Genomic DNA, 72,089 nt, shown 5'->3' on the forward strand with positions numbered 1-72,089 from the left:
CCTCCAAACGTTTCTCTCTCGATTTCTCTGGAGTTTGGTCGAAAGTTTCCATCATTTTAAGTATCTGGCAAAGCCCTGAGGTCCCTGAGAACCCGACATCTTTATGCTAGCAGGTCAGAGTTCTACCGGTGGAATTCCCTCACTTTTGTCTAAGGAATCTCTGCAAGTTAAATTACACTAAATAATATTTTAGTGTAATTTATATTTATATTCATAAGTCGTTATGAATTTATAAATAAGATTTATTAGTAATTCCAAGTCTTTATATCGATTGATCTACTTACGGGGATGATATCTAGGCTGGATTTAGTGAGGTGTTTAAAGTGATATTTCCAAACAGTATACTCTGTATACCAAACGAACCCTACCTCTGATATGATCTTATCTAGTTGCTCCTTACTTGATAGATCTTGATGTAGACATTGGGATTAGTGAGGAATGTATACTATTATTAGTCACCAGAAATGTAAGATTAAGACTTAGTGACATCCGTATCTAGGTCACGTCATAAGAAAAGTCAAGGAGTTTGGCAGAGCGCTGCCGAATTCTCCAGTCACCCACCTAAGTCATGTGAGTGCATGGTTACTTTCAAACTTACACATACATATACAAGTAATCTATTCGCTTAAATGTTATGTGTGTTGTTTTTGTTGTGTTTAATATATTTGTACGATATGACATGATTGTTACTTGATCTAATCATATAGTATACTTAATAATATAATTGGGTAGTAAAGGGTTGTACGTAATAATAAATGAGAGGTTGTGATAGGGTTGTGTGGATTAGTGGTCATGATAGGTTAGTGAGAGTTGTGTGAAATAATAAGTCGTGACTTGTCGTACCTAACCAAAAGTACTAGTGTATTGTCGTGTCTGATGTGTTGGACAAAGTACTTTTGTATTGTCATTCTTATCCAAGTACTGTTGTATTGTCGTGCATGTCATGCTTATCCAAGTACTATTGTAATGTCGTGCTTATCCAAATACTTTTGTACTGTCGTGCTTACCCAAAATGTTATCATGTTGCCGACAAAGATCCTTTACGAAAGATCTCTCGAGATCATCATACTAGGATTAGAAAGTAAGGATAACAGAAATGGGGTAATTGATTTATTTGAATGCTGTAGAATTTATAATTATGTAGGTTGAAAACCCTATGTATCTCACCAAGTTTCCCAACCTGGCCCACTCAGTTTCTTTGTGTCAAAGGTAGCGATATGAAGGTACAGATAGATAATGTAATTATCTGCAGAGAGATTCAAGGAGATGTGGATCTTTAATATATTGAGATTTTGTAAGTCTCCGTTTATGCTTATGCTTCTTGTATCAGTTATGCATCCCAGGTTTTTAAAATATAAAATCTTCTAAAATGCCTTGATTTTGATGTTATATCATGTTAAGGATATTTTGGGACCAATTATGCATTAACAAATGTTTTAAATAAGAATAAACAAAAGGTTTTAAAAGGTCATGAATTTGGGGATGTCACATATTTACAACTTGTTTTGATGATTTTTATTCTGATCAATCGGTTTTACCAACATTAGGGAGAGAAATAAAGAAGTTGGAAAATAAAATCTCTTGGAATGAATTATCACTTTTATTTCGGTCTCTTGAATTCCAAAATAATATTGTTTTTTTTTATCAAGACATAACTCTCTTATCCACATTCCTCTAATACACTTCACTTTGAATTCCTCAAAAACTTCATTTTTAGAAAGCAAAATAATGTTCTCATTTGATTACAAGTTCTTAACATTCCCAGGAAGCATGCAAGAGGCCAGCAAAGGGCTAGCCACATTGTCATCGGACTCCAAACCCACCTTTGATACAAATTCTTTACCTTTCCATTCGAAGAATTATTGTCCTTTGTCTCCCAATAACCCATTACTACATTATCATATGATTTTTTCACCCCTTCTCCTCTAGTGGCACTCAAAACCATATGTGTATTTATATATACAATAACATACATCATCACTCATTTGGATACGTTACATATATACATGACTTAAAAAGATCTAGAAAGACCTTAAATGTAACAAACTAAATATAATGTTTTTAAAAATAATGTTAGATGACATATGATAGGATTCTAGCTAGGCCTAGCCAAGGTTCTAAAAGGCGTGAGGTGTGGAATGCTGACAAGGACAAGCCTCAAGCTTTATGATCCATGGTGTGTCATAATGTTTTTTAAGGCGTGATGTAAGACGATGATTTTGTATTAATCTATAATTATTTTACCACATAAATATAGATTTATATCAAATATAACTAGTTTTTAGAAGTATTATATCAACAACTAATAATAAAAAGTTAACAAAAAACACAACTTTTATGCCTGATAAGAAAAGGAAAAAAAACCCGCACCATGGCACACCATATCACGCCTCCTTGTCATGCATCACGCTTAATAGCAACGCCATGAGGCTTTTCGTAACGGCAAAGTCGCAACTCACGCCATGACATGCCTTGACGAGCGTCATGACACATCTTTTAGAACACCGGGCCTAGCACATGCTAAAACTTATCTTATCCAAAACTATCACCTAAAACTTTTGATGATTTCGTTTTGGCATCTCTAAAACTTATATATTGAATAGTGGGCAAAATCTAACATAATAAATCATAATCATTTTGCCACATGTATCTTCTTCTTCATTTTGACACATAGCTTTTTCTGGGATTTTTAGCTTTTTTTCTTTTCTTTTTTCCACTTGGCATTTCCTTGTGTTTTCCATTTTCTTAATTTAAATTCTATAATTTCTTGAGGGTTTATATATATAAAGAAGATAATTCTATTAAATTTCAAAATAAATGCTCTACATATGTTTTGTAACATTTCTGTTTCAAATCCCCTTTAATTAAATCTTACGTCACTGATATCTTTAGCTCAATTATGTCATTTGTACGGTTGTACACGTGTGTGCAACTGTACACTCGTGTACTGCTGGGAGTGCTATAAATAGAGGAGTGCATGTGGGAGTGTACGACTAGAGAAGAGAGAGCAGGAGTGGAGCATATTAAAGAGAAGAGAGAGAAAGTTAGGGAGAAGAAGTGTGTGTGAGAGATAATCTATTGTAAGGAGCATCAATCATATCATCAATACATTAGATTCAAGTTATTCTTCTTCTCCTTCTCTTCTATTTTGATCTGACATCATCCAATTGATTGGGATTCCGCACCATCAATTGGATCTGATTGATACACAAGCAATTTTGGGGACTTACAATTGGTATCAGAGCTTGGATTATATCAGTCAATTTTGTCAGATCTGGAGCTTATTTGATCTTTTTTTTAAAAGATAATTGCGTTTTTGGATAGATCTCGGAAAAATAAGGGGGGTTTCTTCTTTGCATGTTTCATAAAAACAAGTTTTTGATCGAGTTTTTGAGCAAAAAAGGGTGAAAAACGTCGTTTTTTTCGTGAATAAGTTGAAGGTGTGCGGCTCGGTCTCGGTGTGCGGTCCTCGTCCTCATCATCGCTTCGCACCTCGTCTCGTTCAGCAACAACCTCATAGCAGAGTCCTTGCATCGCTTCGCATCTAAAAAATACAAATCAATTTTGGAGGTGTCGAGGATCGATCCGACTCGCCGAGTCACTACACGACTCAGTGCCTGAAACCCCATACCAACTCACTGAGTCGTCTCCCAGACTCGCCGAGTTCACTCGGAACTTAATCGAACCAAACCCCGACCCGACTCGCCGAGTTCATACGGGTATTCCCATAATCGAAAGATACAGACCTACTCCTTTGCTCCAAAACAATAGATATGGGTCCCTAGAGTGCATTAGCAACATAAAGTTGCTACGTTTACGTGCTTTCATGTCCCATAATTCAAAAACCAAGCTAGAAAGGAACTTAACTCATAGGGGATGGCTTTGCATAGCAATTTAAAGGGCTTTCTGCATATTGGATCCAAATAGAACTCAGGTCTGGAGTTTCAACTCCAGATCTAACTCATGCACCAAAATCTCATCATATTATCCCCAAACAAACCCTAAAACTCCATGAAAGATGGATCTAGAAAGGAGAAGGCCAAGATAACGATTCATTACCTCCAAAACGACCTCCCACTGAAGAATAATCTGGATCTCCACAAATCTCCTTGATCCAAGCTTCTTAATCTTCAAGATCTCTTCACAAAATCACTTATCTAAGCTCCAAATTGCTTCCAAGGACTCTCACTCACGATTTAGGGTTTCTGGATCTCAAAAGGGTAGTAAGGGGGCGGAGGGGAGAATAATAGATCCTTTAAATAGGGTGCAAACCCTAAATCTTAGGGTTTTCGCTTCCCAGCACTAACTCGTCGAGTCCAGCCGTCGACTCGGCGAGTCAGGACACTTAATCACGTGCTCTTCACATGCTCTGACTCAACGAGTCATAGCTCCAACTCGTCGAGTCCACCCTCCTAATAACACTTTACACCCTTGAACTCTTGCTTCTGAACTTGGGATGTTACAATTCTCCCCCACTTAAATTAGGCTTCGTCCTCGAAGCCGGCTACTACACACGATTCCAAAAATCATTTCTACAATGCAACCTCCCGCCTTGAACCGACCCCCGGTCTCTTCATACATTACTTATCGCATCTCTTATGAAACAACTTCTTCCCATGCCGAACCTTGTCAACTAATCCAAGCCGGCCACCGGCTTCTTGCCCCTGATAACTACACATATCAACTAAGTATCACCTGATGATACTACCATATTCCCGTCTTGCACCTACTTTCGCAGCTTACGAAAACTGGATATTATAATAAACCACTGGACTCTACCATAGCTCTAAGCTATCTTTCTCTTGCCAAAACTGACGACAACCCGAGTACACGTAATATTGGAAACTCATCCAGTTCTCCTCCTGAATCTAATCCCTTTTTTGTGCTAAGATAACACATGCTTCAGTGTCCAAACAAATCTCATGGACAACCAGCTAAATCACATAGACATTCATACCTGGACCAATCAGCCTCGGGCTGGAATTCCAGGTACATCTACGACGGATCCAATCATCCCTTGGATGGTATACCCTCGTATCCTCACACGTGTTTGGCCCAATCAACCTTCGAGTTGGAATACCAAACATATCCAGTCCAATCAATCATAGGGTCCAGTCATCCTCATGATGGAATACCCTAGATTGGAATACCACTACAACATAACCCATATCCCCAACCATAATTGAAACCCAAGGAACTATCCTTGCACCCCCCCCCCCTCAACTCCTCTAATTCGGCACAACGAAGAACAGCTCATCCAAACCTCAACATTACGCCTATCCCAAACATGCTATAGCATGGAACATAACTATCATGATCTTTACGTCCACGACCTATGGCTGGAATACCCTCTCATGGTTCTCAGCATAGATCTGGGTTGCTTCCAAGTCTGTCGACCCTGATACTTCCACTTTCGCTGATCAAAACTCCATCCTGGAGATACCCATCTCCGCCACCTCCAAGGAGGCTTGACCACAACCTTGCAACATCAAACATTGCTACCGCATCAAGACTTCTCTCCATACTAATCGCTGAAGGAACATGCTACTATTATGGCACACATATACTCAGGTCCAGAACACACAACTGAATAACCTATAAAGAATCCTCATTACACTTGCTCCACATATTCATAACTTGAAGACGCACCCAATGATGGCTTTTTTGGCATGGTAGAATACTCCACTCCCGCACATAGATCTACCATCCATACCGGGTCTTCGGCAAACTGGTCGCTACAACGCGTCCCTCTAGAAACTAACATCCAACTGCATAAGACAACATCTTATCAATACAATACCTCATCTGAGAAATTCCAATTCTCCCTCACTTAGAACATTAACCACTGATGACTTCCGAATCCTTGAATCACAACTGCTCATCCTGATCTGGCGATTTTCTATCCTATCTCTTTCTCTTGAAAGCACCACAGGATCCTACCATTTATGACTCCTTAACCAAGAATTTCCCACAAGCATTCCCTATGCCCTAATTACTCATGCACAATGTAACAGCCCAGAATCTCAGGTATTGTTAAATTATCTTTTTGGGGTGATTTAAGAGGGGACTCGGCGAGTTGGAGTCTAGACTCGCCAAGTAGGATCACAGACTTGGTCACGGGTTCGCGACTGGACTCGACGAGTCCAGATATGGACTCGGCGAGTCTACGCTGTTTAGCGAAAACCCTAACCGTTCAGGTTTGGGATGTATAAAGGAGACTTATTGGCCGTCATTATTCATTTTAGCCTTCTGAGAAGAACCCTAAATCGATTGTGTGCATCTGGAGCAAGGATCATAGGCCATTGTTGATTATAGAAGAGTGGTTGTGCAAGGAAGAGAAGAGATTGGCTAAAGGAGCAGCAAGGGGGTCACATTCTGAGGATTGGGGACACAGAGAATACATCATCCAGGTAAGAATTCGTGTAATGCTCTGCTATATTGATGTATTTATGGATTTAGGGTTTATGGAACCCTTGTGTGATTAGATTGACTGTTACCCTAGTCCCCTAAACGAGTGTAACCCTGTATTGAGACCTTTGGAGGTCCAGAATGTCCCATGTCTATGCATTTCGGGAATTGATGAAGGTTTTGGATTGGAATCCTTATGCCTTAGGTCAAAATGTAAATTATGAATCATATGGTGTATCATGAGCACTGAAATGAGGACTTCACGTGATGGATCATCCTAGGAAGGCCAGACCTAGGAATGGTCGAAGCAGTTCTGACCTTAGGATGCAGTTTGAGCGGTTGCATGGCATGGACTCGCCGAGTTCGATGAGCAGACTCGGCGAGTAGCTTGAAGATTAACTGGGACTCGCCGAGTTGTTCTTCAGACTCGGCGAGTTGAGTCGGGGTGGCCCCGCGATTCTTCCAGGAGTAACTCGTCGGGTCAAGGAGGATACTCGACGAGTAGATAGGGAATCTCAGAGAGTTGGAGGACGTCTAGACTCGCCGAGTCTGGTCGGGTTGACCGTTGACCGTTGACCGTTGACCGTGGACCGTTGACCAGAGTTGACCTAAGTCTGACTTCTTAGGGATAGTCACGCTTAGAAGATATAAGTGTTAATGAGAGATATGTGATGTTATAGGGAGGTTGTAGCTCGTCGGATTGTGCACGAGTGATTTCAGGATTGCTAGCTTTCAGCATTCACGAGGTGAGTCTTCTCACTATACTGGACCCGGAAGGATTGACTGTGTGACCGGAAGGTCAGATATGATATGTGATATGTATGCTATATGTGGTAAGCTGTTTGTTATATGTGCTATGTATGTTATGGGCCGGAAGGCGATTATGTTATGGGCCGGAAGGCGTTGGGTTGATGACCGGAAGGTCAGGGCCTGGAAAGGCGTATGTGCGTAAGTTGTATATTGGGGAACTCACTAAGCATTTATGCTTACAGATGTTATGTATGTGTTTCAGGTACTAGCGAGGACTGTGGGAAGGCGCCGGCGTGATCGACACACACTGAAGGATGTTTTTATGATCTTGGGATTTATACAAATTGTATTTGACATGACACTTAATTTATTTATGCCTTGTTTTGAATGGAAATACTTTATTTTAAAATGAAAAATTTGTTTGAAAATTTACGTTGTTACAATTGGTATCAGAGCCTAGGTTTGAGGGATTCGGGTGCACCTTCGGGAGTAACTGAACTCAAACCGAGGATTTGAGGAAAAACTTTTTAAATAAAGGCATAAACTTTTGTAAATGGTTTTGTGGTAAGCAAGAAAGAAGCAGTGTGTACGATCAGTCAGTGCCCGAACGGTAAAGATCCCCAAAATACCTTACAATATTATATGATATACATTGTTATGCATGCTAGAAGACTAGGTATTCATGATAGGACTAGAGTGGCCTGAGTTGTGATGCCTTAGTTTAGGGAAGTTTGCCGATATGAGATGCTTTGCTAGTGTGCGGGTAGATAGTGCATATCAGAAGTAGAGTACTCACTATCCGGGGTTTGGGGAGGAAGACTTGGGATGAACGCTGATGCGGTGTGGTCGGTAGTATTGGGCCCGTACTACCGAGGACACCGGGTCAGTGAGAGACCCAAGTAAGAATCCCTGGATATCGGGGACTGAGTAGGGTTGCGTTATCGAGTGCGATTAAACTCGATGGAGTCTCTGATAGTTTTATGTTGTATTTCAGAGACATCATGGTTAGACCACGCCACGGAGCGAGTTCGAGCGGTGTGAGTGACGAGGAGATTCGTCAGATGATTCACGAGGAGGTAGCTGCGGCGATCCGGGCTGAGATCCCGGAGATGTTTGGGTCTATTAAGACCACCCTGATGGAGACGTTTGAGGAGCGGTACGCCGCATTGACTGAAGTTGCATCCGCTGCAGCTACCGCAGCTGTGGCCGCTGCCAGGCCACAGGGGGGTGACTCGTTGCTGTTCCGGGAGTTCAGCAACACGAAGCCACCTGAGTTCGATGGGACGCAGGATCCGATTGCTGCGATGAGGTGGATCGTGGATATAGAGGGGTGCTTCTACACTTGTTCATGCCCGGAGCACCTGAGGGTACGGTTCGCTTTGAACCAGCTCCGTCTGGGAGCGAAGGACTGGTGGAAGTTCGTGACGGCGAACTTCACTTTGGCAGAGATTACAGCGGTGACATGGGAGGGGTTCACTGCTATGTTCAGGGACGAGTACGTTCCCCCGGTGGAGAGGGAACGATTGGTTCTGGAGTTCTTAACCCTCAAGCAGGGTACTGATTCTGTTGCGGTGATCACGCGGAAGTTTCATGAGAGGGCGATGTTCTGCCCCGAGCTGGTGTCCACAGAGCAGGCTCGGATGAGCCGGTACTTGGGTGTTTTGAGGAGGGAGATCCGGGAGTTTGTGTCAAACTCCACCTATCATACTTTTACTGAGCTTCAGGCGAATGCCAGGAAGCGTGAGATCGAGTTGGAGACCCAGGCCAGGGAGGAGGCCGAGTCCCAGCAGGTGGACCGGCGGCCGGCTCAGTCTCAGCCGGCAGCCAAGCGGACCAAGTCCGACGATTCGAGGACGGGAGGTCCGAAGGGCCGCACTTGCGGAAAGTGCGGCAAGGGTCACGATGGGGCGTGTCGAGCCGGTGCTTGCTACAAGTGCGGCAAGGAGGGGCACATTTCTAGGGAGTGCCCCAAGGGGTTTATGGTTTGATTTCATTGCAACCAGACCGGCCATCGGAAGGCCGAGTGCCCTCAGCTTCGTCAGGGATCTGCACCTACTGCCAGGACTACTGAGACTCGACCGGTGAAGGTCGAGGCCCCGAGGGCTCGTGGGAGAGCCTTTCAGCTGACTGCGGAGGAGGTCCGCGCTGCGCCCGATGTTGTGGCAGGTATGCTGTAATTCATGTATTTATTTTAATGTCGAGATGTTATGCTTATGTTGTTATATGCGTAGGTACTTTCCTTGTGAACTATGTGCCTGCCTTAGTGTTATTTGACTCGGGTGCGAGTAGGTCCTTTGTATCTTTAGCCTTTAGTCAGCATATCAGCGTTAATCGTGAGTCGTTGAGTCGACCTTTGAGAGTTTCTATAGCTGACGAGAAAGTGATTTATGCCACGGAGGTTCTCCGGGGATGCGTGTTAGAGATTTTCGGGGTCGAATTTCCGATTGACCTGATTCCTATTCCGATGGGTGATGTCTGTGTCATCGTGGGCATGGACTAGTTGAGCCGATTCGGCGCTGTCATCGACTGTGAGCGTCAGCTGGTGACTATACGAGACCATAGTGGGGGAGTTCTTTCGGTGTACGGCGAGGGTACCCGTTCGGGATCTGCTTTTTGTTCGGCCGCTAGGGCGAGGCAGTGTCTACAGCAGGGCTGTAAGGGTTTTGTGGCGTATGTGATGGATACGCGGGAGGTTTCCGAGAGACCGAAGTCAGTTGAGGAGGTCCCTGTGGTGCGCGAGTTTCCAGATGTTTTCCCCGAGGAGCTGCCGGGAGTACCTTCGGTGAGGCAAGTAGAGTTTGGTATCGATCTAGTTTCGGGGGCCGCGCCTATTGCTAAGGTGCCTTATCGTCTTGCACCTCCAGAGATGCAAGAGTTGTCCTCGCAGCTCCAGGAGTTGCTGGGGAAGGGATTCATTCGGCCGAGCATTTCGCCGTGGGGAGCACCTATTCTGTTCGTCAAGAAGAAGGATGGTTCACACCGGATGTGTATTGATTACCGGGAGTTGAACAAGTTGACGGTCAAGAACCGTTACCCGTTGCCGAGGATCGATGACTTATTCGATCAGTTGCAGGGAGCATCTTGGTTTTCCAAGATCGATCTGAGGTCAGGGTACCATCAGGTGAGAGTGCGGGATGAGGACATCCAGAAGACAGCGTTTAGGACACGATATGGGCATTATGAGTTTGTGGTGATGCCTTTCGGGCTCACCAATGCCCCGGCTGTGTTCATGGATCTCATGAATAGGGTTTGCAGACCGATGTTAGATCGGTCAGTGATTGTATTTATCGACGACATTCTGGTGTATTCGAGATCTAGAGAGCAGCATGAGGAGCATTTGAGGGAGGTCCTTGAGGTATTGAGGTCGGAGAAGCTTTATGCAAAGTTCTCCAAATGTGACTTCTGGTTGCGGGAGGTCCAATTTCTAGGACATGTTGTTAATCAGAAAGGGATATTGGTCGATCCGGCCAAGGTTGAGGCGGTGATGAGTTGGGAGGTGCCGAAGTCACCCTCTGAGATCAGGAGCTTCCTTGGGTTGGCAGGGTATTATCGGAGATTCATTAAGGATTTCTCCAAGATCGCAGTGCCGCTCACCAGATTGACCCGGAAGGGTGTTGCATTCTCATGGGGGCCCGAGCAGCAGACCTCCTTTTAGACACTTCGCCAGAGGTTGTGCGAAGCCCCGGTATTAGCTCTCCCGGAAGGGATGGAAGATTTTGTAGTATATTGCGACGCATCGATTTCGGGACTGGGTGCAGTGTTGATGCAGAGGGGTCATGTGATAGCGTATGCGTCGAGGCAGCTGAAGCCTCATGAGGCGAGATATCCCACGCATGATTTAGAGTTGGGGGCAGTAGTATTCGCTCTCAAGATTTGGCGTCACTACCTGTATGGGGTTCGATGTACGATATACACGGACCATAAGAGCTTGAAATATTTGATGGATCAGCCCAACCTAAATATGCGTCAGAGGATGTGGTTGGATGTGGTCAAGGATTATGATTGTGAGATCCTGTACCACCCGGGCAAGGCTAATGTGGTAGCCGATGCATTGAGCCGCAGGGCGGAGAGCACTCCATTGCGAGATGTATGCTTGAGACTGACTGTGACGACTCCAGTATTGGATACTATTCGTGGGGCACAGGCCGAGGCTGTACGACCAGAGATACAGAAGAAAGAGCGGTTCGTTGGGTTAATTTCAGAGTTCGTTAAGGATGGACGAGGGCTTCTGACGTTTCAGGGTCGGATCTGGGTACCGTTCGTGGGCGGTACGCGTATTACTTTGATGGAAGAGGCTCATAGATCGAAATTCTCGATCCATCCCGGTGCTACGAAGATGTATTTGGATTTGAGGAAAGAGTATTGGTGGCCCTGTATGAAGAGGGGCGTTGCATGGTTCGTTGAGAGGTGCTTGACCTGCCGTAGGGTTAAGGCCGAGCACCAGAGACCGCATGGCAAGTTACAGCCATTGGAGATCCCCGAGTGGAAGTGGGAACATGTCACTATGGATTTCATCACCAAATTGCCGAAGACTGCCAGGGGAGTTGATGCGATTTGGGTGATTGTGGATAGGTTGACGAAGAGTGCACACTTCCTTGCCATCAGCGAGAGTTCTTCAGCGGAGAGGTTGGCGGAGGTATATGTGAGAGAAGTGGTATCTCGGCATGGAGTGCCGATCTCGATTGTTTCCGACCGTGATGTGCGCTTCACTTCCAGGTTCTGGAAGAAATTTCATGAGGAGCTGGGTACTAAATTGCATTTTAGTACCGCATACCATCCCCAGACAGACGGTCAGAGCGAGCGGACGATTCAGACGCTGGAGGACATGCTTCGAGCGTGTGTGTTAGATTTCGGGGGTAGCTGGGATACATACTTGCCCTTAGCAGAGTTTTCCTACAACAACAGCCATCATTCGAGCATTGGTATGCCGCCTTTTGAGCTGTTGTATGGTAGGAGGTGTCGGACCCCCATTTGCTGGGGAGAGGTGGGACAGAGAGTGATGGGTAGCACAGAGATTGTGCTTCGGACGACAGAGCAGATTCAGCAAGTTAGACAGAGGTTATTGACCCCCCAGAGCCGACAGAAGTGTTATGCAGACAGGCGCCGATCCGAGCTTGAGTTTCAAGTCGGCGACTTCGTTCTCCTGAAGGTCTCTCCTTGGAAAGGAGTGATTCGATTCAGGAAGAGGGGCAAGTTGGGGCCCCGGTATATTGGGCCTTTTCGTGTGATTGCAAAGATAGGTCGGGTAGCCTATCGGCTGGAATTGCCAGCGGAGTTGGGACAGATCCACGACACCTTCCATGTGTCGCAACTGAGGAAGTGCATAGCCGATGAGTCGGCAGTGGTTCCATTAGAGGACATTCAGGTGGATGCGAGCCTGAATTATGCTAAGAGACCAGTGGCCATCAGGGATCGGAAGATCAAGGTTCTGAGGAACAAGGAGGTACCTCTGGTGTTGGTCCAGTGGCAACACCGGAAAGGTTCGGAAATGACTTGGGAGCCGGAACGTGAGATGCGGGAGCAGCATCCGGAGCTATTTGCAGAGTGAGACTTCGAGGGCGAAGTCTAATCCTAGTGGAGGAGAGTTGTAACAGCCCGGAATCTCAAGTATTGTTAAATTATGTTTTTGGGGTGATTTAAGAGGGGACTCGGCGAGTTGGAGTCTAGACTCGCCGAGTAGGATCACAGACTTGGTCGCGGGTTCACGACTGGACTCGACGAGTCCAGATATGGACTCGGCGAGTCTACGCTGTTTAGCGAAAACCCTAACCGTTCAGGTTTGGGATGTATAAAGGAGACTTATTGGCCGTCATTATTCATTTTAGCCTTCTGAGAAGAACCCTAAATCGATTGTGTGCATCTGGAGCAAGGATCATAGGCCATTGTTGATTATAGAAGAGTGGTTGTGCAAGGAAGAGAAGAGATTGGCTAAAGGAGCAGCAAGGGGGTCACATTCTGAGGATTGGGGACACAGAGAATACATCATCCAGGTAAGAATTCGTGTAATGCTCTGCTATATTGATGTATTTATGGATTTAGGGTTTATGGAACCCTTGTGTGATTAGATTGACTGTTACCCTAGTCCCCTAAACGAGTGTAACCCTGTATTGAGACCTTTGGAGGTCCAGAATGTCCCATGTCTATGCATTTCGGGAATTGATGAAGGTTTTGGATTGGAATCCTTATGCCTTAGGTCAAAATGTAAATTATGAATCATATGGTGTATCATGAGCACTGAAATGAGGACTTCACGTGATGGATCATCCTAGGAAGGCCAGACCTAGGAATGGTCGAAGCAGTTCTGACCTTAGGATGCAGTTTGAGCGGTTGCATGGCATGGACTCGCCGAGTTCGATGAGCAGACTCGGCGAGTAGCTTGAAGATTAACTGGGACTCGCCGAGTTGTTCTTCAGACTCGGCGAGTTGAGTCGGGGTGGCCCCGCGATTCTTCCAGGAGTAACTCGTCGGGTCAAGGAGGATACTCGACGAGTAGATAGGGAATCTCAGAGAGTTGGAGGACGTCTAGACTCGCCGAGTCTGGTCGGGTTGACCGTTGACCGTTGACCGTTGACCGTGGACCGTTGACCAGAGTTGACCTAAGTCTGACTTCTTAGGGATAGTCACGCTTAGAAGATATAAGTGTTAATGAGAGATATGTGATGTTATAGGGAGGTTGTAGCTCGTCGGATTGTGCACGAGTGATTTCAGGATTGCTAGCTTTCAGCATTCACGAGGTGAGTCTTCTCACTATACTGGACCCGGAAGGATTGACTGTGTGACCGGAAGGTCAGATATGATATGTGATATGTATGCTATATGTGGTAAGCTGTTTGTTATATGTGCTATGTATGTTATGGGCCGGAAGGCGATTATGTTATGGGCCGGAAGGCGTTGGGTTGATGACCGGAAGGTCAGGGCCTGGAAAGGCGTATGTGCGTAAGTTGTATATTGGGGAACTCACTAAGCATTTATGCTTACAGATGTTATGTATGTGTTTCAGGTACTAGCGAGGACTGTGGGAAGGCGCCGGCGTGATCGACACACACTGAAGGATGTTTTTATGATCTTGGGATTTATACAAATTGTATTTGACATGACACTTAATTTATTTATCCCTTGTTTTGAATGGAAATACTTTATTTTAAAATGAAAAATTTGTTTGAAAATTTACGTTGTTACACACAAAGAAAAGAAACCAACAACGCAATCATAAACAGAAGATAGGTAAAATGCATACCGGCTGATACCTCTGGCGCTGATCCGGCCTCCCCGGTCATAAGCTGATAAGCACGCCCTAGAGCCTTCGGAGGCTCGGCCCTACCCTGACTCCCGTCAGTGAGCCTCAAAGTGGCTGATGTTGGGGCCTGAACTGGCCTGGCATCCAAAAGGGGACACTAGGCTTTCATATGGCCCACCTGATCGCAATGATAACAAAGTCGGACTCTAGCGGCTGGAGCCTGCTGCCTGCAGTCTCTAGCGATGTGACCCTCCTTGCCACACATGTGGCACCCAAAAGAAGACCGGCAACCACCCTCATGCACCTTTCCGCACTTCCCACAAGTGCGACTCCTCTGACTCCCCTGTCAATAATCAGTGGCCCTCATCCGTTTCGGCGTACGTTGAGACTGCACCGGGGCCTGCCTCTGCTCCCTCAATTGAAGCTCAATCTCTAACTCACGCCGCCTGGCGGCCTTCTGTAACTCCAACAAAGTATCGCATCTCTGTATGGACACGAACTGCCTGATATCCCTCTTGAGCATACTCAGATACCGGGACATCTGAGCCTGCTCTGAAGCAAACTCAAGGCAAAACATCGCCCTCTCTGAGAACATCCTAGTGATCTCCGTCACCAACTCTGAATCCTTCTTTATCTCCAAGAACTCCTGAGCCAACCTCTCTCTCTCAACCCGCGGAACATAACGAGTATTGAACATCTCCCGGAACTGATGCCAAGTAACCCCATCCCGCTGCACGTCAGAATAAGATCCTGTAGTCAACCTCCACCAATCCTTCGCCCCGAGCCTCAAAAGTTTCAGAGCACACCTCACCCTCTGATCCGCAGGGCATGTACACGTGAAGAAACGACCCTCCACATCCAACAACCATCTCATAGCAATGATCGGATCCTGAACTCCATTGAAAGTAGGGGGATTCGTATTGTCGAAGTCCCGATATTGAAAGCCCCGACCGGCTCCTCCTCCTACCGCTGCTACAGCCGATGCAGCTGCCACGACAACCGTCTCTGCAAGAGCTGCATAGCGCACATCAAAATACTTAGCCATGGCGATCTTGATCGACCCAAACATCTCCGGCAACTCAGCCCGGAATATAGCAACAACCTCATCATGCAGGACCTCACGAATTCTGGCATCCAACTCATCTGTACTCATCTGACCAATGATCTCGGGTGGTACTGACCCATCCTGACCACCCTCTCCCGATCCTGATCCCGAACCGGATCCTACCCCGAAATGCCTCATAACCACCATACTTGAAAATACACCACAAGAATATCATATGCTCCTCATAACAACACGGGAACCAACTCCCAACCAAAAACCTAGGGGTTGTGACTTCCTTGATCCACATATGGGTCCTGTGCTTTCAGTAGTACGGGCCCATACTACCTTCCACACCTACCCATATTTTTCTCAAGTATCACCACAACACCCTAACAATACAAATATACAGGCATAACGAGCGCTCAATCCTCACTCCTAGAGGGGTACAAAATATCTCATAACTGACTTACCGGTCCCACACAACCCATTCACCTATGAAACTTCCACCAACCCAACAGCACTAGTGTATGCTAGTCATACCTAATGTTGGACCTTAAAGAGTTCCAATATCCAACTCTACCCTAAGCTCCCAACCAAACAAGAACATAACATAAGGCTAAATCAAACATTCTCAGGCTATAAGATCTTAGTTATGTATAACTGTGATGCATACACTAAATAACTAAAGTAATGATGTCAATTCCATATAAAGAGAACCCTAGGCTAACAGGCATCATGTAATCAGACAATTCTATCATGCAATTCCTGAAGACCCCTAGCCTAGTACTAGCAAGTTGTTCTACCATATCACATAATCAAATTAGTTGTATGGTATTTTGGGGTCTACTTACTAGCTCCGGCTGATCGTACACTCTGCATCCTCCTTTACTTTTTTTTTTGAAAACCATTTCAGAAATCATTTTGAACCCCCCCCCCCCTGATTTGAGACTGGATTCACACGAATGTTCCTCCAATTCACTCAAACCAAGGCTCTGATACCAACTTGTAATATCCATAAAATTTCCAATAAATTTAAACTTTTCAAAAACAATCCAAATCCATTAATTATTACAAAAAGGTTTTCAATTAGTTTATTATCAGAGTATCCCAGAAACATCAGCATAAAAATGAGGAGCGGTACGATCACGCCTTCACCTTGCCACGATCTCCTGATGAACCTGAAACAATACACTGAAACTGTAAGCCTGAAAACTTAGTGAGTTACCCCCAACATACCCATACACATACAACCATACACATACAGTAACAAAACAGCATACTATGGTTCCAGTCAACCATCAGGTTGGAATACCCTGGCCCTCAACCATCGGGTTGGAATGGCCACCTACTATGAGTCCAATCATCCTACCTGGATGGAATACTCCCGGCCCACAACTGTCGGGTTGGAATGCCCACACTCCTACATCTATTCTAACTACTATGGGTCCAATCATCCATCAGGATGGAATACCCCAAGCCCTCAACCATCGGGTTGGAATGTCCACCTACTATGAGTCCAATCATCTTACCGGGATGGAATACTCCTGTCCCACAACCATCGGGTTGGAATGCCCACACTCCTACATCTATTCTAACTACTATGGGTCCAATCATCCATCAGGATGGAATATCCTAGGCCCTCAACCATCGGGTTGGAATGCCAACATACTACAAGTCCAATCATCCTACCGGATGGAATACTCCCGGCCCACAACCATCAGGTTGGAATGCCTACGCCCCTATACCTACAATAACTACTATGGGTCCAATCATCCTTCTGGATGGAATGCCCCAGGCCCTCAACCATCAGGTTGGAATGCCAACATACTATGAGTCCAATCATCCTACCGATATGGAATACTCCTGGCCCACAACCGTCGGGTTGGAATGCCCACACTCCTACATCTATTCTAACTACTATGGGTCCAATCATCCATCAGGATGGAATACCCCAGGCCCTCAACCATCGGGTTGGATTGCCCACATACTATCAATCAGACATGTGCACCAATATCAGATAACCATATAACAGTCTAAACTGACATACTAGGGTCCTATCATCCTCAGGATGGGATACCCCACAACTAGAAAACAATCATGTGCACATATAATAGGTAATATCCTACCAGCATACAGACAGTCAAACCTAACTATAGGTCACGAAGCATAACCGCTTCCACTCTACCAAAATACTGATCTAACCAATCATACCAGCATAACAGCCATCCTATCTACTAGGATACAGAGCAATCAGATCACAGTGTAACTATCTTAAATGCAAATCAAAGGGTCGGCCTTGGTGCCTTAGACCCTTGAGTATAGTGAGGATAACTCACCTTGCACTTTCCGAGCTGGAGAGATAGAATCAAAACTCCTGATCACCGCCACGAACACCACCACCTATTACTCCAATGAAACCATAACCATCAGAACCCAAATTACCAACATACCCTCGAAAGTCAACTGGTCAACTCTTGGTCAAAGTCTCAATCTTGGTCAAAGTCAACCTTCCCGGTTGACCCTACTCGCCGAGTCAACCTAGTGACTCGCCGAGTTCACTTAACTCTAAAACCCACCATACACGACTTGACTCGCCGAGTTCCCAACCGACTCGCCGAGTCACTACGCGACTCAGTGCCTGAAACCCCAGACCAACTCGCTGAGTCATCTCCCAGACTCGCCGAGTTCACTTGGAACTTAATCGAACCAAACCCCGACCCGACTCGCTGAGTCATCTCCCAGACTCGCCGAGTTCATACGGGTATTCCCATAATCGAAAGATACAGATCTACTCCTTTGCTCCAAATAATAGATCTGGGTCCCTATAGTGCATTAGCAACATAAAGTTGCTACCTTTACGTGCTTTCATGTCCCATAATTCAAAAACCAAGCTAGAAAGGAACTTAACTCATGGGGGATGGCTTTTGCATAGCAATTCAAAGGGCTTTCTGCATATTGGATCCAAATAGAACTCAGATATGGAGTTTCAACTCAATCCAGATCTAACTCATGCACCAAAATCTCATCATATTATCCCCAAACAAACCCAAAAACTCCATGAAATATGGATCTAGAAAGGAGAATGCCAAGATAACGATTCATTACCTCCAAAACAACCTCCCACTGAAGAATAATCTGAATCTCCACAAATCTCCTTGATCCAAGCTTCTTGATCTTCAAGATCTCTTCACAAAATCACTTATCTAAGCTCTAAATTGTTTCCAAGGACTCTCACTCACGATTTAGGGTTTCTGGATCTCAAAAGTGTAGTAAGGGGCGGAGAGGTGAACAATAGATCCTTTAAATAAGGTGCAAACCCTAAATCTTAGGGTTTTCTCTTCCCAACACTAACTCGTCGAGTCCAGCCGCCGACTCGGTAAGTCGGGCCACTTAATCACGTGCTCTTTACATGCTCCGACTCGACGATTCATAGCTCCAACTCGCCGAGTCCACCCTCCTAATAACACTTTACACCCCTGAACTCTTGCTTCTGAACTTGGGATGTTGCAGAAAAGAAGCAAACCTCGTTGATAATGTTGAATTCATTCCGCTAACTTTTGATGATTTCTGCAATGACATGAACGACATAAACTAAAGATTTCTATTATTGTTCTAATAAACATGTTTTCCTTTATTTGTTTCTCATGTAATGTATTTCCTACAATAAATGAATTTTATTTATAATAATTATTATGATTATGTTTATTCGATTATTATTTCTTTCATATGTGAAGTTTAATATGAGTCCAACTGGAGCACAACATCAAGAAACGGCTGGAGATCTTTGTATATCAGATAGTGGTAGTACGCATACTATTCTAAAATCAAAGAAATATTTTTCAAAATTAGTACCAACAAATACAGTCATACATACAATATCAGGTCCTGCATACTTGATAGAGGGAACTGGGAAAGACCATTTTATATTACCAAATGGTACAAGCTTTTGTATAGAAAATGCCTTATTTTCTCCAAAGTCTAATAGAAACTTACTAAGTTTTAATGACATATATTTCAAAGGATATGATACAAAAACTGTGACCATTGAAAATAAGAAATATATGTATATTATAGACAAAAACCATGTGCTTGAAAAACTACCAACACTTGATTCTGGTATGCATTATACATATACATATGATTGAATCAAATATGGTAATGAAAGGAAAACATTGTGATCCTGGGACATTCAGTTTATGGCATGATAGGTTGAGGCCACCTAGGATTAACAATGATGCGAAGGATAATTGAAAATACGAATGGGCATCCATTGAAGGACCAAAAGTTCCCTCAATCCAACAGCATAAAACCATGTGCATCTTGTTCCCTTGGAAAGTTAATTATAAAACATTCTCCAATGAAAGTTGAAAGGGAGTCACCTGGATTTCTAGAAAGAAATCAAGGTGATATATATGGACCGATTCACCCACCATCTGGACCATTTAGATACTTTATGGTCTTAATAGATGCATCCAGTAAATGGTCTCATGTTTGCCTATTATCAACTCGTCATATGGCATTTGCAAAATTTCTTGCCCAAATTATTACATTAAGGGCACATTTCCCTGATTATACTATCAAAAGAGTGAGACTTGATAATGCTGGTCAATTTACTTCACAAGCATTTAATAACTATTGTATGTCTGTAGGAATTGTTGTTAAGCGTCCAGTACCTCATGTACATACACAAAATGGTTTAGCTGAATCACTGATTAAAGGCATCCAGCTAGTAGCTAGACCATTGATAATGAGGACCAAACTTCCTGTATCTATTTAGGGTCATGCAATCTTACATGCTGGATCATTGATACGCATGAGACCGAGTTCATATCATGTATATTCTCCACTACAACTTGCTTTTAGTCAAGAGCCAAATATATCCCATTTGAGAATTTTTGGGTGTGCAGTATATGTCCCTATTGCACCACCTCAACGGACAAAAATGGGTCCTCAAAGAAGGTTAGGAATATTTGTTGGTTATGAGTCAGTATCTATTGTAAGATATCTTGAATCGTTAACAGGTGATGTTTTTACAGCACGCCTAGCAGATTGCCAATTTGATGAGGCAAATTTCCCATCATTAGGAGGAGAAAAGAAGATTCTGGAAAAAGATGTGTCATGGCATGAGCCTTCTTTATCATATCTTGACCCTCGCACAAAGCAATGTGACATGGAAGTTCAAAAGATAATGCATTTCCAAGAAATGGAAAATCAATTGCCTGATACATTTACTGACACAAAAAGGGTGACTAAATCATATATACCAGCTGTCAATGTTCCAGCTCGAATTGAAATTCCACATGGACAATCTGGTGATAAAGTCACTCAAGAGTCTAAAACATGCCTAAAGCGTGGAAGGCCATTTGGTTCTAAGGATAAGAACCCACAAAAAAGAAGAGGATTAGAAACTACACTGGATCATGAGGAAAATGTTCCAGGAGAAACACAAATTATTCAAATTCCCCCAGGAAAGGAGGATGATGCACAAAATAATGGTCAAACAAATAGAATACGTAACCAAAATGAAACTGGCAATATAAGTACAATATTTTCTTATTCAGTTGCATGTGATATTATTAATGATGATCCCGAACCACAATCTGTCATTGAATGTCAAAGAAGAAATGATTGGGCTAAATGGAAGGAAGCTATGGAAGTTGAGTTAAATTCTCTTAACAAAAGAAACGTTTTTCGGACCATTATCCTCACACCTGGAGTTGTGAAACCATTAGGGTATAGATGGATCTTCGTACGAAAAAGAAATGAGGAAGACGAAATTGTAAGATACAAGACTAGACTTGTTGCTCAAGGTTTCTCTCAAAGACCTGGATTTGATTATGAGGAAACTTATTCACCGGTAATGGATGCAACCACTTTTAGATATTTAATTAGCTTGGAAGTCTCTAAAAATTTAGAGATGCGTCTTATGGGTGTTGTTACAGCTTACTTGTATGGATCACTTGATAGTGATATCTATATGAAAATCCCTGAAGGATTTAAAATGCTCGAAACATTAAGTGCAAAACCCAAATAAATGTATTCAATAAAATTACAAAGATCTTTGTATGGGTTAAAGCAATCTGGACGCATGTGGTACAATCGTTTGAGCGATTATTTGACAAGTAAAGGTTATAATAATAACATTATTTTTCCATGTGTATTTATTAAGAGAACAACATCTGGGTATGTGATCATAGCAGTCTATGTTGATGATCTAAACATCATTGGAACGAATAAAGAAATCCTTGAAGTGATTGAACTTTTAAAGAAAGAGTTTGAAATGAAAGATCTTGGAAAAACCAAATATTGTCTTGGTTTACAGATTGAGCATATGCCTACCGAAATACTTGTACATCAATCAAATTACACAGAAAGAGTCTTGAGACGTTTCAATATGGACAATGCTAATCCTTTAAGCACTCCAATGGTTGTTAGATCATTAAATATTGACAAGGATCCATTTCGTCCATGCGAAGAAAATGAAGAATTCGTTGGTCCAGAAGTACCATACCTCAATGCAATTGGAGCTCTTATGTATCTTACCAATTGTACTAGACCTGACATTTCTTTTGTTGTAAACTTGCTAGCAAGATTTAGTTCAGCCCCAACAAAAAGACACTGGAATGGAATCAAACATATTTTTCGATACCTTCGAGGAACTAGTGATTTAGGATTATTTTATCCTAACAATTCAAAACAAGGCTTGATTGGTTATGCAGATGCAGGTTATTTGTCTGATCCTCATAAAGCTAGATCCCAAATTGGATACGTATTCATGAATGGAGGTGTTGTAATTTTCTGGCGTTCTCAAAAGCAAACACTTTTTGCCACATCCTCAAATCATGCTTAAGTAAATGTACTAAATGAAGCTAGTATAGAATGTACATGGTTGAGATCGATGACACAACTAGTTTTAACTTCATGTGGACTTGAAAAAGATATATGTCCAACTTTAATATATGAAGATAACTCAACATGTATCACTCAAATGAAAGAAGGGTATATCAAGAGCGACAGGACAAAACATATATATCCAAAGCTTTTTTAGTATACCCAAGAGCTTATAAAGAACCAACAAGTTGAAATCAAATATGTTCAATCCAGCAACAATGCAGCATACCTTTTTACGAAGGCACTTCCTACTGCAACCTTTACGAAATATGTACATGGTATCGGAATGCGGCATGTGCATAGAATATAATGTAACATATGTCTAAATAAGGGGGAGTCAACTATACACTGCACTCTTTTTCCCTTCGCTAAAGTTTTTTCCCATTGGGTTTTCTTTAACAAGGTTTTTAATGAGGCAGCACTTCAAAATTGATCTTTAATATGAAATGATGTCATCCAAGGGAAAGTGTTGTAAATAATTGGTGGATGACACAATAATTGGTGCATGGTAAAACATTTCTTACTAGTCACCATTAAATGTAGATAGTAACATTTTTGTAGTATATAATTTCACAAGATATAAAATATCTCATATCTTTTCTAAACCTTCTTCTCCATCAGAGTTTTTTTATCTATGTTGTTAGTTTAGTTTGTTTTAAATTATCTTAATCACGTTGAATTTATAATATATATATATATATATATATATATATATATATATATATATATATATATATATATATATATATATGGTGAGGTTCAATAGAGAACCATAATTAACCAAGGAACCCATCTTTTTTTCAATTTTTAGAACTTATTTTTTATCAAAAGAAAAACTAAAAATACAGAAATTCATAATTTTTTATTCTTTTTCCAATGATATCAAATTCGATTTTTTTTTTACGTCAAATTCACAATGTAAATCTTTGAAAATTCACAACGTTAATCCAGATTCACACGGTGAATCCGAAAAATATTTTTCACATTCACAATGTTAATATATGAATTTAGATATTTTTAGAGTTTTTTCGATAAAGAATAAGCTTTAGAAATTGAAAAAAAAAAATTGGTTCCTTGAAGAACCAATAATTATGGTTATATATATATATATATATATATATATATATATATATATATATATGATTTCATATTTATTTCATTCTACATCTCGGTAGACGAATTGCTTTGGTTGTTTACCTCTCCATAATCATCATCGACAACACCATCATCTACATAAGGCTAGCAAATTAATTTCGTGTATTGACTTTCTTTTTATGGCTATTACCGTGTTTAATTGAATGTATGTATGTATGTGTGTTTCAAGTGATTTTGTTTTACTGAGTTTCTTTCGATTGCGAATCAAATGATTATTGAATTTGCAAAGTGTATTTTTTTTTCTTTTTCTTATTTGGGGGTTAAAACTTTTCAAACTTTCTTATTTGCGTAAAATTACCAATCATCCAAAAGTTTACTGGTGAAAATGTGTGGTTTATAGCTGCTATTTTTCTTTTTTCTTTTTGGTCATGGTCCACACATTGCAATTCAGAAATTATCACTTCAACATAACTTTTCAAGTTGGGAAATTATAAAAGAGATTGATATTAGACATGATATTTGTTTATAACTGTGGTATAATAAGATATCAAGATATCAGAAATGCTGCCTGCCACGAGTGGGCAGGGGCATTTCTGTCAACTTTGACACAATAACACATTAATCCTTTTTTTGTCTCTTTTTGCTTACTGATATGCTTGGTTTCAGATTCCATTGTGAAATTTTGGTGTTTTTTGGTTGTATGGCTATAGCTTGTATTTTTTTTTTGTCTGTTTGCATCCAAACGTTAATATTTTACATGCAACTTATGCGTTTAGTCACCGATTTACCCATTTTTATTGTTATAAACAGATTCATATTAGACATGTTAATTGTTTCAACATGGTCCACACATAGCAATTGAGAAATTATCACTTCAACATAACTTTTGCAGTTGAGAATTTATAAAATGATTGATATTAGACATGCTATCCATTTCAACATAACTTTAGAAATGTTTACTACCAACAGTGCAGGGGCAATTCTGTCAACTTTTACACAATAACACCTTAATCCTTTTTTGTTGTCTCTTTTCGCTGACTTTTGTTGATTGATATGCTTCGTTTCAGATTCCTTTGTGAAATTTTGGTGTTTTTTTTGGCTTTTAGTGCAAGTTTATGGTTTTTGCTGGTTTCAGAAATGTTTCCTGCCACTTTTTTTTTTGTCCCTCTATTTATTAGCAAACCTCTAACAACTCTATTTAGGAATTACCCTTTTACCCCTTTAAGTATTTAACTATCTAATTCCTATCATTATGCGAGTCGATAGTCTCACCAAAGATGAAGTCAAGAGTCATTTTCAAGTGAGTTAACTATCTAATTCTATACACTTTCTGCAATTTTTATATATTTTACAAAAAATGGGTTTTCTTTGATTATTAATTTTAGAAATATCAGCTTCATACATGAAGACTTCTATCTTCAAATTTATCTATTGTTCCGTTATCGATAGGGTGAATACACACCTCCTTTGTATTGATATAGATGAACAATACAATTTCTATCAATGTTTGGGTCTTTTGTTGTTTCTTGCGAGACAATAGAGCATTCAATTTCAAATTTGTATGCAGTGGCAGTTAATAAAGAACACACTCTCATTGTTTTTTTTTATAAAAAATTGACTTACGGTGCTCACACTCTTGGAGTCATTTGGACTTCCAAGTATTGTTATATTTTTTTGGCATACTAGTAAAGGTGATTCAGTGAGATGATTCATAATTCATTTTCATTCATTCTAATTGATCGTTTATGGACAATGTGATGTATTCGTGATTCATTTAAAATACGTGAAGTTTGAATTATTCTAAATTATGATATGTAAATTCTATTTATGTTTTGATATTTAATTTTTTTAATCAACCCATGTAGTACACGAGTCTCACACCTATTTAGTAATAACGTAGATAACTATATAAAATGGTGTATCAAATCTACATAGGAAATCAAAGTACACCTCCCATGGGCCATGGCCATGGAATTATGTTCATGCCTTTAAAAAAATTATTAAGTTTTTAATATATTTAACTTCATGGTAATGGGGTTGACTTGACTCTCTTTTTGCATGGGCAATAGCCTTGTAATTTTTTTTGGTTTTTTTCTTGGGTGGTACCATACCCTATATAAAAATGTAGTAAAATATATTATTATTAATTATTAGTTTGAATAATAACATTAATTAATTATATTTTCTTAACAAAATAAAACAACCATATCAAGATATCTACATCAACTTTATATAATAATAACTAGAAAAGATTATCCGGCGTTGCCGGAGTTGGAAGGTACTGCTTTGTAAAGTAAAGTAGCATATTGAATTGCATTGAGATAATCTAGTAAATGAAGAAAAACAATGTCATCTAATTACATAAGTAAAGAAATCTAAATCATTATTTCTTGCAATAAATGAGGAAAATAAAGAAATGGTCTCACAAATTGAACTTTATTGTCATGTATGGCAGGGGTCAGAAAACCAATCTGAAAAATATATACCGTTGTTTTTTGTCCGTTAATGTGAGGGTAATTTGGTCTTTTCAGGTAGTAGAGACTGAATTTGTCACCATGGGTAAACCATATGGACCATTTATGTAATTTTGGCGGTGGTGGTGGTGGTGATGGAAAATGGTGGGTGGGTTTATGATATTGGGTGAGTATTTTCTAATAAATAAAACATTAATTTAAAACCAAAAAGAGAATGTTAAATCTGGTAAACCACAGGGACCAATCGTGTAATTTTGTCTAACAATAATAATAATAATAATACCTCCGTCCCAAATTGATAGTCCACTTTTGAATTTTGAAGTCTTTTTTCTTCAACTTTGACCTTAAATATTTTTATTTTTGATAGATAATACTTGATGCAAAATATATGAATGAATTGTATTTTAAATGTTTTTTCATTGTTATAAGTTTTATCAAGTAATATATAACACAAATAAAAATATTTAAGGTCAAAGTTAAAGAAAAAAGAATTAAAAAGTCAAAAGTAGACTATCAATTTGGGACGGAGGGAGTAATAATGAGAGACCATTTCTGCCAAAAGACTAAATACTAATAATATATAATAAAAGATGAGAGTTATGAAAAATTCAAACCAAAGTGAAAGGGTTGATTGTGAACAAAAGCATAAAGGTGAAGGGTCAATGTTGTAAGTTGGAGGACCAAAATTGACAAAAAAGGTGTCACTTTAATGTTAAAATCTTTCATAACTTTAATTTACGTGTGTATGTGTGTGTGTGTGTATATATATATATATATATATATAGAGAGAGAGAGAGAGAGGTTGGTTCAAATGTTTTTCACATCTATTGTGTGCTAGAATGCACCAATAGGAATTTAGTATTAATTATATGTATATTAAATGTTATCCATACTTATAACTCATTTTTATGGAAACTAATTAAATTCGTCATTAATTTCAACAATAATATTCTTTCAGAATGAATTAATATCCAGCAGAATGAGAGTATATTCTATTAGAATACACTCTCGTTTTTCATATTCCATGCAACTTTATTGTAGTTTAAGGTAGTGAGTCCTGAAACAAAATACGAACTCATATATAAACACATAGATGCGAATTCATTCTAAAAGAATGTTATTGCTGAGATTAATGACGGATTTAATTAGTTTCCATAAAAAAAATTATAATTATGGATATCATTTAATATACATATAATTATGGAAATCATTTAATATCTATATTTATTTATTTAAATAATTATTTAATTTATTAAATTCCTATTTGTGCATTCTAGTATACAATAAATGTAAGAAACAAAATAATTTATTTTATATATATATATATATATATATATATATATATATATATATATATATATATATATATATAATTTATTAATTTACATCATATTTAAGTATTTAATATGTTGGTAGTTGGAATGGTTGTTAAATGGACAAGTTGATGGAGTTAAGAAAACATTTAAGAATGAATGATATTTTTTTTAATAATGGTTTTCGTAATATTTCTGAGTTTTGATACTAAATTATTTATAACGTTATAACTTTTTTAATTGTAATGTTAACGGGTGTCGAATCCATCAAACAAATAAATCGTATTTGCACTTATATGATTTAAAAATAATAGTAATAGTGGCAAACATGGTCGATCCTCGGGGACTCGGTTTTAATCCATAAGCACATCAAAATAGTCATGTTTTTATTCCTATTGCATAAAAAGTAAATACGGGGGAGGATTTTGAAAACGAATAAAACTATATTGAAATATGGTAAAATAAATACTAGAAACAAAAATAAAAACGATCCGGTTCCGAGTTCTATTTTCCTAATGATGCAAGCTAATAATGATTGATGTCAGGTTGAATTCTAATCTAAGTTGGTACTTGGAAACATTAACAAGCTCTAACACTTCTCATTCACCAAATTGTTTAACTAAAAAAACTCTTTGAATTAAACCTAACCCTTCTGATTTAATCTAAACAAGTTATTAGATAGAAATCAAAAGGTTGCATTAAGTTTTGTGTGAATGTTCCCAACAACATCCAATACTCCTCACAAGCTCGGGAGCGTAAGAATGTGTGAATATGATTTACACTAGATTTATTCAAAAGAATTCAATTTAGCGCCTGTTACTTACTCTCTTTCACAAACAATTATGGATTTTGCAAAATAGATAACTTGAATGATCAAACTCTAATTCAAATGGCCAACAAGAATTACAATTAAAATCAAACATTCGATTAAAACGAAGTCAAATTCACTAGATAGAATACAAATTCAACATCAAATCATATGATCAACTACATAAAAATTAAAAAGGGAGTTCAAACTACAAAACCGGATGCGTTAACTAAAATATGATAAATATATACTAAAAAGTACTAACTAGTTGATGACTGAATTAGTACCAAAAGACTGATTTAGACGTGTGATCATGGATTGTTACGTGCAATGATTTTTATACAATTCCTAGTTTGGCCGCGGCTGTCAACAAGCTCTGACAACCCGTTTCGCCAGACACTCGATTAAAACAAGCTCTTTAACCAAGCTGCAAACTTATTTAACTAAAATGGGTGCTTCAATTAGAACTGACTCACTACAAAATTATCAAACGAGCAATTTGTAATTAGGTGAGAGCCGCATTAAAACACAAACGAAACACCAAACACAATGAACCCTCACGTAAGTTCGGAGAATTTACATTGTACCAACATGATTTCATAACACAAGTGTATTATTTGCTACTTAGACCAATTAAAAGAACAATTATAGATTCAATTAATTGATTAGCAATTCATCATTAAAACCCTAATCGGGTTGCTCAAGCCCAACTAAAATTGTAACAACGAAATTAATGAAATCAAAAATCATATGGATAGGAGCATATTAAATTTAAATAACAACGATCTAAAACAAGTCTAAATAATTAAACTAATTCAAACATCAAACCCGATGGTTTAGCCTTTAAGACGGTTAAACCCCGGAAACTACAATTCAGTCAAAGAAAAAATAAACTTACAAACGAAATTAAGATTGTTTTGATCCTAAGAACCCTAAAATAAAAATGCTTGCTATTCTCCTCTTCTTCCTGTCGTGCGTGAGATATATCTCCACCCCTTTTTCTTTCTTTTCCTTTTTAATGTCCCTAAAATTGCCGGCAGTTCGTTTTTGTTAATTGCGCTTCATTTTTTTTCTTGGCAAAATCACCTAAAAAATGGGCTTCCAACATGGACACTTTTCATAGCTTAAATAAACTAACGGTTGGGCTCTCAAATTATTAACGAAATTGGGCTGCTGAAGCATTTCAACTTGGGCTGGAATTAAATCAAGTGGGTTTCCACATTAATGTTTGCTGGACAGATTTTCCTTCCGCTGGTCACGAGGCCCAAAAGTGTATTAATTAATGTCAAAATCCGATCTCCACCGATCATATTAAAGATCTGCGAGTTATGAAGACACCGGTAAAATTTCGGCTCGATCAGACTTCGTTTACCCCTCGATCCAATCACTTTACGAAGGCCGCGCATTGCTGCCAAATTTCCAAAAAATCTTTAAATCGCTTCGTTTTATTGCTTTATCGTGGATGTTGTCACGGGACTTCAATTGTGATTGCAAGGCCTTCCATGTGACTTGTATCGGTGCTCAAAAATATCATTACCCGCTTACATAAATCTGCACAAATTAAGCTTAAACGAGTAAAATTGTCCCAAACTAACGATGCAATGAAACATATGAAATGCATACTAAATATACACAATATATCGTGAACATAATTAACAAAATGTACTAAAATGATACGTAAAAATGAACCTAACAAATGTCCATAAAACCAACCAGGTGCAAAAAAAATTACTTAACCAAACAAAACAACAAGAAGACTTGATTTCACAAATAAGAATTCAACACACCAAGAATTAAACTAGATGTTAAATAAGCAAGTTTTCTAAGTAACAAATTAAATAAATTTATCTATTAGTACATGTCAAATTAGGATGACTCTAAACTAGAGATGATCATTGGTTCGGACCCGGATTAAGAACCAAAAAATCGGAAACTGGTTTTGTGGGAAATGGAGAACCACAAACCTAACCTAATACCCTGATTTTGGATCTAGCTTGAAGCGGATAGAGAACTAAAGAATTGGGAACCAAACTGAATACCCCTACCTGGTACTGGTTCGGTCGGTTCTATCGAGTTAAATACTCATCCCTACCCTAAGCAATTTTGTCAACGAGTGTGGCCAAGGGGTGAAACGATCTATAATTAACATGTATTAATTTGAATCAAATGAATTCCCTTAAATATCGATTAGTCATTTCAAATCATGAAATTTTTCTAAATATTTTCTATGGAAAATAAAGATAATCAATAAAGAGCTTAAGGCTCCGTTTAGTTACGGAAAAAATGAGATATTTTTCAAAAAAATCTAAGAAAAATAAGAATTTTTAAAACTTGTTTTGTTAACATTTTTTATTAATTTCAAGAAAATGAAAAAATTGTCATTTTCTTAAGTTACAAAAAACTTGGAAAATTTTGAAAACCCAATAAATACTGTTTTGGGAAATCTCCGATAAAGTCCCAATATTTCGGGTTAATTTACAAATTAATCATAACATTTATTTTTTGAACAGGAAAATCCCGATTATCTAATTTTATATGATAATCTGTCATTTTTTAACAGAAAAAAATAAATATTGTTTCGTTAATTTTGGCAAAATATAAAATAATCGAGATTTTTTTTGTTCAAAAAATAAAATTTGGGATTAAACCATAAACTAACCCAAAATATTGAAATTTTATCAGAGATTTCCCTATTGTTTTCCACAATTTTCCAACTACAATTTTTTTTCTAAAACACACACATACTCATCCTCACCCTACTTCTTCACTCAACCACACCCCCACGACAACCAATCCACACCACCCCTTAACCCGCCCCATCTCTCATTCCCATCTCCACCACCATGCCCACACATTCACCTACCCCTATCTACATGCACATATCCTCTACCCCTAGCCCCACCCATCCCACTCACGTTATCCCTACCCCCATCCCACATTACACCTGACCCATCTATAACCTATAAGATCGAATACATGGCTATACGATCGTAGTTGGAATCGTAAAATCAGGATGTAATCCAATCTTGAATCTCCTTCTCCTTAACTTTCATTATTTCTGCTCCATTATTTTCTCATTTTGTCAAACATGTAAAGGCTTAACACTTAGAAAGGTAATCCATCTCCTTTCAACTACTCAAGAAAATGGAAGAAACTTGAAACTGAAGCTCAAAATTCGAACTACAACTTAAAATAAATCATGGACAACATGTTGGCATAAAAATGTTATTCCATTGTTGTGTGTTTGATTTACTTTATCTTGGAACATACATATGAATAAACGTGTTTAATTCTTTCGCTTTTTTAGATTGAAATCAACGACTGATAAGTACCCATATAGTTGAATGACTTGAATTGGTTATAATAAATTGTTTGGCACTTTTGGTTCTCAAATTGGACCACATTCAAAACAATGCGAGATATATCATTGCTCTATGCGAAAGATAGGTCAAAATATAAAGTACTGATGTTTTCTATAATCTTTGGTTGACACATGTACTACTTTTTAACTCTTTATTAAGTACTTGTACACGTTTTAAGCTTTTATAGCAAACTCTTTAAGGCCAGTTAACATGAACATCAAGGGTGATGTTGAGGTGGACATTTGTCACAACATGAACACCCTCTTAGGCGTGATGTTGAAGTAACGTAGTGCCACATAAACCCTCTCACACCCGACCATGGCAGATCATCTCTTTTTTGTTCTTTGTTCTTTCTTTTTCACACCCTTCTTCTCTTGTGACAAAACTCATTAGCAGTGGTGTTTATATGGTGATGAGGTGGTCACCTTCATCCGTGTGACCTCACCCATTAACCTAAGCTCTCCCTCCCTCCCTCTCTAAATGAGCATAAATTCCATAGTTTAATATTTGATTTCGAAATTAAACCCCTTTTTTTATTCGCTTTTTGTCATATTTTAGATTTTTTTTCCATATAGTGCAGATCATGTCTCGATTCGTCAAGGATCACATTCTTTTAACATGCACATATAACATTGATATATCTAATTAAACAATATATATTAACATTTTATTTTGTATAATTTTTTTTTTTTGTGAAGAGAGCTTTCGAATTCCATGCCAGCTTTCGAGCACCGACTAACCTCCCATTACAAACATTGGACTATGTCTCATGCTCTGGAGTCACTGCGGACGAACCTCCATGATCATATTAGTTGAATAGTGTCAGGATTTGAACATTGATCAATAGGTTATCCACCATATATTCCACATATCTTACCAAGTCACACAACCCAATTGGTTTTGTAGTTTTGTATAGATTTTATAAGGCATGTATACTGATAAATCATGAATACATAGTGATTGGTAGAAATCGAACTTTGATGCCAATTTGGTGGGAAAAAGGCAAGCCACTTTTGCATATTGATGATGTAGATCTATTTTTTGAGGTTCAATAAATTAATTTATACTATATTATCAAAAAGTTGTACTTTTTATATGATTTGTGAATCATTTTTAAATAAAAAGTAAAATAATATAAATTCATTGGACCATTCTTGAGTACATGTATAACAAATTAACAAGTATAAATTCATTGGACCAGCCCACTCTAGCTGCATAGAAAAAGCTTTTAAATGATGTTCATTCAAATTTAAATTTTAAATATAGGATTCGTACTAGACATGAATCAAAAAAGGATTGATCTAGTACTGGTCTTGAAAAAAGACTTAGACCGAACCGGTTTAAACAAGAGCGGCCCTAAAAAAGATACACAAAACAAACCAGGCTAAGACCGGTTCGAAGAAAACCGTTCCGTTCCGAGAGCAGTAACCGACCCGCAACCAATTTCAAAAAAGTCTGGTCGCCAAAGTTTATATACATATCATTTTTGTGTTAATTACACGTTTTATAATCACATTACCCAACTTTTTCCCTTCTTTTATTAAACTTCAATGTATCATTTTTGGTAAATCTTAATGTATTTAATCACACATTTGTTAACAGAAAAACTATATAATAATAATAATAATTCAAATCGGACCGAAAAGGCATAGACGACCGGAAGACTGGTCCGAAAAAAATAAAAAAAATAAAAAAGACCTGCTCCAGACCATCCAGGACTAATAAAAAAAAGATCGGACCTTTTCAAGACCGGTCCAAGACTGCTAATATGCATCTCTAATTCGCACTGCAATTGATATTTTGAGCTAAATCCTTTTGATTTGGCCCATATGAAATACACCATGAGTGATGAGACCAACTCGTTTAAAAAACAAATCAATCGTAATCCCCATCTCTACACCAAATCATTATAACATCTTAAAAGTTAAAATTAATATTAATGATGACACTAGGGCCATTCGATGAAAATTTGCAGGCTTTCAATAAATCATAGTATTTTACAATATGCACTGTATCGTAAGCTTAGTGTACACTGTATGTACACAATTCATGGCATGTCGCGAATGTCAACAGCTGTTATGTCAACTGAATTGATCCCCAGCAATGTGTGACTGATATGCCCCTATTACATGTATAAGCATACACAAATGGCCTGTTTCCAAATCAAATACACTGATTCGCATGTTTATGGGTAAAATCATGAACTCCTAGGCCCCTTTTTAACATTTTTATCTCATACGAAAGAGGTCATTTCAACTGTTGATAATGATACATACATATTAGTGGTAGAAATTTTGCCTCACTTATCTAAACCCTTGTATTAAAAAGGATATTTTATTGAAATAATATAGTTTTTGTAATCATGTTTAGCAAACACTAATCGATATTCAGTAGGAGCAAATATGATCCAAAAAATAAAACTAAATGTACAGCTTGTTAGAAACAAGAACAAACCTGCGGTTACAGAGATGGGACGGATTTTGCTCGGATGAATTGTTTAAGAATGGCTTTTTCTTCATCGATTCTCTTTTTCTCCTCCGGATCTTTTGTTTTCACTTTCCTTTTCTCCTCTAAAATCCATTTGAAAAGCTCAAGCTGCTGATTTAATGGTATAGGTTCACGTGGTTTCACTAGTTCCATGACAGCTGGCGATGGATCGCTAACTGAAGAAGTTGAAACCAAAGATGTGGGAGTAGAAGTGACAGCTGTCACCTCTTCCGCTATGATCTCCTTCTTCTTTGTTCTCATGAAAAGGTAAGCTACAAAAAATTAAGATAAAACAGACAACTGAATTGAAAAATGGTGAATAATATTAAGGTGATAGTGTTTGATTTCAATATATTGGCGTCTTTTTATGGTAGATATAATTAAATGATGAGAGATGTTGATAATTATGTGTGATGTACAATAACATAAACAACTGATAAAGAATGGTGTTTCTTGCATTTGATCCTTTTAAATTTTAAGTTGAAAAAAAATTAAAAACCATAAGTAAATTGCTATTGAAGTTTGTTTTAAGTGAAAAGAACTTATCTATACTGTATACATTGCTATTGAATGTCAACCAAATTACTTTTGAAGTAGAATGTTATTTTTTGCATTTAACCCTTTTTATTTTGTGAATGTAGAATGATATTTTTTGTAGTTAACCCGTTTAAATTTGGGCTAAATGAAGGAAATTGAAACATACATCTATTTTTTTGTTTGTTATAATATAATAAATAACTTTAGGTACACTTGTCACCTTCCTGTGTTCCCAACTATCTGATTTTCCCACTCATCCCTAAATGCCTCCAATTTAGGGAAGCTGAAACACCCTCTCATTTCTAAATATCTTTTCCAAAATTATCTTTAACAGCTATACAAATTTCAAAATATCCATGTTGATGTGATGATTTTAAATATCCAGATTGATTTGCTAAGTTTAAAATAAATGTTTATCTTTTCCAAAAGTGTCTTTGGAAATTATGTTTATGACTTTCTTTTTGTTATTTTGAACAATATTTCAGTTGGATCCTAATGGAAAATATGGTTTTCAAAATCCTTAATGTTTACTCCTTCCTATTTAATATTTCTTTTAATCAACCCATGTGATACACAGGTATCTAATCTATAGTATATTATAAAGGTGTATGTATTTCTTACAGAAAAGAAAGTTGATTTTTTGTTTGTTGAACATTTTTGTACTTTTAAATGTTCACCAAATGACCAAATCCAATTGGGAAGCACTTATTTCGTTGGTCTTTAGCAAATAAACTAAATCCAAATCTCATTCCAATCCTAAAAGCCTGAAATTTGATACTGGATACAGCCTACAATTTTTCACAATGACACCATGATTGAATTATTGAAAGCACTGTGACTACTACTTCAAATAAGAATGGCTATAACCCACATTCTAAGTAATGCTTAAAGCTACAGAGATCAGATCTAGCCAAACAAAACACATTTCAGAAGGCACTAATCAACCTAATTCGTTGTCAGAGAGTTATGGTGACACAGATTCAAATCGATAAAACCTAGGCTTGTCTTCTTTTCATTTAAGCAGAACACAGTTATAAAACAGCATTTATCAAGAATCCTAGCAACCTAAAATTGTTACGTAAGCGATATATATCTATATAGATACCTCCGATGGAAAAATTGACGGCGAGTAGAAGAGGCCAAAGGAACTTGTAACGGCGTGCAAATGACTCCTTTGGTGGCGGCGGCGGAACACGCGAAGAGGAGGTCGCAGTAGTAGATTGACTAACCATTGCCGGTGCCGACGAGGATGACACCGGCGATGGTGACGGTGACGGTGACTGCAGCGGAGAAGGAAGTGATTGTTGTTGTAGATGTTTCTTACGTTGAGCTGTTTCACATAGTATGCTAAATCATCACAATCCAATCGACTAATACAAATCGAAATTTACAACTATTTCTCAGAACTTTTTAAAGTACTGATTACACTAACGAAAATCAAAGATAACATTCACCGAAATTTGCTTGGAAATTTTGAATATTGATGATAGCGATACCTTTCTTAGGCTTGTGAACGTAGAGCTTGGGAGTTTCGTTACTCATTTTGTGCTTTTCTTCAGTGGCTTCGTCTCGTCACTGTCGCCAGTTACCCTCTCTTCAAACCAGATGCCAAAGGAAGGACGCCGTAATGAAACTGGACTGAAAGACGTGAAATCGGTAACTGGGCTAGGCCTGCTACGCATATGGAAACAACCTTTGGGCCCAAACACTATCCACATACATTGACCACGACAACCCAATCAATAGTTAAATCTGTTAACATAGTTTCGTTAACCAAATCACATATTAATCCAATCTTTCATTTATACAACAGTAAATTATTGTTTTAGTCCTTGTGTAGTTTTAGTATGACTTTTTTAATTTTGGATATAGCTTGTCCATGTGGTTTTCAAAAATCTATTTTTGTATGGTCCATAAGGTTGTTAACACGATGCCCCGTTAAGTATGTGTAAATGACCATTATACCCTCTTTATTTTCTATGAACTTTACATCGTTAATAACTTCATCGACCATTGTGTAAAGGACTATAGCCCTAAAGGTTGAGCCACCAATGACTTCTACACTCTCTCTAGGCATGTCCATCTCCCAAATTCATTACCCTCCTCAAAAATATTGATATTAAATAAAAATCAATAAATAAGTAAATAAAAATGAAATGGAAGAACTCATATTCCAAATGAACAAATTCAAACTTGAAAATGATATTTCTAATTCTTAGAGAATGAGGGACAAGGAGATGATCGAGAAATACATCATGTTCTTTATTATAAGATCGTGATTAGATCCCTTCCTAGTAACAAATATGTTTAACTTTTAGGTTATTTCGTCTTGTTATTGCAGTTTTATAAGCATGCATACCATTTCCCTTACTGGAATTGGAGTACCGTTAATAGAACACTCATCAAGACAAATAATGTACAAGCTCACGAGCATAAAACAACACGGTCGTAAATGGTGCACACTCTCGATATGGTGTTTATTATGCTCAAGTTGCAAGGAAGAAATCAACAATTATTTGTTTTTAATACATTTAACAGTTGTTTCAAGAATATTTTGTCAAGTATGTTTAACCTTTTAGGTTATTTCATTTTGTGTTTGTAGTTTTATAAGCAAGCATTACCATTTTCCTGACTAAATTTGAAGTGTTATTAATAGGACACTCATCAAGGTGAATAACAAAGACTCTCATTAGGATGTTTATTATCATGAGTCTTTGATAATAATTGCATGTATTTAGCCGTATACTCACGAGAGTGTAACTATATTTTCGTGTGTGTTTTCGTATCTAGCTATATTCTCTTAAATATCATTGGAATCAAGATTATTACCTGATCATATTGGCCATCAAAGACAATGTACACTCTATGGACAAATTAAGAGAGATGCCTCATTCTCCAGCTTGTGTAACCCTATTTATGAATTCATGTTTTGGAATGAAGACCCTACTAGTCATCCATACAATGCTCATTCCAACAATACAATAGTGTGTTGTGGTTTCAAGTTGAAGGATATAAACTATGTTTTGGAAATGGTAAGTCTGATCTTATCCTTAGTTGCATTTTATATGTAAATCCATAAATGTGGATGTTTTACTTATTAGGGAGTTTAAGATCATGTACCTCCTTATGTTGAAAATCCATCAAATCTGGACGCTTTGTCATCCAAAATCTAAAACATTTCGGTGTGACATCCCCAATTTCACGACCAGAAAAGACCGATTTGTTTATGCTTGGTTTTTAAAATCAGAGTAATCTTTTAAAGAAAACAGTTGCGGAATTTGTTCACAAAATATGATAAAGATTTATCAAAACATTTCTGTAAAGAAATGTATTTTTATTATATAAGAAAATCTCGGGATGTCATGTTCCGATACAGACACATAAGCATAAACAGAACTTACATTATTTACACTAAAGATTTTACATCTCCTTTAATCTCTCCGTGAAATATATCTTCGTATCGATACCTGTAATACAAAGAAAACTGAGTGGGTCAGGCTTGGGAGCTTGGTGAGCATATAGGGTTTTCAACCCACAATAATATAATTATTATATTCAACCATCAAACAATCAACCTAATTACCCATCCTCATTATCTTCTTTATTTCTTAGGATTTTACATTCAACTAGCCGTCATTCATCCATTCCTAGGATTGACCTAAGGAATTAGCACAAAATCTATTACTACATAAGGCGCATCTACCAACATCATCCTTTAAGCGCCTCTGCCAGGATTACGTCATACACTATGAGGCGCGACTGCCAGGTTTATGACATTCTCTTTTAGGCGCATCTGCCGACATTATCTTATAAGTGCATCTGCCAAGATTACCCTATAAGCGCATCTGCTATTATTATGACAATCTCTATTTGACGCATCTGCCAAGATCACGACATTCACTACTTGGTGCATCTACCGATATTATTCTCAAGCGCATCTGCTAGTTTTATGACATTCTTTAATTGGTGCATCTACCAATATCATTCTTAATCATCTTTCATACCTCATCATTTTATCACATACCAACTATCTCATCTACCCATGTTCTACCCAACATATTTGTAGATATAAAATACATATACAGTTTAACTCATTTAAAAACTATATAAAACATTCATTCCATACTCATCTCAAATAAACAACAATATATAAACACATAACACGTATTTTATAACAAATACTTCATATTTATGTGTTAGAAGAGAGTAACCACACACTCTCCCAAACATATACTTAATACATTCAAACAATACTTGTATTATACCCGTGTTTATGAAAGGGACTATACACCCACACATATAAACAACTTTATATTATACACATAGCACGTATTTTATAGAAAATACTTAATATTTATGTGTTAGAAGAAAGTAACTACACACTCACACGTATACACAACAATATACTTAATACACTCAAACCATACTTGTATTATTATCGTGTTTGTGAAAGGTAGTATACACTCACACATATAAACAACTTTATATATACACATAGCACGTATTTTATAAAATACTTCATATCTATGTGTAAGATGAAAGTGACTATACACTCACTTGATCAGAAGATGATCGGACAACACTACGACTTGCAGAAGTAGTATTCTTCGGTAGATCTGGAAGATCTCCACAAAAACCGGACTTCTTGCGGGCAGAGCTTCGGCTCGGGAACCGCACTTCTCGGGATCTTCGGGGCCTCGAGACTTGCTTCGGGGCTCGGGAATGATACCAGGGCTTCGGGATAATTCTTGCACGAAAAATGATGCAAAAACGCGAGAAAAAGGGAAGAAATGAGCAAACTACTCGGCTGCCCTCGACACCCTTTTATAGGGGCTGGAAGGTCGATTTACGCAGGGCGTAAATCCTAGTTACGCGGGGCGTAACGACGATAAGGTCGCTGACTCCCCCCATGGATAATATCGGCCAATATATATTTAAATTAAATATCTAAAATATTTAATAAACTTCAAAAATTCATATCTTCCTCATACAAACTCCGTTTTCGACGTTCTTTATATCCCCGCGTAGGTGAGACTACGCTCTACAACTTTCGTTTAGACTCCGTCGGCTAATTTTGACTTTATTTTTATTATTTATTTTTAATAGGCCGGGACAGGAAAACTCCGTTATAAAATCATAACTTCTTCATCCGACGTTCGTTTTCGCTTATCTTTTTATCGTTTTACTATAATTAATGAGATCTTCAATTCTCATTTAGATTGTTTCGGCTAAAAACCGCTCGGTCTCAAATCGAGCATTCGGGGTGCATACCGCTAAGTCGAAACTTCGAAAAATCATAACTTCCTCATACGAAGTCAGATTTGGGCGTTCTTTTTATGCACGCTCATGGTTTAACGTATTCTACGACTTCAATTTAGATTGCTAAGGCTAAATATTGCTCTAACGTAAATTCACTTTTTACGTCGCGCTGTGCCGTGCCGGTTCTGTCGCGAAACTTCGACAGGTCATAACTTCTTCGTTATAACTCGGATTTCGGCGTTCTTTATATGTACGGAATCCTTGTAACATATACTACAACTTAGTTAAGATTATTCTTTCAAAATAATCTTCCATCAAAAAATCATTTTTGACGCTTAACGTCTCTAAATTGACTAGCCCTGATCTACGGACGTTACATTCGGCATTTCCTCATTAGTAACTAGTGTAATCATCTCATTGGCACATGTTCTTAAAACCATATTTGATTAACCTAATTGTGGTGATGTTTTTTTACCCGAATCAGACATGACTGCAATATTAAGTTATATATAAGCGTCATTTTCGACCTCATGAACTTTTTCAACAAAGGGGGTGTTTGACTTTGTTTTTTACAACCCAAAAGTCCTTTTTGGAAAAGTTACAAAAAGTCAGATTTCCTGACTTTCCCGAAAAATTCATTTTCCTTTTATAAAAACTCCAAAAATAGCTTTTAAAACTAGTTTTGCCAAACATCTTTTATTTTTTTTACTTTTCCAAAAAAGACTTTGTCAAACATCTTTTATTTTTTTTACTTTTCCAAAAAAGACTTTGTCAAACATCTTTTGCCAGAACTTTTTTTTTTTTTTTTTTTTTTTTTTTTTTTTTTTTTTTTTTTTAAATTTTAAATTTTATTGCTAAAAGATTTAAATGCATCATGTCCCTTATCAGTAAGGGTGAAACACGGGAGGCAAAAGCGCAAAACCACCATCCCCAATAGACTCGGAGCCAATTCCATGGCTGCTGCTGCTACCGCTCTCCATGCGTTTCCAATGAAGGTTAAAGCTTCATGGGATACGCATGATAGACTTCCTTACAATCCCCACCGTACTTACCCCAAAAATCCTAACAGTCTTACCCCCGCCAATTTAAGCATAGAGCAAAACCTAAAATCTACCTCGACAGATCGTAATTTGATATCTGTTTCAGCGCTTCTTAGTCGCAAATCTCCAAGCCCAAGTCAAGGTATAATTTTGTTATATGCTTTTCAGTGCGGAATTTTGTCAAACACTTGGTGTGCTTGTATTCAGCAGAGTTGTATCCTCTCTGTTACAAATTAGTGAACAATTTTTTTATCTTGCGAGTGAGGGAGATTCTTAATTTTACCCGTTGCATGCATTTGTTTTGATTTAAACTGTGAATTTCAACAGCGCGCTTGGAAGAAACGTATCTGGGCTACGACACATGGATGCCGAGTGCACCAAAAGTGGAAAAACCTCGCTCGACGTACAATGCTGCCTCGCTAGCATACATTGGAGATTGCATATACGAGGTTTGTGTTAAATCATGTTGCAAGCTCGTGCATAAATTGCAAATGATGATTTTATGTGTCCATTAGCATCTATCTTACACGGAAACACCCATATATATAACTTACAGATAGTCTCAAGGCCATAAAGTAACAAGAAAAAACGCATATATAGCTTACTATTTTCCACAAACTAACTCCATAAAACCCTTACCTTTTTTTTGCGTTTTCATACAGCTATATGCACGCAGACATTTTTTATTTCCACCGCTGAGTATTGAAGAATATAATGATCGTGTTATGGCTGTTGTACGCTGTGAAGCCCAAGTATGATACAAAACCATTCATCCTGTAGTTTTATAACATATTTTTCAGATTGAGTTCTATATTTTACACAAATTATCGAAATTTATGTTTGATGCATATCAGGATGCAATGCTCCACAAACTAATGAAAGATAAAGTTCTATCAGAAGAAGAAAGGTCAGTCTTACCATGCTTTGTTGATTATGCACTGTGTTGAGTCACCATTGTGAGGTTCAAAGTTCTGCATATAGAGAATAGAGCAAATCATAAAATAAAACTTTTTGATAGAGGGCATTTATTTTATGAAGTGAAACTGTCTTCCTTGCTATACAAACAGATAGAAAATTTTCTGAATTAGACCCTGAGATGGACCGGAACTCATTGGCAAAAGTTGCAGTTTTTTGTCCACCTAAAAAATGTGCAACAAGGTGGGACAGGGACTTGCTCTAGGTCTCTTGTTTGTGCAAAAGACGTGAATGCCCTCCTCATTCTCATCATTGAAAACATCCCGAGAAAGCTTCTCTATTCTGATCCTGTCCCATCCCATCTAGTTCTTTCTTTCCCATGTAACAAAAGTAAAATCAGTCATGGAAATCAAGAGTTGTATTTGCTGTAAAGTTTTGGGCAATGAAATAGGAAGAATCTTTGTCTTTATCATTAAGTCAACATATACATATATTGATATATACAAGGGTAATACTTTGAAGTTTAAGTATAGCTTGTATTGATCTTCAGTCTTACGTTACTTCTATAAAGTAGGTAGTTTTTATTTAAACATCATATAAAGTAGGGTAGTTACATACATACAAGACTTTCCTACCAGAGACAACTAAGAGAAAAGATACACAAGAAGATACTACTGTAGGTGTGATTTAGCATAGAATGGAATTAAGGATAGAATGGAATGGAATTGCTTGTAATGGAATGATTGAATTAGAAAAGGAATGATTACAAAGGAACCAAGGAATGATTACACTAGTTGGTTGATGGAGCTTCGAAATGCCCAACTTGACAAGTAATGTACCAAAAGGATGCTTATCAAGTGCCTTCATAAGGATATCGGCTAGCGGGTGAGTTCTTGGAACAAAGGATAGAAGAATGAACCACTGACAACGCATCTTGTTACGAACAAAGTGACAGTCTACCTCTATATGTTTTGTGTGCTCATAAGCAGTGTGTAATGTTGATGACCGAAGAGTGGCACAAGAATCTCTTGGAGTTTGGAGTAGATTGTGCAACCATTTCAACTCACATGTAATAGCGGCTAAAGGTTTAAAAGTACGCAATCGGCAGTATAAAAACTAAAATTTAAATATTATATAACTAATAAAAATATAATAAAGATACATAAAAAGTCATAATTAACTAGAAAACAAATTTTAAAAATATATTAACAAAGCAAATATTGAACAAAGTTACGTCAATTAGGTTATTTAGGTCAAAAAATTACTTTTTTGTTTTATGTAGGTAAAAAGGTAGAAAATTCGACAAAAGTTTTACATTTCTCTTCTTTTTCATTGTTTTATAACAAGTATGTCTCGGGATGCCTCGTTTAGCTGAGGCGCCTGCCTCAAGTACGTTTTTCCACCGCCTTGCCTCGAGGCTCACTCCTCACCTGATTTTTTAAACTATGGCTAGAGAATGATATTCCACTTTTTCCACATGTACCCCTTTCACTTTCACCTTGGTTTTCCCAAAATTAGGGTTCTCTTTCAGCATAGGGTTGACTTTCTTGGCGCTTAAACAAATAGTAGCTGAACTTTTGTTACTATTTCTACCCCATAACTTCTCTGATAACTCGTACATTTTCTTCTCATGGGAATTGGACAAGGGGATGCAACTTCCCCATTTTGCTACGTTTTAATTTTAAGATCATAATGTCATCATCTTCACTCCATAGCATCTGAGACATCGGCTTCTTTCCTCCTGCATTCTCGGAACCAAGTTTCACTTCATAGCATCTGATAAACCCCTATAGCTATTTCTTCGTCTCTTGAACCAGCCATGGATCTTTGATTGATATTGGCAACTCCCAAAATCACATACTCATCATCTACAATCACATACTCGTATTATAAGAAACTGAAAATGGAACCACCATTTGAATAGAGATTACTGCAGGAAGTTGGCCTTTCTTCCTTGCCTCGTGCACGGTTACCAAGATAATAGAAATTTAATTAATCCCCGAATTCTTTCAACTCTTGAGAAATAATATCATACATCATTTGCATGGTTTATCCATGACAAAATGAAATTTGTTGAATTAAGATTATCATTATTCACATGGAATTGAAAAGATTTTTTTATTTGTATCTGACAGGGATGTTCTTAGGTGGGGAAAAAATATTTCTTCATCCAAAACACGGACTAAAAAACGTGCTGGTGTAGCTGTTTACAACAGAGCATCGTCTTTGGAAACACTGGTCACTTATCTTCTTAATTTCCTATATACATGAGATTTCACTCACTGTTTAAGTCTTAATTTGTCTCTGATCATTATACACTTGCTTTTGTAGATTGGTTATCTATACCTTACAAAAGTCAAACGCCTAGAAGAGATCATGCAAAAGCTAGGATTTTCAACCGGTGTTTCCTCACAGATGATTCTAGAAGAAGCAAGCGTTACTGAAAATATTGATTTAGGCAAATGATGTTAAGTAGTGAGTAGACATGTTTGATGACGTGGATGTAGAGGAGCGATCATCAATCTCTGCTTCCGTTTTTGATCGTGTAAGCTTTTAGTCTCAGAAGATCGGTATAATTGTATACGAACAACTTTGGTATAAGAATTTTTGAAGAGGTTTTGTGATTAGTAATGAAAATATGTAGTTCCATGTGTTTTGACTTTTGATTGGTATTTTTGGTACAAGTTATAGAGTTTGTATTCACTACAAGTTTGCCTTTTGCATGCATATCTAATTCTCTGGATAAACCAACACCTCTTCAATTGGGTGTATCTGACTATCTGCTCTTATAAAAAAAATATTGGTCAGATTCTTATGTGTTTTGCAACCTACACAGCCTGATTTAAGTTAGGGGTAGTAAGGTAATTTCACATTTACGAAAATAAATCTCAAAGCATGTTTTGCCACATACATGGCCTGGTACTTTTAATACCCACTCCAAAATAGCAATGTACTTCTGAGTCAGAAGTACATTGCTATTTTGGATTGGGTATTGAAAGTCTGTTGCCATTATGGACTGTGGTTATCATTACAGTAAATGAAACTGGACGTATTTGCCCCTGCATAGTCAAATTGACATATTTGCCCCTCTGGTTCGGTTCTAGTACCGAAAACCAGTACCATGGCTGGTGTTGGTACCATTACCACAAAATTACTAATTTGGTTTGGTCCTTGTGATGTACTTTTTATGTTTTTATAAAATTAGTTTTATTTTTTGATAATTTTTTTTATCAATCTCTTACAAATTAATGTTTTTTTTAAGATTCATTTTCACAATGTCCTCTTATGATTTTTTTTTCATTTTTTTTACAATGTTCTCTTACGAATTCTTGCAATTTGCTCTTATGAATTAAAACATGTTTTATAAAAACGAATTTGTAAGAGGACATTATAAAAAACATTGATTTGTAAAGAATAATGGGAAAAATGTTTAGTAAATTTATGAAAAAAACTAATTTTTGTGAAAACAGAGTTGTAAAAACAAGTTAAGTCAAAAAAATTTTAAAAAAAGTTTAGATCAAATTTTTGACAAAAGATAAGTGTAAGGCCAAAATTGTAAAAAGAAAACTTGGTAACATGTTGAGCTAATAAAATTTGTATATTGATATTTTGAAGTCATGATAAATTTTGTCTTAATTGGTCTTTATCCTTTTGTAAACAACCAAATGCGTTAAATACTGTCTATAAAAATTATTTGTAATAGTAATAGTAATAATAATAATAATAATAATAATAATAATAATAATTTAATTTTTCGAATATAACCATTAAAGAAGTTGTACATATTTAAAAGATTTGATGCTTTTCAACTCGCACAACACGCTGATCCATTTTATATGTTTTCGCCTGGTTAAATTTATTATTCTATTTATTGACTTGATGATCAGCTTCTTATACGTAACGAGTTTAAATAATCAACTTCGTACCCACGATCTTAAATGCAATTTGATTCTTTAGTTTAGTGGTTGCAACTTGCATGATTGAGTATGGGATCTTATACTCTCTTTAAGACTTTAACAATTTTAATAATTTTAATAATAATAGAGTTATGGATAATGAATGGAGCTTACGTGGATGGATTAATATTTCGTGTCAAACAAAAAATATCAGTTTTGATTTTTTATCCTACAATATTAGACCCGTCTATTTTAGCATCTCTAAGAAAAGGAAACATGAATGTAACATACATGAGATATGAGATGGACATAAAAGGGACGTTATTGTCTCATATTCATTCTAGAGCAACCCATTTATCAGATAATTTAATATATGGAATATGAGATAGACATAAAAGCACGTTATTATATCATATACGTTATGTTGGAACAATGTCGAATATCTGATATTTGATAAACATTGAAACTTGAAAAGGAAACAATGCTAAAAATAAAAATTGGAAGATAAGGCAAGTGATTTTAGGAACCCCACATAAAACTAAGGTTCCCCTATGGATGATGAAGGACCCATCTCATCTTCACGCTCACCCTACACATTCTAATTCATGGATAAGCTACAATTTTGATATTTCAAACAAATATGTAAGTTTAAATTTGGATAAAACCGAAAAATATATTCCTAGTAATAGTTAAATTTAGCTCAGTGGTATCTGGTGCTAATATAGTGTCTCTCAGTCCAAATGATTGAAGGTTCAAATCACATCTGGAATAATAATATGATTTATAGTAGATTAGACAGCCAGTATATTATTTTTTAAAAAAGGCTTCCGGTCGTCAGTCCATTCGAGCCCATAGATGACTTTACTCGTTTTGATCTAAACATCCATCCAACTTATTTAAACCATCTATTTTGCATATCTATTATTTTTTTTTCTTGAATTTTATCTCGTGTAATTGTTTTATTATTAAAATAAACATATAAAGAAAAGAAATTAAGAGCATTTAGCATTATATATCCTTTTCAATACATATGATGGGAGGCGGCTGTTTTTTAACAACATCCAAATTTTTTATAATTATGAAAGTCTTGAACAAGTGACTGGATAACTAACACATTAATCAATTATTACTAATCACTGCTGACTGTATAATAACATATATTCCAATCTCATGCATGACAATGAAAAGGACGTGCATGAGTGTGTAGTAAAATACAAAATGTGAACCCAGATGGGCCCACCAAGTTGAAATGGATTCTATGTAGCAAACATGATCTATATATTAGATTATTTATATAAATTCTTACTTTACCAATTTTTTATATATAAAAAAAACATGGCATAAAGTAACCTCTAAATTGCTCAGCAGTAGATAACATATAAAAAACCTGTCAATGAGACAATTTTTGGGATTTGACTGTATTTCTCAATTTTTGTTGGGATTTCATTTAAGCACCTAAATTAATTTCTTATATGAAAATGTGTTACACTCCTAACTTATTTGCTAACGATGCCTTTGTTGGTTGAGCTGTATTGGGCACCATTGACTGTGACCCTTTGACATTCGCACTCCAAAGAACATGGGTTGGTCCACTCTTTAACCAGTTTATTTATTACCCTTCAACATGATCATCAAGTTTCTTTTGCAACCAAAAATTGCCTATAATATAAAACCATTTTTTTATTCTTCAGTCTCATTTATATTGAATCATTTCAAGTTTTCAACCTAAATATTCCATATAACAAAGCCTCTTAATTAGGGGCAAAATTTGTAGCCAAGAAGGCTTGAGTTCGATTTTCTAGTAGCACATCTCGGTAATGGGCAACACCCAAATCTTACAAGGAAGACACGTTATTATGTTTGGCATAACTGTATGTTAATATCGCATCTATATAAAGCATAATGCATAATTGATATCAAAGGAGTGAAAAGAAAAGGCCTGCTAAACAACTCAAATAAACATTTATATAATTAATGAAAATCAGATATACACTTGATTTATATGTGATTAAGATAGGATCGAATCCAACTTTAGTACACCTATAAGTATTGTTATAAAAGAAAATTTCATATTCGATTTTACAGATCCATGTACGCCACTTCCAAATTTTGACAAACTTTTAACTTTTCGTGTGAATTGTGATTGATGGGAAACATAAGAAAAGCAAATAAGGCCCAATAAGCGACAACCAAAGGTAAATTTGATTCTAAAATATTTCCCATAGTCCACACTCCACAAATCACTATTGTGTTTGATAATTTAACATAATTTCGAAGATATGGACACCTATACCCATCCAAATCCCAAAAGTAGTGGCAAACTCATCCACAATCATTTTAATTTCAATATATATATATATATATATATATATATATATATATATATATATATATATATATATATATATATATAGAGAGAGAGAGAGAGAGAGAGAGAGATAGTTAAGTTCAAAATGTTTCTACTATCTATTGTGTGCTTGTAAGATTGATTCTAAAATAATCATTTTAGTTATTTTAAGAAAGTAATTAATACATATTAAATGTTGAAGGTTTAATTAATGCCCATTATATCTTTAAAATGCAATATGCATTAATTACTTTCTAAAAATAACTAAAATGATTAATCTAGAATCAATCTTACATGCATATAATAGATAGTTATAACAAAATAATCTAACTCTCTCTCTCTCTCTCTCTATATATATATATATATATATATATATATATATATATATATATATATATATATATATATATACACACACACTAGGCATATTCCCGCGCGTTGCACAGTAAACAAATACATGGTTAAAATATATTGAAATTATCTATGGTTTTTTGTTATTTTTTATACATAGGTCTATCAAAATTGGAACCTATGACCCTAGAATATTGGAACCGATTCTGAAACATGTTATACCGATTTTTGATATTTCAAAACCTCTCCTAAATATTCTGAAATTAGGGATCTAGTTTTTTATTATTGAATAAATTGATTGCTATTACAACATATGAAATAATAATTAACCATATAAATTATTGATAACGTAAATACAGCAAATTAAAGAAAAAATTAAAACAATTAAATGAGTTTTAGTAAGATGTTTATAATTAATTGATGTCAAAATATTCTGTAATAGATTTTAACCAGAATAATAATAATTATAAGACCCAAAATTAGTTTTAGCCCTCATATGTTAAAAAAATAAGTTATAAAACAATTAAATAATTTGTATTTTGTGAGAGTCTCGTGGTCATTGTGATTTTTATTAGCATAACATAAAATTAGAGATGCAAATTGCAATTGCTAAATCTTATCTCACTTTTAATTACCTATTATTAAATGTTTCCTTTAAAAAATCATGAATGATTAAATGATTTATAATCAAACAATAGCATGCAATGATATATCAACAACTTTAATTTACCATTTTTATGGAATATAGTAAAACCAACTTTAATAAGCTTTGTCAACTACATAATTGTTATCTATATGACCATTTACATGTAAGCGATTCTGAACATTCAACACAACATGAAAACCTATAAAATTAAATGTCGACATGCACTCCATTACATCATCTTAGAAATTACGTCCAATGAATCTTTTTTAAAAGCCTAGTTATACAATTTGAAGTGGAAAGAAAATTAACCTGCATCATCTTGCAAACTCCATTATAATTTACACGACATTGACCATTGTATTTAGACTTTAGACGGTTAGTTGCATAACTTCTTTTTGGGCGTCGCACAGAATTATAACTTTCATGAAAAGAAAAATGCAAAACTTTAAAATTAATTTAATCACCAAAATTTTAAAATCAAGAAGCATGAACCACCCTAGTTGTATCCATCCTTGTTTTGGATGGTTGTGAAGTAGTGTTGCTTATTTGAATCTACAGGCAAGGATATGCAAGGATTAGAGCATCTTCATATATAATCTTTTGCATTCCAACCAAAATCATAATTATACACTATAAATTTAAATAATAAAAGAAACAATTTTTCTTACCATAAACATCCATTTTCCTTCTCATTGTCATCTTCCCCTTTCTTATTACTTATGCTCTCCACCGACAATCTTTTTGTTTAAAGTTCATAATCTATCTCTCAACCACTCACACAACTCTTTAAACCATACTAATAAAAATCTATCATTGTAAACTATATATATATATATATATATATATATATATATATATATATATATATATATATATATATCAATTTTAATCAATGAGTGTCATAAGAACCATTAAGTATCAAAAGTTAAAAAACTATTGAGTTGTAGTCGTTAATTAGGTGCTAGTAAAGAGTTATGTAGGTTTAAATAGATATTATGTAATCATTATTATAAAGAAATATGAAAAGACATGGAAATTTCAAATGATTATGGTGTTAGAAAAAATATCTCATTTATAAATATAGTATAGTATGATATATATATATATATATATATATATATATATATATATATATATATATAAGTTCAGCAGCAAACTAAAATTATGAGAACGAAGTAACGAACTCAATAACAACTCTCATATTTAATTTATCTTCCGATTATATTGAATTTCTGCACCAATCGGTGATCCGTCAACCACCGCTCAACTGATTCGAAAGTTTGTAGCTTCATCCCCTAAATCAGTAGTTGTCGACGCCATCTCTCATCTCATTGCTCTGATTAAAACATCATTCTCTAGTTCTGACTCCTCTCGCTTTCTCTGTAAGTCACTTTTCTCAATCAATTGATAGATAATATATTTACTCAATGTCAATTAATGAAAAAACAAAGTTTTAAAAGTTCAATCATGTTTGTGTGAAACAAATAGGAAAAAATAGTGCATCAATCAAATGCATAAGATTTTTTTTAAAGTTTACTTAAAACAAAAAACAAAAAATAGAGCTTGTTATATGTAATTGTAGTTATACTATGAGATTAATAATGCATCATGATTCAATTGGAACACTAAACTTAACGCTAAGCTTATAGCCAATGTTATTGCTTCACTCTGAATATGCATTGGGTTGCTTAGAGTGAATGGCATTGCTTCACTCTACATACACATTAGATTGATGCATATTTTTTTCACGTGGTTTTTTAAAACTAAATGCACAGTAAAAATATGGATTTATACGAATGAGGCATGCCTTTTGATTTATAGGTATTAGGTCATGTAATTGCTTCACTCTACATATACATTGGATTGATGCATATATTTTTTCAAATGGTCTTTTAAAATTAAATGCGTAGTAAAAAATATGGTTTTATACGAATGAGGTATGCCTTTTGGTTTATAGTTATTAGGTTATATCATCCTCATCAACTGTGTGGGATAATGATATGATGCATGAATCACACGATGGACCAGATCGGTGTTTTAAACTCATTCACCCATTATGATGTTCTCTGGTATCCACCCCAATGTTTGGTTTTGAGATCAAATATATGAGAAAAAAAAGAACAAAATTTTCATCAATAAAGCATAAAAATGAATCTTACAACACTTAAAATTCTGATATATAAATCGTCAACCTATCAGAGAACTTTGCTTCCAAATATTTATACTCTTGATGGAGAAAATCGTGTCCTGTATTTAACAGTGCTCTGAGAAAAAAAAAACAAACTGTAAATGAGTGTAATAAGTAAAAATTAAAAAAGAAAATAAGAAAATAAGAAGATGCAAAACATGTTTGCTAGCTATTGCACCAACCTGACTTCATCTAGGGTGACTATGAAAGTAATGTTCAGATTCTTCTTTAGAAACCTTCTGCGCAGAACCTTCTATTCGCACCTGCAAAACAAAGTTGTCATTTTCTTTTAAATATTTTTTAATCATCATTCATCCATATTAAAGAGAAAAAGAAACATGCCTTAAATTGGTTAGTATGTAGTTATCTTTTGAAGAGTGACCATAAAATCATATAACATGTTCACAGATGTGGCACTAGAAAAAAGTTCAAAGGTTGACTTGGTTATTTAATCCATCCTGATAGAATAGAAGTGATGCATTAGCATTCTCAGATAAATCCTTTGCATTTCGGCTTCCATAATTTGTGTACCTAAATAATACGCATTACAGTGGACATGATTAATCTATAAAAAAGGTGCACATTGTTGTAAAAATTATTCAATAATACCACTAACCACACAAAACCATCTTTATCAAATCCTTTCAGCAATATCATTCATGATGAACTGCATCCCGTTACAAAACTAATGACATTTTCCATTAACATTCAGATTCATTTTGTGTTTATTGAAGGGTGTTTAAGGTATTTCACAAATAGTCCAAACACTTTACTCATACTATGTCCAAAGTGAACCATCTCAATTTCATTAGATACTTAGAAGTAGATGCTTATGGTTTGCATTTCTACCCATAACCCATTACATCATCAAACCACTTCTAGAATTGTGGAAATTAAAAATATTAAAGCTAGTTTTGTAACACTCATTGTTCAAGTATTTTCCATTTCTACCCTTGGTATGAAGTTTTATTGCAAAATTGGTCACCAAAGCCCCTTAGTGGGACTCGCATGTCTTTGCTCGTACCCAAGCGTACGTGGATTGAGGGACAAACCCTAATTTTTAGGGTTTGGACCATATTTAAACATCATTAACTTCTCAATGCCTTCTCCCTCATCAACCTCCATCTCCCAAATCGTACCTTGCAAACCCTAATCCTTTGTGTGAGCCTTTTTGAGTTTGAGAGTGCATTTTTTGGTGTTCTTGAAGGAAGAAGAAGGGAGGGAAATCATCTTGGAAGCTCAAGGCATCTTGGATCCAGAAGTTTTTCACCCTTAAGCATCATTTGGAGGTGTAAAGTCTGAAACTTGATGAGTTGATTGACTAGATCTTGATAACCTTGAGTTTATGTTCATTTTTGGTCCCATAAGCTTGGTGTTCATGAGTATGGATTACTCTAACCAGAATAGTCGTCCTTTCAAACGTTTTTAGGTGTTAAGAACCATAAAAATGTGATCTTGGTTCTTCTATTCCTTCCATGCAAGAGTTTTGATGTCTTAATGGAATAATAAGTTAGGGTTTTAGCTTTTGGACCTTTTCTAGCCATGGAAAGTCATAAAGGTGGAAACTTTATGACTTAGAATGATGTTTTGGGTCTATATTTGAAATTGGGTGACAGATCTTTAAGAAATAAGAACTAAATGAGAGGAAAGGGATCCAGATGGAGTACGTCGGGCGTACCAAATGGTACGCTATGCGTACTGGGCTGAAGCCCTGACGTTTGCTTAGATTTCAACTACACCCGGCGTCGTAGCCGAGTACGCAGGGCGTACTCAACGTAATTTGACTTTCCTTCACTTTTGACTTTTTGACTTTGACCTTTGAACTGGGGTTTGACCTAGGGGCATTTTAGGTATTCTGAGATGTAGTTTGAGTTTAGGTTACTGTTTGTTGTATAGGTGACCTATAGAGTTGGCATTTGGAGCAACACTATTTTCTACTATCTTTTCAGACTGTGAGGTGAGTCTCCTCACTATACTCATGGGTCGAAGGCACCAATTCCAACCCATTCGGTTATGTATCCTGGTATATAGGATGTTGTTATGATGTAATGATCTGCTAGATCTGTATGATTATCTGTTTGCTGGTTATATGTTAATCTGTTACATATGCCAACATAGTATGGGTTGGGTTGAGGTTGTACTGCTTTATGCTGTCGACCAACAAACCCGATGACAATTCAAATGGGATGGTATGGGATAGAGTGAAAAACCAATCAGGAGATTTTGGGCCAGTGGCAATCTAATCGAGAGATTGTGGGCCAAAATGGAAATCCAACTAGGAGGTTGTGGGCCAGGGTAATCCAGTCAATAAACTGTGGACCCATCGTGCATTTTTGTATATTTGTGTGGTTGTGTGTGGTATTTAGGGGAGCTCACTAAGCTTTGGCTTACATTTTAAGTTTTATGTTTCATGTACTTTAGATAATCCGGGCAAGGTGAAGGCTTAATCGTGCATATCCTTCAGATTTTATGAGATTTGATTTTAGGATACTTTGATTTGTGATTTTGACACTTTTGAAACTATGTTTTGTAAAATTTATGGTTTTTGGTTGTTTTTGAAAAATGAAAATTTTACCTTGAATTTTGGGATGTTACAAGTTTTCCATTATTTAAGTATGTTTATTGTGTGAAAAAGGCTACAACATGAACGACATTTAGTGTTCTTATTAATTTTTTTTGTGCTTAAATTCGTGGTAGACTTCAATAGCATTATTTAATTTCCTTATGCATATAGTTATTCTTATACATATACTTATTTATATGTATTACTTGCCTTATGCATATACATATTCTTATACATATGCGTATGATTATTCATATGCACATCAATATATATGTCATGTATTTATTCTTATGCATATGTATATACTTATTCATAATCACACACACACACACACACATATATATATATATATATATATATATATATATTTACTTGCCTTATGCATATACTTATTCTTATGCATAGGCATATGCTTATTGATATGCATATGTCATATACTTATTCTTATACATATGTATATGAATATACATAAGCATACTTAAATGGATTTAATTGTCTTGTGCATAAACTTATTCTTATGCATATTCATATGTATATACTTATTCATATGCATATGTATATGCTTAACCATTTAAGACATTAAAATGGGGAAGTAGAAAACTGGGATGTACGCCGGGCGTAATCCCAGTACGCGCCGCGTAGTGGGTCGCGTCCCCCGTTTCTGGAGTGCAAGGGTACGCCCCTTGTACAAGAGCTGGTACGCCCCGCGTACTGCTTGCTGTTGACTTTTTGTTGACTTTTAGGGTTTTGGTCAACATGTGGACTTTTGAGTCAGGGAGGGGTGAAATGGTCTTTTACCCTTCTGTGGGATAGTGGGAAAAGGGTGTAGCATAGCCCGGAAAGCCGTTAATAAATGGAATGATTATTTTTTGTGATTAGGCAAGGCTAGGTCGTCGTTTCGAGATTCAGAGATACCGAGCACGTGAGATTCTAGACATCATACAAGGTGAGTCTTCTCACTATACTGTACCTGGAAGGGTACCTATGTGTGACCGGAAGGTCTGGTATGCTATGAAATATATGCGTTACATGCTATGAGTTGTCTGTTTCGTATGCGCTATGTATGCGATATGTATGTTATGTTTAATATGGGCCGGAAGGCATTATGATGTGGACCGGAAGGTCAGGGAGTTATGGACCGGAAGGTCAACACGGGTAGGACCGGAAGGTTTACCAGGTTGGGACGGAAGTCCCCTGAGACACATGGACCGAAAGGTCGTGTGGAGTATGGCCTGGAAAGGCGTATGTTTGTAAGTGGTATTTTTGGGAACTCACTAAGAATTTATGCTTACAGTTGTTGTTTTATGTGTTTCAGGTACTAGCGAGGACCGTGGGAAGGCGCCTGCGTGACTCGTACACACTAGAGATAGAGGATTTGATTTTTGGTGATCTTGGGATACGATATGATTTGATAACTATTGATGGATACTTTTGAGAATATTTCATATGAATATGGTTGTTGAAAAATGAAAATTTTGTTTTAAAAATTACGTTGTTACAGGTTATGAGCATTTTTTTATACAAACCCCCTAGCTGCCTCCTTGTAACAATTTCGCTCGTGCGACATTGGATGATCAGTCCTTGTTGTCACACGGTAAATGTACACAGCCTCTTTGTTTTGCTTTTCAAGCTTGAAAATAAGAAGCCTCTGAATTGCTTTCTCTCTTTTTTCTAGTTTTAATGTTGGAGTATTATAAGACTGAAGATGGTAAAGTAATTTTTGTTGATTACATTTATATCTCAAAACTAATACAAAATTCCCTAGCTAGGATTGAATCTATCTTTAACACTCGTTTTAAGAATAAAAATGACGCAGGCTCTGCGCATTCCAAGTTCTTGGAATGGCACGCCCGTCCTGAGCTTCTAGGACATAAGCACCATTCTTATGGGCTTCCACAATTTTTTATGGTCCTTCCCAAGTGACACTGAATTTCCCTAGTAGTTCAGCATGACTGGACTTGTTCTTTCTTAGCACCCATTCTCCAACCTTAGAGTTCTTGACCCAGACTTGGTGGTTGTAATAGTTCTCAGTTCGTGATTTGTATAATGCTTGGCGCATCTGTGCTGCCTCACGTTTTTCATCGAGCATGCCCAGGTCCTGGCGTCGCCCTTCTTTGTTGGCTACTTCCTTGAAACTCTCTGTTCGCAGGGAGCCGACCACTATTTCCAATGGGAGGACTGCTTCCGTCCCATAGGTTAGACTAAATGGTGTTTCTCCCGTGCTTGACCTTGTTGCGGTACGATATGACCATAGTACTGTCGGGAGCTCATTCACCCAGGCAGATTTTGATCTGAGTAACCTTTTCTTCAAACCATTGACTATGGTTTTGTTTGATATCTTAGTTTGTCCGTTGGCCTAAGGGTGCACCACTGATGTGAATCGGCGGTGGATTATCTTGTCTTCCTACCACTCTTTGAAGGGACTTCCTTCAAACCGCGTGTTGTTATCACTTAGGAGGATTCTGGGGTGCCAAATGGGTCAAGATATTCTTGGTCATGAACTTTATCATTTGCTTGCTAGTGGCGGTGGCCAGCAGTTTTGCTTCTATCTATTTAGTGAAATAATCCATAGCTACCAACAAAAATTTCACACCCCCTGGCCCTGGTGGGAAAGGTCCCACTATGTCGATTCCCCATTAATGGAAAGGCCAGGGCCTGGTAATGCTAGTCAATGGCATGGCCAATTGATTTTGGAAAAGAGCGAAGGCATGGCATTCTTTGCATTTCTTGGTTAGGGTTGCGGCGTCGTTGTATATGTCTGGCCAATATACCCCTAGGCGGAGTATTTTGCCTGTGAGAGCTCGAGCGCTTTCATGTGTCGCCGCATCTCTAGAATGACTTTCTTCCAGGAATGTCTGCCCCTCTGTTTTAGAGATACACTTTAGCCATGGGCTTAAATACCCTTTTCGGTACAATTGGTTGTCTCTGATTGCAAATTGTGACGCCCTAATCTTGACTTTTCATCCGGGAGCACGCCATAGTGCAAGTATCGACGTAGGGTTTGGTCCATTCTGGAGTAGTCGATATGGTATTGACCCTTTGGTTATCAATACTTCTCTCCGGGAGTACTTCAACTAACACTTTCTTTGTTATGTAATCATAATAACTGGAGGCTAGCTTGTTGAGAGCATCTGCCCTTGCGTTCTTTCCCCGCGAGATTTGTTTTATCGAAAAACTTTTAAATGTGTTGATTAGGCTACAGAATGCATCTAGGTATTTCTGCATCCTTGAGTCTTTAGCCTCGTATGTTCCATTTATCTGATTTGTGATAAGTAATGAATCTCTGAGAGCTGCTAGATATTTTCCCCCAACCTCTTTGGCCAGCCTCAGACCTGCTAGGAGTGCCTCGTACTCTGACTTGTTGTTAGATACTTGGAAGTCGAATCGTAACGGGTAAGTGATCTTTTCACCGTTGGGGCTTTGGAGGATCAGGCCTGCGTCTAAGACTTCCTTACTTGCTGCGTCATCGGTGTATAGCTTCTAGAGTTCTTTGCCGGCTTCAGGCTCTAGTGGGTCGACAGAGATTGTTGTCGGAACTCCCTTAATGGTATCTGGGATTTCAACAAGGAAGTCTATGAGGGCTGGGACTTGATGCTAGTCCGGGGTGGTAATGGATATCATGTTCGCCCATTTGGTCAGGCGCTCGGACTTTTCCGACCTTAGCAACACTTGTCTTATCGGGTAACTAGTCAGAACATCCACCTTGTGGGATTGAAAAATACCTCCGTAGCCGTCTAACATTGTATACCAAGGCGAGGACCAGCTTCTCTAAGGCTGGGTAATTGACTTCTGGTCCTTGTAGGGCCCTACTAACAAAATGTATGGTGACCTGCTTGCCTTCCCTCTCCACCGCTAACACAGAGGAGATAGCTTCTTCGGAAGCTGCTAAATACATTTGTAGTGTTTGCCCTGGTAGCGGGCAGGCGAGAGCCGGTAGTTGGTGTAAGGCATATTTCAGTTGTGGCAATGTCGCATCTACTTTTTCTGTCCATTTGAACTGCTTCTTGTCTAGGCACCCTTTGAGTGTTTGGTATAGAGGAAGCGCCTTTTCTGCAGATATGGCAATGAATCTTCCCAATGCCGTCAGCCTACCGTTGATCTCCAGTACACCCATGAGGTTGTGGGGAGTTTTCGACTTGAGGAACTCATGGATTTTGGTGGGATTGGGTAGAAACCCTTCCTTGGATATCTTATACCCAAGAATTTTCCTTCCTCTACCCCGAAAGTACACTTAGCTAGGTTTAACTTCATATGCGCTTTAGCTAGCGTTTGGACAGTTTCTTCCACATCGTGGAGCACTGTTTCTTCATTGCGGCTCTTAACTACCATGTCATTGACATAGACTTCGATATTCCTACCAGTTTGATCGGCGAATACTTTGTGCATGAGCCTTTGATATGTAGCACCCGCATTTTTGAGCCCAAACAACATTTTCTGGTAGCAAAAAGTGCCCTTCTCAGTGTCGAAGGTAGTTTTCACCTCATCCTCTCATTTCATCTGTACCGGATGGTAGCCCTTGTACGCATCAAGGAAACATTTGAGCTGAAAAGCTTTGAGCGATTGGACTTTATGATCAATCTATGGGAGCGGGTAACAATACTTTGGATAGGCGTTATTAAGGTCAGAGTAATTAATTCACATTCTCCATGACCCATTGGATTTCTTTACCATGACAAGATTTGCTATCCATGTTGGGAACATTACTTCACTGAGTATGTCGGCGTTCACCATATCGGCCACTTCTACGTTTATTGCCCTGTTCCGTTCTACTGTCTGGCCCCTCTTCTTTTGTTTAACAGGATTGCTTCCAGGCGTGATATTAAGGTTGTGTTCTATAACCTGTCGATCAACACCTGTCAGATCTGTTGGTTTCCAGGCGAAAACGGTGGAATATTGCTTCAGGAGTGCTACTAGTTGTGCCATGGTCTCGTCTGATAAGTGAGCGCCGATTCGCATTAGTTGTTCTGGATATTCCGTGTTTATCTGGTGCTGCTCAGTGGAACATCCCTCCTTTGACTTCTTTGGTGCTCGCACAAGCTTGGGAGCAGCTATGATCTGGTGGCAATGTTGTGCCCTAGTGTTTGTGGCGAGGATCATCGCTGATCCCTGGCGCGTGCTAAATTTAACTATGTCATGGATCGTCGATGGTATGAGGTGTAGTAAGGAGATTGTCGGCTGTCCGAGCAGAATATTGTACTCTGCTGGATACCGGATCACAGAAAATTTGATTATTCATGTGATTCGGTCCCTCTCGTCGTGACTGACCAACGTTAAGGGTAGCCGAATAGTGCCCAGTAGCCACAAACTATGTTCGGTGAATCCTACCAACGGCTCGCCGGTTGGGGGTCATAGCCCCTCCTTCCACGCATCTAGTAGTTGCTTAAAACAATGCTTATAGAGTATATCAGAGCAACTACCATTTTTAATGTAAATCCGATGGATTTTTGTGTTACGAATGAATCCAAATAAGAGGAGTGGGTCTCGCGGATCCCAGTTAAATGGTCTGGGATCGCTGCTCGAGAAACTAATATTGAGTAGGTTTCTCGAGAGTACCTTTGTCTTGTCCTCTGCTTGGTGAGGTGTGTTCCTCTTACAAGAGTTAGAGATAGCGAGTACCTCCGTGTCGTCATATGGAGGCTCCTGCAATAGATCGGGATGCGATATCACCGTCTGAGGCAGTGAACCATCTAACGACAGTTGCCAGAAACTGCACTGGAGTATTGGCTCTGTAATCGGTGGGATCTGTGTCATCATCGGTGTTCGAAACAGGTCGTCTATTGCAGTCGTAGATGTTGTTGGGTTTAGATCGCCCGTTTTTTGAGAGCCATCGTTGTTTATTGGTTGTATCACTCTAAGGATACGTCCGGATGGCGCCAAATGTTGTCACATGATCTTCAGGGGATTGGATATTGGTTGATGAATCGAACCTTGAAGTTTTCCTGAGAACACAACACAGAAGAACCGCTAAAGGACAACCGGGTGTTCTCCCTGGACGTCACTCCGACGATCAAGTTAGTTTTATGAGAAAGAGAATTTAGGGTAAAATTAGTGAGGGAGAAGATGGATCCCTTCCTTGAGACTGAATAGATCCTTTTATACCTGCTACTAACGAATCGTGGGGACCTTGCCCAATAAGTGTGAGACGTGGCCTCCTCTGACTGGGAGAATTATGACCACGTTAACTAACTACATGGTGACATCAGTTCTGGGCGTCACCTAAGCTTTTTGTCACGTCCTGATTGGTCGTGAGTGAATGAGAAGATCACGGGGAATATTCTTTCCTCGTGAAGGGAAACGAACTGCCACCCTGGTGCTAGATTACTTAGGCCAAGACCGGGCCTTGAACAAGGTTCTGGCGAGATAACATCTCGTTTATGCTTTCCGTTACATTTAACGTCGTTGTTCATGGTAACTTTAACACTTTCCAATCAAGTATTAGAGCCATGCTATAGTTATTACAAATCATATCTTGAAACTTATTTTATACTAAGTAGGTTTATAACACCTCATGAAATATGGAGTATTAATGGGAGGACATCACCATGGATTTTGTGACTAAACTACCTAGGACAAAGAGTGGTCACGATATGATTTGGGTAATCGTGGATCGATTCACAAAGAGTGCACACTTCATAGCAGCCAATGAGAGATGGTCTATGGATAAGCTTGTAGGTGTATATGTGAATGAGATAGTAAGACTTCACAGTGTTCCTTTAACGATTGTGTCTGTTAGGTCATAAATTGTGGTTTATACTTTGCTTTTCATAAGCTATTAAAGTTCTCGGTCTAGGACCGAAAACACCATGTTTTGGTGTTGTTTGGACCGAAATTAGATGTGATTTTGGTTAGGCTTAATATTGTTTTGTTTGGGTTTTGGGTTGGGCTTTGGTTATTAGGTCTAGGTATCAATAGTGTTATTTTAGCCTCGTAATGTGTGTAGGATGTTTTAGGAGGCTGCCATAAGCTAAGAATGTGATCTAGAGAGAAACAGAGAGAAATCCAAGTGTAATCAAGAATCTTGTGTACCTGACTATTCAATAATAGTGTGCATTGAAGATTAATCATCTTGTTCTTATTTCATATTATATCTTGCGTCATTCACTTGATTGGGATTTAGGGACTTACAATTGGTATCAAAGCAAAGGATTGGTAGCAATCGGGTTATTGCAAAATATTATTAAAAGTTTTTCTTGGTGTTTTTAATTTACTTTTGACAAAATTTTGGCCATTGTTCTTCGTGTCTTCATATTTTTGAGTCTTTGATCGAGTTTGGCATTAAAGATTTGAAAATTTCGTGTTTTTGGCAAGTTTTAGGAGTTTTTGGTCAAAATTTGCGAGATCCCGGCGGCTGTCCTCGGTCCTCGGTCAAACCCTAGAAGATTCGGAGCCAGTAGCGATTTCGGTCATCAGGCTCTCGATTGCGAAGTCCTCGGCCTTGTTCTCGGTCCGAAGCCTCGAAGTTCTTGGTCTTTTGTTCTCGGTTTGCACATTTTCGGTCAGCAATTCTTGGTCTTGCTGGTTTTCGGTCTAGTTCTCGGTCCAATGTTTTTAGTGGAGTGTATGCGAGTCTTCTCGGTTGGGTCAAGAGGCTTCGCAAATTTCGGTCCAAAATCTCATTGTTCGGCCCAAAAGTCACATTTTTGGTCCAAAACCCTCGTTTTCGATCTAGAAACTTTTGTTTTCGGTTAAGGTTATTTTTTAGACAAAAATTTTGATTTTCATGTTTGACTTTCAAATTTGAATTTTGACTTTCAAGTTTGACTTTTGACTTTTAAATTTAACTTTTGACTTTTGACTTTCAAATTTGACTTTTAACTTTTAAGTTTTCACGTTTTACTTTCAAGTTTGACTTTTAACTTTGACTTTTAATTTTGACTTTTAAGTTTGACTTTCAACTTTGACTTTTCAAGTTTGACTTTTGAGGTTTCAAGTCAAAGGATATTTTTCTTGGTTTCATAATCAGTTCTATTTTTGGTAAATTATTCTTTTTGGTGAATAATGAGTTCTTCAATCACCAAAGTAAGTGAAAAATCATGCTCTTAGTCCTGTCAAGCTAAAATTAAACATTATCGTGATCAACATGAATTATTAATTAGGGAAATTAAGGACCTTAAATATGAAGGATACACTCTCAGAAAGGCCCAAAAACCCTTAAAAAATCAATTAGAGGCCAAAACCAACTTTAGAAAACTTCAAGCAGAATATAGCAATAAATGTGAACATTATGATTATTCTCAAATAAAACAACAGAGGCCTCACGACAAGACTCATCCATTAGATATCCCTGTGTGAAAATGGGAAGATATTACCATGGATTTCATCACAAAGCTTCCCAGGACCGCACGGGGAGTGGATTCGATTTTGGTCATCGTGGATCAGTTGACCAAGAGTGCACACTTCATACCGATCCAGGAGAGCATCTCGGCCGAGAAGTTGGCCGATATGTACATCCGAGAAGTGGTAGCTCGGCACAGAGTGCTAGTCTCCGTGATTTCAGATAAAGACATATGCTTCACTTCCAGATTCTGTAAGAAGTTTCACGATGAGTTGGGTACTCGTCTGCACTTTAGCACTGCTTTTCACCCGCATACGGATGGTCAGAGCAAGCGGACCATCCAGACCTTGGAGGATATGTTGCAGGTGTGTGTCTTGGATTTCGGTGGTAGCTGGGATACCTACCTTCCCTTGGCAGAGTTTTCCTATAACAACAACTACCACACGAGTATCGATCGTCTTCCCTTCGAGATGTTGTATGGGAGGAAGTGTAGGACCCCGATATGTTGGGGTGAGGTTGGGCAGAGGGTCATGGGGAGTATCGAAGTGGAACTCAAGACGGAGGAGAGGATCCACTAGGTCAGGAGCAGGGACTACCCGGTGTCAGCAGAAAAGTTATGCCAATAAGCGTCGTTCGGACCTGGAATTTCAGGTTGTGGATATGGTTCTCCTGAAGGTGTCACCTTGGAAAGGTGTCATCCGGTTCAGGAAGCAGGGCAAGTTGGGCCCCAGGTACATTGGTCCTTTCAGAGTTGTAGACCGGGTGGGCAAGGTGGCATATAGGCTGGATCTTCCAGTCAAGCTTAGCCAGATTCACAGTACTTTCCACATCTCCCAGCTGCGGAAGTGCCTAGTAGACGACTCTGCGGTGGTGCCTCTCGAGGATATTCAGGTGGATGATAGCCTAAACTACATCGAGCGACCGATAGCCATTCTAGATAGGAAGACGAAGGCGCTGAGGAAAAAGGAGGTAGAGCTAGTGAAGGTGTAGTGGCAGCACCGCAAGGGTTTGGAATGGACGTGGGAGCCGAAGAATGAGATGAGGGAGCACTACCCTGAGTTATTTTTAGCAGCATCAGCAGACTTCGAGGACGACGTCTAATTCAAGTGGGGGGAGATTTGTAACATTCGGGATTTGCAAGTATTAATTTTACTTATTTTATTGAATAATGGGTTGTTGTTGGTTTGGGCTAGGATAGTTGGGCCTTAAGCCCTGGGCTGAGAAAAGCATTACTTGGGGCGTACCATGCCAAGTACATACAACATACTCAAGATGATGGGGCGGGAAGGCCATGTACGTATGCCCAACGTACCAAAGGGTACGTGCAGCGCACGCACGCATAGTTGAAAACCGTAATTTTTAGGGTTTGATCCATATTTAAAGGACCTTATGCCTTTAGTCCATCCTCCCTCTCACCCTCCTACAGCCACCACGAAAACCCTAACTCACATTTGTGTATTCTTGTGATTTGGAATCCACGTTTTGGTGTTTTGAAAAGAAAGGAGTTTGAAGAAGGAGCAAAAATTCAAAGGGAGCTTGTAGATCCAGGAGATTAGCACCATTTCTGACTCATTTGAGGTATCAAGCTTCAAACTTGATCATTACATGTTTAGATTTGACTTTGGGGTGTTTTGGGTCACTTTTGGAGCACCATTGTTGAGCCTGCTTTAGTCTTGATAGTTTCAGAACATAAGAGTTGTCCTTTTGGGCTCTTAGAAGCACTTAAATTAATAAAAATCGGACCTTGATGGTTAAGCCATAACCATGCAAGTGTTTGATGGTCATAAAGCTTGTTAAAAGGACCAAAATCATGTTTGGACCCCAACCATGCATGCAAGCACATAAAGTTTGTGACTTTATGGATTAGGAGGTCTTAAAGGACCCAGATCTACATTTTGGACGTGAAGACTTAATGGATTAAGTCACAAATGAAGTCCCAAGAAAGTTGGAAAGTACGCTAAGCGTACACCCTGGTATGCTGTGCGTACTGGGTCAACTCCCCGTTTTGGTCAAGGCTAACGTACGTTGGGCGTACATGCCAGGTACATCGCGCGTATGCATGCAGAAGGGCTAGATTGGGCTTTTTGGGCCTTGGGGGACTGGGCTTGGACTATTAGACCATGTGGCCCACTGTGGAGTATAGATCTTGGCCTGGGAATTTGGAATTAGAAGTATTGTGCCTTTGGGCCATATTAGGCCACTCAAGATTATTCATTTTGGGCTAAGGACTTATTAGACTTATGAAAAGGCCCATTTGAAGAGTTGGGCCCAATTTAGAAAATTAGGCCATTAATGGGCCCTTAGGGATACTTTGATGGGCTATGGGTGCATTGCATTTAATAAGTTAGCATTGGGCCTTATGAATGGTTAAATTTAGACCAAGGGGTAAAATGGTCATTTTACCGTAAGTAGTGTTGTAAATTATGAATGAGTGTCATTATGATTATGATACCCGGGAGTCATCGGAGCAGCTGTTAGAGATCCCTTCCTGTGAGATTCGACACTCAGCTTTACGAGGTGAGTTACCTTCCAATAAAAGTGGGTCTAAGGCACCAAGGTCGACCCACTAGTAAGAATTATAGTAGAGATGATTGTCTTTGTGATAATTATCTTGTATGTTGATATGTTATGATTATGTGCTAGTATGCGATGATGTTATGTGATATGTGATAGGAGGGGTTGGATAGACCCCAGTACCGGTCGAAAGGACCAAAGGGGTGGTTAGTACCCACTTACGATAGATAGATTATGATATATGTGCTATGATATTATGTGGTAGTGGTATGGGTGAAATAGTCCTTGGATATCGGTCGACATGACCGAAGGGGTAGGCCAACACCCTGATACGCTAGGCAAGGTTACCGGTCGACAGGACCGAAGGGGTAGGCCAGTACCATGATATGCTAGGGAAGTTACCGGTTGAAAGAGAACGAAGGGGTAGCCAGTACCCAAATGTGTTAGACAGTATGTATTATGTATGGTATGTGGTATGATGGGGGAACTCACTAAGCTTTGTGCTTACGGTTTTCAGTTTTGGTTACAGGTACCTCTTGGTCGAAGGGGAAGGAGCTGGAATGGTAGCAACGCATCGCACACACATGATTTCCACATTTTGATATCCATGGGATTGTACTCTGATATTATTATTATTACTATTGATGATGATATGACTTTTGAGACATGTGATTATGTTTTATGGATTTATATGATATTGATGATGTTTTTCAGTAAACGTTTTTATAAGTAACATAATTAAAAACAAAAATTTTTGGTCTTAAAAATTGGGATGTTACATATCCAAAAGATGATCCTTAGGATAGTTCCCTCAAATTAGATGCTTTAGGGACAGAAAGTGAGGATAACGAGAATGGGTAACCGGCTAGAATGACTTAATGAAAATATATAATTAAAAGAACTTAATTATTGTGGGTTGAAAACCATATGTGCTCACTAGGCTCCCAATCCTGACCCATTCAGTTTCTTATATTACAGGTAGTGGCACGAGAGTAGAGGCGTGATGATTAGATGAGAGATTTATGGATTATAGGCCAGTAGAATAATAGATGTTTGTAATGCCTTATTTATTTATGTTTATACTTATGTACTGTATTGGCGATGACATCCCAAGGTTTTTAATATAAATAAAATATATTTCTTTGTAAATGCTTTGAGAATACCATTATCATGTTTATGGGAACAAATGTCGCGATATTATTCTTCAAGAAGGATACTCTGATTTTAAATAAGCATAAACAAATCAGTCTTTCTGGTCGTGAAATTGGGAATGTCACAAGAAACGAGGAGGATCAGTGGGAAATGATCATAGAATTCTTAGGGTAGTGTCGTGAGGGTTGCGTTTGACCATTTGTGCATAAAGATGGAATTTACGAGGATTCGGCCAATTTTACTAAGCTTTTCCCCTCCATCTGTCATATATGTGTATTTACGACCACCCATGGAATACTCCGGTAGATTTGCTCGTGAAATGAATTCATTGAATTTCCTAGCACCATGGCTATAGAATGAAGAGTTGAGTCTTTCTCCTGAGGTCACAAGTTGAAGATTTTTGAGTTATAATGGTTAATTAGTTGAAAGTTGAAGAGTTTTAGAACTAAAAATTAAAAGTGGTTAATTAGTAGGAGGTGGAAGAGTTGGAAGTTTGAAATGCATATGGTTCAAAAAAGAAGACATATATTGAACTATGTTGATTTAGATGTCCTAATTTATAAGTTTACTAGGTGTAATCCCACACATTGCACACAAATACAATTATACAGTTAAATAGTCGTGGGTAAATGTTTAAGTAAACAATTAAGCCAATAATTTGGATACGAAGAGTATAAATATAGTAAAAATAAAAAATAACCATTAAAACAAAGTTGTTTAATTTATAAAGTAGTACATCCTAAAGTATAATATAAACAAAAATTACAATCAAATCCGAGGAGTTTCATTAGTTAAAATTGATTGACATATATTTTCTTTTGGAGAGTAGACGTAGAAAAAAAATATTTATAATGACATAGACTATCATATTTCAATAAAAAAAAAACTAAATGCACTGTATGCATCACAATATAAATAAAAATTATACGGTCTCGACTTCAACAATATGTTCTTTTTTATACCAACATTTGTGTATTGAAAATTATAATAGTAAATGAATTAAATTATTCATATTATAACAACATAGAGATAAATTAAATAAATAGGATAATAAAATAAATTAACAATCGAAATAGGCGATGATGTAGCATTCTTGTTGAAGTATAGCTTATGGATGCACTTTACTTAATTACGAAATAAAAATATCGCGGAACATTAAAAAACATTAATAGCTATATTAAAAAATATTACATGACCAAACTAAGAACCAAACACGTTAAAGTTATTTTGAATAAACAATCTCATTTCCAAATAATATCATGTCTCCTCGACATATTTCATCATTAAAATATTTCTTTTAGATATATAAACAACTACAATATTCTTCTTCATTGTCAAGCACTCTATATACTAGAAACGGAAAAGTGGAGAGAAGAAAATATGAGTAACCAAAAATGGAAGATAATGTTCTTATATAGGCAAAAGTGGAGAAAAGAAAATATGAGTAACCAAGAATGGAAGATAATGTTTTTATATAGACAAAAAAAATTGCAATTAATCATTCGATCAATTTGAAGAAATTGAAAAATTGCAATTAATCATTCAATCAATTTGACGGATGGTAGTGGCAATGTGGTCAAACTTTGAAGATACCATCGAGAGCATAAGTAACAAGGGTTCTTTCGGGAACTTTTGATCCGATGTTAGCTAAGAGATCATAAATAGATTTGGTGTGTATGTAGTACTCCATAAAAGTGGAGTCTCCTATAGCAATGTTCCTCGGTTGATTTCGAGTTCAATGGCATTTGCTTCCTTGTTGTCACAAAAGAGATCTTCAATAGTCTTCCATAGTTGAGTCGTTGCATTGGGTAGTAAAATAGATTGAATAAGAGGTTGTGTGAGAGTACCGTAAAACCATTGTTTGACAAAAGAATCAACAGTACACCAATCTTGATCAACGGGTTTATGATCGGTGCCATCAAGATAGTCGAAAACCTTGTAGGCAACACAATGATTTTTGAAGAACTCGCGGCATGCATCGTAGTTTAACTTGTCGAGATCAAGAATGAGAGGAACATATGATTTGATGTTGGTGATGCCATACAATTTATCAAGTGGAATAGTCATGGTAGAGAAGAATTAAGGAAGAAGAAAGAATGAGAGGGAAGAGATGTCGACACAGATAGGGAAACAACTAGGGTTCTTTTTGGCCTAAAACCATGCTAACAAATGATTTTCCCATAAAACACCAAGATACATTTCACCAATATATAATAATACAAAATATAGAAAGAACTATATGGAAAGAGCTATAATTGTGGACTAAATATACAAAAGACACACAATAAATAAATACAATGATAAAATACAATACACAAAGATATATTCGACTAACATCTACGAACAAAACAAAATATACAATTGGATTTCAATTCTATTTTCTACAAACCTAACAGGCTTCGAATTCTAATTCCAATTTATGACATATTCGAATTCTTTGACTGATTCCAACTATTTTAAAAACATTATGTGAACTACACGTCACTTAATAGTACTTTCATTTTTTTTAGGTTTGCTACCACAATATTTAACTAATTTGGAGAGAATATAATCAAGTAACTAAATACGAGATCCATGAGCGATAAAGCTGGTTTAAGTCTAGGGCTTAACGAGGACTAATTCGTATCCACTTGAGTAATTAATCAATTATTGGGATGTTGTGAACAACTATATTGAGTTAGAAGTAGGGAAAGGATCACGCATCAAATGAGATTGTTTTGATTTGATCCATAGATTAAATCAGTGAAAATTTATATAAAATTTAATTTAAGAATGCTTTAGTTTAAAAGTTAATTAAAAAATATCAAAAACGAATCAAGTCATATTGTCACATGTCAAACACATTTGACTTTGTCAATTTGTTGCCCAATGACATAAATAAGATGTGTTTGATAAGTATAATAAGCCATTTAATATCCAAAACGAATTGAGTTTTAATTACGATATCTAATGTCCAAAACGAATTGAGTTTTAATTACGCTATGGATTTAGTTACTTAGATATTGAGCTTTTATGCTAGCCAGCTAATAAATAATTTGTACACGATTTATATTTTATATGAATTTTTTTATAACAAAACAATATCATATCTTAAGTAAAGTGTTGTTTATTTTTAAAAGATATCTGCAGTATTTTATTGGTAAAACTTCTTGCTTGAAAGTTGAAATTCAAACATATTTAACTTCTTGCTTGAAATTCATACATATTTTACGTTTTCTTTCTTTATTTTCTTTCTGTTTCTTTTTATAAAGAAAAATGAAATATTGAAATTCTAACTATAAAGTACATCTTGTATTGAGCGTTAAAGGTTTGAAAAATTGTTTTTATGAAGTCTATGTTAATTAAGAAAATAAATAATTAAAAAACAAAAAGACGATGGGCAAATAAGAGATAATGGTGTTGTTGAATGTCATTTTGTGTAACTTGTAAGCTACCTTTAAAATTATTGGAGGTTGAGATCTTTCTAAAAGCAATTATTTCGTTAGTTAATGCAACTTTTATCAATATGAAATTAAAGGATTTTCGAATTTTCCTTAACCTTTATTTCCACATTTGGATTTTGAAAGAAAAAAATAAACAAAAACAAAAACAACAAATAATTAATTTTGTAAGGTAGATATGAAAATATAGACTCATGCATGGTCATAAATAAATTTGGTTCTAGATTTACATGTTAAAAATGGTTGATTATTAATCCAATGTAAATAAAAATGATATAAAATGCAACAAGACAATTTCACAATCCTACTTTGTTAAAACAATAAAATATTAATTTTACACACCTAATGTTTTCAACTATATGTTATTTTTTTCAGTTTGGAAAATACCTGTAAGATCTTTTAGATATATACTCCGTATATTTTTTATCTTAAATTGGTATGTAAATTTAAAAAAAAAATCAAATATTCTTATATTTTTTCTTCCTACCATTAAAATTAAACATAAACCAAGATCTTGGAAATTATATTGAGACGAGGTAGAAGGAAAGTAGATGTCCACAATAATGTCTTCAAATTGGATAGAACTACTATGTCACTTGATAGATCTCCAGTATATGCAATCGATACCTATAAAAATGCAATTAGAGGAAAATAAAACACAATTAGCAATAAAATATAAACAAAAGAAGGACAGAACGAATGTCATTCGAAAGACCTCCGGTATATACAACCAATACCTATAAAGAATGCAATCAGAGGAAAATAAAACACAATTAACAATAAACTATAAACAGAAGAAGGTGAAATATAGAGCATAAAAATTAACGTAAAAGTAAATAGTGATTAGGGGAGGGGTTGTTTGCTGCTTTGCTTGCCGGCAGGACAAGGAAACCGCCACACTCTTTTTAGTGCATAAACACGCAAACCATCAAAGAAAGCTATTTTTTTTAACGAGAAATTAAGAAATCTAACCTTATTTTTTTGTTGCTGTTTTAAAAAATATAACATTTTTTTAGCAAAATGACCATTTGGTCCGAAATAGGTTGTTTCGGACCCGATTTTAAATTCGTTAAACGGATAGTAATTCTAACCCGATAATCTGGTTTTCCTATAAATACCATTTAATCCGTTTCGGATTACACTTCGACATCCTTTGTTTCGGACTAAACTTCGATATCCCATTCTAGACACCTCTACAACTGAAAATGTTTTCCGATAGTAGGTGAAGAAATGCAATTTTTATTTGTAAGTTTCAAATTTGTTTCTAATTAAATGCATTTATTATTTATTATATGTTAAAAATGTTTAGTTTATGTTTAGTTTACGTAATTATAAGGTTTTCTGTGAACTTTAATCTTGTTAAGACAATTATAGGATTACATAGACTTATGCTACATGATACATCGTAAGCAAAAACCCTATTTTTTGCCAGTCTGGAACGTGGCCGGAATCTGAAAATGAAGTCTGAAATACGAAAATATTGTCTGGAATACAATGAAGTGGGTTCGGAATACCGTCCCCGATTTTCGAATTCCGGAACATACATACACAAATCCTAATTCCGGAAATCCTAATTCTGGAATACAATAAAAAACCTTAATTCCGAAATACAATAAAAAAAACCTTAATTCCACTCCGGAACATACATACAAAAATCCCTAACTAATAATTCTTTTGATTGTAGCACGATAGAACATACGCAACGATTGTTACTACAACCTGCAGACCTGAACTTGGGCGGGAAATCATGACGCGCTTACAAAACCGACTAGTTTGTGCGACGATGTTTAAGCAATCTTGTTTTGATGATTACATGAACATGCCTACGAGTGTCGAATGTCACCATTTACCATGTCACTATCTAATGTGCAAGGAAGCTACTACTTTTGATCCAGTTGACCTATAAGAGCTTCTATTTCCAGTTGGTGACTATCGGGTTTGCTTTGGCATGAAAGCATTCTTCTTGGTCACCGGCCTACGGTTCGGGGATTATTTCCATCCCAGTTCTGGTTTTGCAGCATTCAGAGAACGTGTGTTTCCATTTGTGCCACTTTCACGTTCGGTGAGTATGGATGACCTTACGAACGTGTTCAATAACTCACTTCATCAATTAAGAAATGAAGACATGGTGAGAGTCTCCCTACTGTATATGCTAGAGCAAGGATTTTTGGGGAAATATCTGCGACAACCAGTTACTAATGAACGTATGACACTCGTCTCTAATTTATAGGAGTTTAACACGTATAACAACTTTTTACCCACATTATATCAAAATGTACATATACTTATTAAGTGTAATTTTTTGACATAGGTACCCATGGAGCATATTAATATGCGATTTCACTTACAAATAGTTGCATACAGTGTTTGATAAGATTGAGGACCATTTGAACCCAAATTCAACAATAATCGGCAGTAGACATACATATACTGTGCAGGGATTTGTCTATGCATTTAAGGTATGTACACTATGTTTAATAAGAGTTTTTAAACAACAAATATTGTAACTTTGTTAACTTGGTAAGTTGTTTGTCATCTTAATTTTGTAGATTTGGATCTTCGAGACATTTCCCAACAGTAGTATTGTTGGTTCCCCTATATCGGGTGTTATCCCTCAGGCAGTTGCATACCCTAGGATGAGGCGTTTGCATGCACCTGATTGTGAACGTATTCTCGATGTTACTAATGTATGTAGTTTAGTCCACCTTATAATTTATAAGTTGATATGACATAAATAAATTACGATTAACCTTTATATATTGTTTTTCGATGCAATGTCCCCCCCAACGAGTTGTTGCAGCCTACTGTGCATGAGCGTGATGTTAGGTGATGGATTTAGAGTGTACAATGGATAGATGTTGCATATTACGCTAATGTTTGAGTTATGATTTTCTTTGTTAATGTTTTAAAACAATTTCGTTTGAAGATGTAACAAAAACAAGTTTATCCTTAAAACAATATTATGATATCTTACATACATCACTACGGGTTTTTTAAATCAACACTATCATATTGTTGGCTAACTTTTTGACTAGTATGTCTAATCTTAGACTAAACATTATTTTTTCCACTTGACTTGGTCCTGCTTGAAGATTC

General features: G+C 37.1%; 3 protein-coding genes across 4 annotated transcripts; 1 reads left to right on the forward strand and 2 right to left on the reverse strand.

Moving 5' to 3' along the window:
• Window positions 1-33,340: 33,340 nt before the first annotated feature.
• On the reverse strand, window positions 33,341-36,040 carry LOC145054486 (uncharacterized). Of its 2 annotated transcripts, none has more exons than XM_079002695.1 (4): window positions 35,904-36,040; window positions 35,513-35,737; window positions 33,838-34,142; window positions 33,341-33,535 (listed from the first exon to the last, which is right to left on the reverse strand). In XM_079002695.1, exons 1-3 carry the CDS (start codon window positions 35,947-35,949, stop codon window positions 33,844-33,846), a joined length of 570 nt encoding a protein of 189 aa, XP_078858821.1. In that variant the 5' UTR covers window positions 35,950-36,040; the 3' UTR covers window positions 33,341-33,535; window positions 33,838-33,843. The 2 variants fall into 2 exon arrangements, with proteins under 2 accessions (XP_078858821.1, XP_078858820.1); XM_079002694.1 differs by lacking the exon at window positions 33,341-33,535 and adding an exon at window positions 33,537-33,639.
• A 4,509-nt stretch (window positions 36,041-40,549) lies between these two features.
• Window positions 40,550-44,282, forward strand: LOC145054485 (uncharacterized). Its single transcript, XM_079002692.1, has 6 exons — window positions 40,550-40,848; window positions 41,034-41,155; window positions 41,369-41,458; window positions 41,561-41,613; window positions 43,757-43,859; window positions 43,953-44,282. The coding sequence occupies exons 1-6, from the start codon at window positions 40,620-40,622 to the stop codon at window positions 44,085-44,087; spliced, it is 732 nt and encodes a 243-aa protein (XP_078858818.1). The 5' UTR covers window positions 40,550-40,619; the 3' UTR covers window positions 44,088-44,282.
• A 22,975-nt stretch (window positions 44,283-67,257) lies between these two features.
• On the reverse strand, window positions 67,258-67,620 carry LOC145050561 (uncharacterized). Its single transcript, XM_078998787.1, has one exon. It carries the CDS (start codon window positions 67,618-67,620, stop codon window positions 67,258-67,260), a length of 363 nt encoding a protein of 120 aa, XP_078854913.1.
• Window positions 67,621-72,089: the final 4,469 nt, after the last annotated feature.

The sequence above is a fragment of the Lactuca serriola genome, chromosome 5, assembly GCF_051521515.1.
Source record: "Lactuca serriola cultivar US96UC23 chromosome 5, Lser_US96UC23_V15, whole genome shotgun sequence".
In the NCBI taxonomy this organism is placed as follows: domain Eukaryota; kingdom Viridiplantae; phylum Streptophyta; class Magnoliopsida; order Asterales; family Asteraceae; genus Lactuca; species Lactuca serriola.

What these genes read in the sequence shown, in the direction of transcription:
- LOC145054486 (XM_079002695.1), bottom strand. Translation starts at nt 35,949, where the DNA reads ATGAGTAACGAAACTCCCAAGCTCTACGTTCACAAGCCTAAGAAAG. An exon ending in CGTTCACAAGCCTAAGAAAG is followed by an intron (nt 35,738 to 35,903) that starts GTATCGCTATCA and finishes TATGTGAAACAG; the next exon opens with CTCAACGTAAGAAACATCTA. An exon ending in CGTCAATTTTTCCATCGGAG is followed by an intron (nt 34,143 to 35,512) that starts GTATCTATATAG and finishes AATTTTTTGTAG; the next exon opens with CTTACCTTTTCATGAGAACA.
- LOC145054485 (XM_079002692.1), top strand. Translation starts at nt 40,620, where the DNA reads ATGGCTGCTGCTGCTACCGCTCTCCATGCGTTTCCAATGAAGGTTAAA. An exon ending in GTTCTATCAGAAGAAGAAAG is followed by an intron (nt 41,614 to 43,756) that starts GTCAGTCTTACC and finishes TGTATCTGACAG; the next exon opens with GGATGTTCTTAGGTGGGGAA. An exon ending in CATCGTCTTTGGAAACACTG is followed by an intron (nt 43,860 to 43,952) that starts GTCACTTATCTT and finishes TTGCTTTTGTAG; the next exon opens with ATTGGTTATCTATACCTTAC.
- LOC145050561 (XM_078998787.1), bottom strand. Translation starts at nt 67,620, where the DNA reads ATGACTATTCCACTTGATAAATTGTATGGCATCACCAACATCAAATCA.